At 33.1% G+C, this 60,948-nt stretch overlaps 1 protein-coding gene and 1 pseudogene across 2 annotated transcripts; both read right to left on the bottom strand.

Moving 5' to 3' along the window:
- Positions 1-33,399: 33,399 nt before the first annotated feature.
- LOC114411746 lies at positions 33,400-44,086 on the bottom strand (annotated as a pseudogene). The gene is made up of 13 exons (XR_003666525.1): positions 43,931-44,086; positions 43,724-43,854; positions 42,560-42,642; positions 41,440-41,691; positions 41,155-41,227; positions 38,737-38,817; positions 38,579-38,660; positions 38,374-38,478; positions 35,022-35,306; positions 34,605-34,727; positions 34,449-34,505; positions 33,886-33,960; positions 33,400-33,667 (listed from the first exon to the last, which is right to left on the bottom strand). The product of XR_003666525.1 is annotated as a mitotic checkpoint protein BUB3.3-like (transcript).
- A 7,337-nt stretch (positions 44,087-51,423) lies between these two features.
- LOC114411755 (cell division topological specificity factor homolog, chloroplastic-like) lies at positions 51,424-54,765 on the bottom strand. Its single transcript, XM_028375442.1, has 2 exons — positions 54,550-54,765; positions 51,424-52,251 (listed from the first exon to the last, which is right to left on the bottom strand). The coding sequence occupies exons 1-2, from the start codon at positions 54,643-54,645 to the stop codon at positions 51,649-51,651; spliced, it is 699 nt and encodes a 232-aa protein (XP_028231243.1). The 5' UTR covers positions 54,646-54,765; the 3' UTR covers positions 51,424-51,648.
- Positions 54,766-60,948: the final 6,183 nt, after the last annotated feature.

The raw sequence follows: 60,948 nt of genomic DNA on the forward strand, positions 1-60,948 counted from the left end.
ATTTAAAAAACATTTTAAGAAAAATTATAGTTAAATAAAATGCACTTACTCTCCTTTATATGCACGAATGAAAGGCCTTTCATCAACAATATGTTCACAATTTGGATCTGGTGGGTACTCAGATGTAACAAAATCATCTGGTGCTAAAGGTGAAGCATCTCTAACAGGGGTAGTGGGAATTGACTCCCTTACAAAGGTAGGATTTGGTTGGTCTTGAGTTGTAGGAAGTATGTTTGGAGTCTGTGCAATAACATGAATCATCGACTCTGAGGTTGATATATGAATGGATGAGGGGGAAGGGTTGGTGGTAATTGGAGCTCCCAAACTAAAACCACGATTAAATGTTCTATGACCACCACCTCTACCTCTGTCTACCATCTGCATGTGTGATTTTGTTACACATGTATATATGTGTGTGTGTGTGTGTGTGTGTGTGTGTGTATATATATATATGATGCTTAAGAACAAATAAATAAAAAATGAAGTACCACAAGCAATACACTTTAGTAAACAAATAAATCCAACTTGTTAATGAAAACTCACAAAAACATGTTTTCTACACCAAAATAGGTCACTTATCTTCTCTTTCATATTCACTACAAGAGTAAAAGTAATAATTATTACAAACCACAGTCATACAAATGTAAAACTACACACACAATGAACATAAGGCATGCAATATATTTAAGAACAATAAATAAAAAGTGAAGTTCCACAAGCAATACACTTTAGTAAACAAATAAATCCAACTTGTTAATGAAAGCTCACATAAAAATGTTTTCTACACCAAAATAGGTTCTCTTTCATATTCACTACAAGAGTAAAAGACATGCAATAAACTTTAATGTACGAATTACCTAAGAAGTATATGTATCATCAAAATCACTTTCAATGTCTTTCTCACTTAACATGCATTCATCCTCGTCTGGTTCAACCAAGTCTAGTTGTTTGAGTAAATTTGCATCTATCTCTTCTCCACCTCCATCAACATTCGCAAGAGATTCATTAATGACATCAGGGTCAAGTTCCAACACTTCTTGAAGCCCTACAAGCTCATCATCTTGGTATGGAGCCTCTGGCTTAATTTCACTTACTATATTGTCAGTGATTCTGCTACGAGCTTTTGTCTTCATTATGGCTAACCATCCTCGTTGTCCCTCAAGATATGTTGTGTAATGAACTTGTTTTGCTTGTTGTGCAAATATGAATGGGACATATGCTTTAGTATATCTTTTTTATTGTCTTACTTCAACAATGTCATACTTTTTATCTACTCGTGTCCCTATATAAGAAGTATTATCAAACCAAACACACTTGAATAGAACTAACTTCATCAATGGGATGCCAGTATACTCCAATTGAATAATATCAGACAACATTCCATAAAAATCAGATTCTAGTTAGCCATTAGTTCCCCGTATGTGAACACCATAATTAGAAGAATTCATGCCTTCATTCCAACTAACTGTTTGAAATTTGTATCCATTTATAATGTAGATAGGCCATGATTCAACTTTTCTCTTAGGTCCCCATGCCAAATTAACCAATATTGAATCTTGAATGTTATTTTTTGGATTTAGAACCTAAAAAATTTAACAATTAACACCATATATAACATCGTATTATTATGGAAGAAATGTTATTTCAATAATATATAAGGTGTTAACCTACATATTGCTTGAACCATGTAGGAAAGTTGGATGAAGTGTCTTGGTTAAGTTGAGCATCCGAAGTAGTGGGATTCAACTCCCTTAAAAAATTCTCATAAATACTGGAAAAGAGAAAAAAAAAATAGTCAACATAAAAAACATAACATCATTAAAATATTAATTAGAGTTATAAAAGTATTAAAATCATCTTACTCTAAATATGGCTCAACCTCTGGACAATTTTGAAGAACTTACAAGTGAGCAACATGAACATCAACTTGGTCCAAAAAATATGTTTTGGATTTACCACTTGCTCTTCCTAGGTAATTGAAAATTGATATAGGAGGAGAAGATGAAGAAACTTCATCTGAATCAACATTTCGAGGCATCCTAGTCCTTCGTGTTGCAATTTGATCAGGATAGTAAAACGAGACAAAAATGTAGATGTCTCCTCTACTAAGTACGCTTCACAAATCGATCCCTCAACTCTAGCTTTATTCTTGACTTTATTTTTGAGGGAGTCTAAAAACCTAAAATTAATATGAATAAGTATTTTTTTAAAAATGACTATATGTATATAATACAATGGTGTATAAATGATTACTCATTTTATACCTCTTGAAAGAATACATCCAACGATATTGGACTGGACCACCAAGTCTTGCCTCATAAGGTAAATGAACTGGAAGATGCTCCATTGAATCAAAGAAACTTGGTGGGAATATATGTTCTAACTTACACAACAACACAGGTATGTTATTTTCCATAATTCTTAGTTGTTCAACATTTAAAGTTGTCGAAGTTAGTTCTCTAAAAAATTGGCTGAGTTCAACAAATGGCTTCCAAATAGGTTTTGGTAATGAGTCAAATGCAATTGGAAGCAACCGTTGCATGAATACATGACAATCATGACTTTTCATTCCATGAATTTTTCCCTTGTTAAGATCCACACACCGACCTAAATTGGAGGCATAGTCATCTGGTAACTTTAGTTCTTTGACCCATTTAAGAATAGCGAGTCTCTCAAATTTGGTCATTGCATAAGCTGCCTTTGGTTTAAAGAACTTGCCACGACCAATATCTACCAGCTCAAGCTCCTTCCAATTACATTTTTCTGCTAAATCCATTAGAGCATTGTGTGTATCCTTACTTTTGCCATTGATGTCCATCACAATGTTAAAGACATTCATAAACACATTTCTCTCTGTGTGCATGACATCAATGTTATGACGCAGAAGCTGGGTTTTCCAATATGGTAACAACCAAAATATACTTTGTTTCTTCCAATTATGTTCAACACCATAACCAGGAAAATCTTTTTCTTCTTGTGACTCAAGGCAGAGCGGTAAATGTGCAACTCTATTCCAAACGTCAAGACTAGACAAACGTGGAGGAGGGGGTGAGGTCTCAATGCGACCCTTCTTGAATACTTTTTATTCCTCTTATATGCATGATTAAGTGGAAGAAATTGGCGATGACAATCAAAATAACAGACCTTGTGAAAATTTAAAGTTGTGAATGCCTTTGATCGTTCCATACATATGGGACAACCAAGTCTGCCAACAATTGTCCAACCTGACAACATCCCATATGTCGGGAAGTCATTGATTTTCCATATCAAAGCAGCCTTCATCAAAAAAGTTTGCTTCAATGACACATCAAAAGTTGGTATGCCATCATTCCATAAGGTGCATAAGTCATCATACCAAAAGCAGCAATATTCCTTCCAAATTGCTCAAAAAATACGAATATAAATTTAAAAGTTCACAATGAATATTCATAAATACTAACTCTTACTCCCATGCCACTGCATATATTGAACCAAGACTCATTTCGATTCCACTAAGATAAAAAAACTGAAATAGCAAATCCAAAGAAACACACTTTATGCAATTTCTATCACTTATCCCTACTACAAAGCACTCAAAACACCCAACCAACAAAAAAAAATTAAAGTTCCACAAACCTAGGTCTGGCAACGCAAAATTCAGAGCAAAGAAATTCCATCAGAAAAAAAAAACAAATTTGAACATAAAGCAACAATATTTCAGTTAGCAGAAATTGTTCTAATTATAACCAAATCGGAGAAAAAGTGTTTGAAAAGCAGGGAACTCAAAACCCAAAACAGAATAAGCAAAAAAAGATGAAATAACTTACTGTGTAAGAGCCCCAAAACAGAAGAGAGGAAGGTATAGCGTGCGCTGCACAATGAAATGTAGATGAAATTTAAAAGGTAAAACCCTAGGAAGAGCAGTGAAAACAAAAAGAAGAACCAATAACCTTTCTGCTTATTTCTTTTTCTAGTGTTCTTTCTTCTTTCCTTTTTCTTCTTTCTTATTTTCTTTTTTTCTTTTCATCATTTTTTACTTCTTTCTTTTCTCTTCTTTTTTCCTTTTCTTTTCTTTCCTTTTTTTTCTCTTTTTTTTTATCATTCATTTTTTGTTTTTTTCCTTCTTTTTATTTATTATTATTATTATTATTATTATTATTATTATTATTATTATTATTATTATTTATACATTTTTTTCTTTTCTTTTCTATATTTTTTGTTTCTCTTTTTTTTCCATTTTTTCATATGTTTGCTTTTTTATTCTTTTTTCTTTATATTTTCTCCCTTTTTCTTGCACTTTTTCTTGTTTATTTTTTTCCTTCACTTTCTAAGTACCCCTTTATTTCAAAATTTACTATATTAGTCCTTAAAGCTAATTTTAATTGTTGACTTACCGTTCACTATAAAAATTTTAACATTGACTACACTAGAAATTTGACCAATATTTTCTTAAAGAATAAGAAGTTTAAAAAATGCTTGAAAGGACTAGAACCATGGTCCTTGGAGTGAATGACACATTCTTTAATCATTACAACCATGTGGCCATTTGAATATTTGTTGCAAAATACAATATTAATATAAGTTTTAGGTCAAAATAATTCAAAATTCAAAGTTTATTTTTTTAATTTATTATATTTTTATAATCTTATATATTATCTTTAAAATATAATATATAAGATAAAATTTTATTTTTCACATAAAATAGAATGTGTATACTTATATAAGCTTTATTTTTTATTATATTTTAAATGATAATATATAAGACTAAAAATATAATAAATTTTAAAAAATAAACTTTGAATTTTGAACTATTTTTGCCTAAAATTTATATTAATACTATATTTTGTACCAAACATTCAAATGAGTAGTTCGGTGTAGTGTAAAAACTTATATTAATACTATATTTTGTATCAAACATTCAATTGTATCAAACATTCAAATGAGTCATTGGATATAGTGTAAATAAGTGTGTTTTATCCTTCAAAGACTATAGTTCTAGTTCTTCTTCAAATTTTTTAAAGTTCTTATTTGTTAAGAACACGTTGGTCAACTTTCTAGCATTTTAAAATTTTTAATTTCACAAAATTTGATTATGACATACATATTTGCACAATATAAAGGTTATATATTTATATAATTTTTAAATAATTTTATAAAATAAAAAATTATTTTGTATAAAACACAAATAAAAATACTAATGATCACCATGATTTATTTATCTTAATCAAATAATATAAATATTGTTCTTTTAATTTTATTGTAAATCATCAAAGTATAATTAAAAATAATATACAATTATTATGATTTACAAAATAATGAAAATATTGATTTGTTAATATAAAAATATTACTAATATATTAATTTCAATAATTTTCAAGTATAAAAGTATTTAAAAATATTACATATTTATTATAATTTATAATAAATTAAAAATTTAGCTTAATTTTTCTAGAAAAATAAATGAACTCGGTCGCAAATTCAATCGCTAACTTCAGAATAATTTCATATAATAGTGACCGACGAATACTCGGTCGCTATTAGCATAACATAGTGACCGAAACATATTCGGTGGTTAACCGCAAATCCTAATCAGTCGCTAATTTCATAGCTAAAATGCCTTTGAATTTTTGCCTGCATAGTGTTCGAAGGAGCGATCGATGTTTTCAGTGATGTTTCTATTCAGTCGCCAATACGGTCGCTGGCGCAACTTAGCTACTAACTATAATTTCGGCCGCAAATTTTGTCGCAGTTAGCGACAACATTACTTTGGTCGCTATTTCGGCCACTAACAGTGACTGAGTAGTTTCGATCGCTAATTTGTATTTTTTTAGTAGTGGACCTTGAAGCGATTTCGAGTAATGTGTAATTTTTGTTGAGAAAAGAGAATTAAGTGATCATTTATTTGAGTATTTTTTACCTTCTTAGAAAAGGTTTTGGTTTTGTGGTAAACTTTGTGAAGTCAAGCAAGTCAGAGACCCAACATGGCGTCCGCAAAATTCACTCACATTATTGAAACACCACCAAGCAAGTCAGAGACCCAGCATGAAATGCACCAAATGTAAGCGCGTACTAAAGAATACTAATACGAAATTGCAAAATGAATAAATAATTGACTTAACGCTATGTAATTAATTAAATGGACAAGATGTGTGTTAGTTGTTATTCATGAGTTAGTTTGATATTGAATATTTACAAAGAAACAATGTTGTGCCTCCAATTTATGGTTCTTTTTGTAGGAATTGTACATATTTTTCTTTATTATGTGATTTTATAGAGTAGAAACTCCATTTTTGTGACTTAATGTTGAATCCAACTTAGTTTCAGGCTAAAGAAGAGAAGGTTTAAGCAGCTAATGAATCGCTTAGCGAGAAAGATCTGCTCAGCGAGATGCATCCGTTTAGCGAGGCATCCAGCTCGCTTAGCAGATGAAAAACCCTAGAAGATGATAAGTCAGAGACCTGCTCGCCTAGCGCACAGCCAGCCCGCCCAGCGAGGACGTTGTCTCTTCTCGTGCTCAACGCGCCCACTCTCGCTAAGCGAAAATTCACTAACTCTCGCTTAGCGAAGCGAGCCTTCGGAAGTTGAAGAGTCCAATAGCCTTTAAAACACTGAGGTTGGCGGAGTTTCAAAGGGAGACGAGTTTTGAGCAGCAGAGGGAGCTTAGTTCAGGAAAATAGAGAGTTAGGGTTTAGAGGCTGGAGGAGACTTCCTCCATCATCTTTTTCCAAGTTCTTTCACCAAAAATAGCTTCTTTCTTGTAGTTTTGAAGTTTTGCTTGTAATGGAAGGTTAAGCCTCTTTGTTGGGGAGTTCTACTAAACAATCTTTATGTATTATTCTCAATATCTAGTTAATGTTATTTTTCTGTGTTCATTACTTCTATCTATGCTTATTTTACATGCTCGTGGTTTGATAACCCATTTGTATGTGTAGTTAGGCTTTTTAGTATTGGAAAATGCTTTAAAACCTTAGAACTTGATAGAACAAGCTAGAAATTTATATGTCTACGAATGGAGTGCAGTGATCTAATCCATTTTATGTTGTAGGCTTAGTGCAACTCTTTTAGAATAAGTTTGTTGAGGGATCAAGGACAAAGTCTAAAGAGAGTTAGGCTCATTCATGTGAGGAATCATGGTTTGAGTAGTTTCTCAGCATAAGAACACTAGGATAACTTAAATAAAGAAAAACACATTTTAGACATCAAGAGAAATTCAGTAGAACACTCCCCAACGCTTTTAACTTGATAGTTTTCACTTTTTATAGTTTTAGATATTTTGTTTATGTTCAAATAGAATTTGTGGTACATAACTCAACATTTACTTGTTTTAATCCTTATAAGTGTTTACATACTGAATGTACATGGTCCAGGTGAAACAAATTCTATGAGGATATGATACTCGGTCTTACCATTTTATACTACTTGTGCGAATTGGTGCACTTGCCAATCGGTTAACAATGTGCGCAAATAAATCGAATGGGAATGAAAAGGAATAGAATAGAAGTCAGGAGCACACTTAGTAATTAAGGGTGCGAAGTTGAAACGTGGGAGGAAAATAAATCAAATAAGTAATAGAAAACATACAACACATCATTAATTAAACTAACTAATTAGACAATAATAATAAATAAATAAAAAATAATCAAATCGAAGAGTAAAGTAAATAATAAAGACAAACAGAAAAAATAAAATAAAGAGTTGTCTACTAATTTACTTATTTATTTATTTATTATGATGATTATTATTATTAATAATATTATTATTATTTTGAGGGGTCAAAGTCAAAGGGGTGATTTTGAATTAGTCAATGCTGACAGAGTCTTGACATGCCAGCCTGGTCATCCGCCTAGGTGGCAAGGTGCATACATGGAGTGTAGCTAGCAGTAACAAAAACATGTTAAGCCCAAAATGAAGGGGGTGTATTTGTGTAAAAAGGGGTATAGTTAGTAGTATTTATTTTGTTTCAGAATGAAAGAGGATGTATGTTTAAAAAGGTGGTGTAAATAGCAATATTTATTTTATTTCTAGGGTCCAAAATGATAAGGGGTGTATGTGAAAGAAAAGAAAGTGTAACTAGTAGTTTTTATTTTTTCTCATAATTCTCAAAATCGTGTTGTGCCTAAAATAAAATTGATTTATGTGTAAAAAAAGATTGGTGTAAATAGTAATACTTATTTTATTTCTAACTTACAAATTAGACTCGCTATTCCTATCCAATATGGTGGGAACCAGGTCAGAGCAACCTCAAAATGACTTCCTTAGAATGGTTCTGTAAGTTTTCATTTTCAGATAGCTATCAAGTCTATCTACTTGCTCAAGAAGTCTGTCAGTTGAGTGGAGCCCACTCCAAAGGTCTTCTTTGAAGCTTTAAGACATGTTTGAAGAGCATCTTGAAGATAAGTTGAAGAATTCCAATGAGAGAAACTCGAATCTAATCTCTATGTGAGAAATTTGTAATTTCTGCTTCAACTCTTTCTGTTAAGAGTGACCCACTTTTGTATTGAGCTTGTAATTTGTGATAGATATGAGATAGGAGAGATTATATTATGTAACATCCCAAAAATTCAATTTTAGAAATTTAGACAATATTATAATTAAAGATAATAGTAATGATAACTTGGAGAGCAAGTAATTAAATTATTAGAGATAGAATAGATTAAAATTAGAGGGAAAATTAGGGATAGAACTCATTTTTAGTGAAACTTGTAGAAAGTCAATCATAGACCAATAGAGTCCATGGGAATTGACTTTGGTCAAGTCATTACTGGTATATTGGTTAATATGACCAAAACTCATCTAAAAGAGGATTTATTAAATAAAAAGACTTAGTTAGAGTTAGAATTAATAGTTAGAAGTGAGTTAGGACAAGGATTAAGTGTCATGAAGCTTAATTAGGAGATTTAGGATTCAATTAAGACACCTAACCTAATTGGTCCTTAACCCAAATGGATTAAGACCCACTATAAGAGGCAACATAACCCTAAAAGAACTAGCTAGGGTGTGCGCCATTTTCAAGGAGAGAAGAGGGAGAAGAGCTCTCATTTTCTCTCTTGCTTGGAGGCTGCATTGTGTGCTTTGAAGGGGATTTTGTGAAGATTAGAGGTAAACCCTTGAGGAAAACTTTAGATTTTCAATTGTTCTTTCCATTTCTAAGTTTGCTTTGCATTCTTGATTTTATGTTTCGATGTTTTTTTTTGTTTTTCTTCATTTCTTGGATTGGTTGTTAATCAAAACCCATTGGGTATCTATGCATGTGGTATGAAATTTATTTGGCTTCTTAGTAGTTGTTTCTATGAGCATATGAGATAATTAAAAGGAAAGGTGAGGAATTGGAGGAAGTTGACATGTCAGCAAAACATATGATGTGATGAAAATATAGTATTGACGTGTAAACATATTATTGTGCATCTCAAAAATTATATATTACACATAGATATATAGCTCTTTTTGAACATTCTAAACCAATTGGTCTTCTATTAGTATAGAATATATGGTCCCCTTCTTATCTTTAAGAGATGAATATCATGAACATATTGATAATAACAACCTCAATTTCTCAATTTTCATTTCTATCCACATTTGTAGTACTCCAAATGGCTAAGTTGTTTAGCTAAAATAGGTATGTTTATTTTAATTCTTCTCCTCTCAACACAAACCCCCATTTGTGAGTGGAAAAAAACTCTTTGCTACAAATAAACATGCCTTAAAACATGTGCAAAATGACATTTGTATTGATATAGGTTTGCAAAGCCAAAATTTTGAATTATCTTGGAACCAAGAATTTGGAGCAGACCATCCCAAATTATATATTTGAAATTTTAGAATACATTACATGACCATTTTCAATTAAGCATTGTTCAAAGATAGATGTATATGGGGTATATGATTTCCTTCTAACAAAACCTAATGCATGTTGGAAACAGTGTTGTAGATCACAAACAATGTCTTCCTTAGGCGTGTATGAGTACTGCCCTAAAGGACTTATCTATGGTATCCAACGCAAGTCCCCAAGATACAATAGGAACCTCTTAGACGTCCTAAGGCTACAGAACTGGCAAAGGCAAAAACTTAAACCCAAGATAGAGAAAGGAAATGAAAAGGAAGAAAGAAAAGATAATTTTCAGTGTCTGAAATAGCATGAAAAAAAGCTCTATTTATAAAGTTGGTGAAGGACAAAGAAACATTAGAAAATAATGGTTAATTAAAATATAATAAAGGTGATTGATACGGGGATTCAAAGCGTAATTAGAAAACAAACAAAAACCATTAATGACAAAAATCCCGTAATTTTCATAATTAAAAAAGGTAACATAATTGAAAGCAAAATCCCAAATTTTGTAATTGATCCTTATCAAAATCAATCACATAAAAGAAACCAAGTTTTTTTGGTAAGCTTTTGAAATTCAAAATAATTTCTCAAAAAAAATTAATTAAATAAAACAGAAAAAGATTGCATGACCTATTATCGCACGCGTAAGGGGGGCAAATTGATGGATTTGCACAAGCCCGCGTGGGAAAAGCTCATGCGCATGAGACTTCCATCTCTTTCTAGCCATGTTGAAAGCCTATATTACAAAATAATATATAGGCACTTGAGCCAAAGCTATGCTAGGCAATGCCGGACTTAACCTTTTGTGATATCCTTCAAACTAGAACAATCTCCCACATATTAAAAAAGGTTAAATAAGAAATTTTGAGAAAAAAATTTAAGACTAGAAGAAAAGAGTTCATGGGTTCATATGGAATGTAATGCATCGGTTCTTGTGTAGCAAGCTATTGAACCATGCCTAGACTGATAAGGCATGACACACAGTGTAGTAGGTGTAGCAAGCTATTGAACCTAAAAAACTTGGGATGTGCTAGTGATTTACCAATCATAGTACACCCCCATAATCCTTTCTGTTATTGTTGTGTTGTGCTACTAGGCCATGCACATGCCCAGTAATCATGAGTGCTCTAGAGATATCACCAGGATCTCACAAGCGGTCTCACTTGACACTCATATAGGTGATTTCATTAAGTATATGCTATAAATCATACACCATCCATAAGGGATATGAAAATCATTAAAAGCTTTATAAGTTTTTAAGCTTTCTCATAACCACATAAAAACTTAACTATACAGTTTAGCCTCTCAATAATACAACATCTAGCACTTTATCACATCGTAGGAAGGGACTGAGAATAAAAATTGATTAAATCAATTTTTGTGCTAGCAAAACTAACAAATGACTTGTTTTTCCCATTAAACCTTCTTCATGGGATCTTCAATCACAAAGATTGGGTTACCATCATTGTTTGTTTTCAATTGGCTAAAGTCTCATTTTCCTCAATGTTTCTAATATCATATTTCTCCCTAAGGGTTTTGTCAGAGGATTTTTTAAGTTTCCTTCTGACTTCACGTAGTCTATGGAAATAGTTTCATTCTTTAGCAGTTGCTTTACCACATTATGTATCAATTGTCTATGTCTATTTTTCCTATTATAAGTTTTTTTTCTTAGCCACAATTATTGCTGACTGAGAATCACAATGTATAGACACTGAGGGTGTTGGTTTCATTCCTAAAGAAACATTAGCCAAGAAGTTTTTCAACTACTCAGCTTCACTACCAACCATATTTAGAGCAACAAACTCTAACTCCATTGTTGATCTAGCTATAATAGTTTGTTTGGACAACCTCCATGCAACCGTAACACCACCAAGTGTAAATACATAATCACTAGTTGATTTTGTTTCATTTGTATCAAAGATCCAGTTAGCATTGTTATACCCTTCTAGTACAATGGTAAATCCACTATATTTGATACCATAATTCATGGTACCTCTCAAATATCCCAGGAGTCTTGCAATTGCATCCCAATGGTTCTGATTAGGACTGAGTGTATCTACACAATCTACCTGTTGCATATGCAATATTAGGTCTAAAGAAATTCATTAAATGCCCAATGGTTTGGGCATATTGAGTTTGATCCATTGGTTCTCCTCTATTTTTCTTTAATTGAGAATTAGCATTATAAGGGATACTCATTGACTTAGAGTCATAATAGCCAAACTTCCTAAGAAGTTTCTCAACATAATGGCCTTGGGATAGTAATATATTGTCTCCCTTCCTTATGATTTTAATTCCCAAAATTACACTTGTTTCACCCATATCTTTCATATCAAACTTAGATGCCATGAAAGATTTAGTTCTTAAAACTATATTAATGCATGTATCAAATGTAAACATGTCATTCACATATAAGCATATAATGACACAATCATCATTCACAGACTTGGTGTACACACACCTATCAACATCATTAAAGGAAAAACCATCACTAAGCAAAGTCTCATTAAACTTTTCATGCCATTGTTTTGGTGCTTGTTTTAAACCATATAGGGATTTTAAAAGTTTGAACACTTTGTTTTCTTGACTGGTACCTGACACCGTTCAGTTCAAGTCATATATATCTCTTCCTCTAAATTACCATTGAGGAAAATTGTTTTCACATTCATCTAATGAATCACTAACTTATGGATTGCAGCTAAAGCTATCAAAACTTGGATAAAGGAAATCCTGCTAGCAGACACAAGGGTATCAAAGTAATTGTCATACCCTAATTTTGTCCGAGGACTATCGTTCGTTGATCCTTGCTAGTCAACTTAAGGTGTTGAACACCAGTTACAATGCGAAACAGATGATCATTCAGTGTTTTGATCAAGAATACAAAAAATACCCAAAAAAATGGGGCAAAAGGGTATTTTCCTTAGTTTTCCTAGACCCTAGCTCGCCCAAGCTAGCCTCTGGCTCACCTAGGCCACCAAATAGCTTCATGGTGAAGAAACCAGCTCACCTGGGCGAGCTCACTTCTTCAGGGTTAAGTTTCAGGTCGCTAGGGCGAGCTGCAACAGCCCAAAGTAACCCATTGCCTATAAATAGGCATCCTATGGGTGTTTTAAAGGGTTTGAAGGTTCAGAAGTGAAGAGAATTGAGAGAATTAAGAAAGAAGAAGAAAGAAGAGGAAACGAAGTCGGGGCGCTACCGAATCGCGATCGTGATCATTCCCTACATTGTTCCCTGTTCGGTGTTCTTCGTGTGACCGTCGATTAGTTTTGTTTTTAAGATTTGAATGTGATCTATGTACCCTTAGGGGTCCCCCTTGTTATTATGTGCATATCCATCTTCTCCATCTATCATCGGTGATCTCGTTTTTCTTTATAAATTTCAATCTTAACCGATCACTAGTGTTGTAAATTTGTCTTTAAAGAGATTGAAAGTTAAATAACAAGACCAAGATAAAACCAACTCATAACTAATATTTTTTATCAAATATCACTTGATATCGTTTCAAGGTCCAACGCTTTAACAATTCTCTCCGCTTTTCAAAATTTAAAACATCGTTTCAAGGTCCAACGCCTTAAACGACTTTTTGTTCGCAATTAAAATAAATCTTTCAAAAACATAAAAACCAATTTAACACACAAACATTCAGACTAAAAGAACTACGTAGGTCTGAATTCCTTATCGCACCTGAGGATACATAAGAGCAAGGGCAACACCCTTGTCGACCCCAAAAAATTAAAAAAATATAAAAAGGGAAAAGTAAATAATTCTGAAGTCACATTGTGCACACTCGATTAAAGGTTGTCGTCCTTTTTGACGGGCGGGTGGGGTGCTAATACCTTCCCCATGTGTAAACAACTCTTGAACCCTTATTTTCAAAATTCGTAGACCTCTTTTTGGTTTTTCTAGCATTTTCCTCGAATAAACGTTGGTGGTGACTCCACGTGTTTTCTTTATGAGAAGATACACTTTTTATTTTCGCCTCGCCCTCCCGTCGAAGGGTAGGTTGCGACAGATAGTGACTCCACTGGGAAATGTTAGAGAGTTAAGTCATTTGATCAGTGTGCAATGTTTTGTCATGACTTCTTCTTTATTTTCCCTCTTCTCATTTATCTTTTGTTTTATCCATATTTGTGTATAAACTTTGTTATGTTATTGTGTTTGGTGTGTGTCTGTCTATCTATTACATTCATAGTTAGAAATATTTGTGTTCTATGCACACATGGTACCTACACCTTTGCACACACATTGAGATATTAGGCCCTATACCCGGGTCTATGTGAGCCATAAGGAGTGGAGGTCAATTTGTGGTCATGCTAGGTCTCCAACTCGCTTGATAACTGTGAAGCCTCATCTAGAGTTTTCCTCTTTAAGTGATGCATTGTCGTTGATAGTCCCTATTGCCACAATGTATTACCTAAGAGGATGATATCTCTAGAAGCCAGTAAAGTTACATGAAACCACCCTTAGGAGTTGTCACTAGAAAGGAACTTTTGGATCCTTTCCATTAGGTTCCTAAACTAGGGGGGCACATATCAAACTCACTCTGCTTGTTCCTTGATTACATCATCCATCTCTTCATGGCATCGTAATGGGACATATCATTCCTGCATTTATCATTTATCATATTCATGCATTGCATTTACATAAGTCAATGCATTATCATACATCTTCACTTAGCATGCTTTTGTTTTGCCAATTGCAAACATTCTACTTTCATCATTCACATATTATGTTCACTCATGCATGATCCTAACACATAATTGCTCATGCCTTACATTTTTCTCACCAAAAAAACAAAAACAAAACCATGAGGATAGCTATAAACAAACCACGTTGGGATTATACACTTATTTCTCTTGAAAAATGATTGAAAATCACATGAACATGGTACCTAACACACTATTAACTAGAAAATGATGGTTCTTCAGGCGTCTCATGTCAATCTCATAATTACATTTGTCATGCATAGCATAAGTATGCCTTAATCATTCTCCTCTATGGTAGGATGTTGAAGTATTGGCAAAAGAAATTTCTATTCTTGCGGACATAGGGTTAAACCAAGCACATGCTTTTAAGAAAAGCTTTCCATTAAGTCAAGGTCAAGTATGGAAGTAACCAGCTTGCAAAAGTTGGGACAGAAGATGGATCGAGTTGACATAGCTTCTTTGGCTACTGCCAACACATGATTGAGCTAAATAATTTACAAAATTGAGGACTGTTGATGTCCATGTTGATTTCCAGTTTCACTTTGACTCGGACAAGATGTGATGAACCATGCTGCTTTAATGAAAATCTGAATTGATTCGACCCTATGTTCTACTGAATGTCCTGCATAAAACTTGCAATACTTCAACAATATATCATTAATATACATCCATGCTTATTTTTCTTTTCACATTTGGATGCATTGCTCATTGCGTTCTTTCCTTGAAATTAGAATCGTAATCATTGTAATCATAAGGAAAGAATGCGCTTTATGGTGCCCTTACCAAACGTGTGCCAAAGCTAGAGTGATGAGTGAAATAGAGGAGGTGCAAGAGCAGATGAAGGTCGACATGGAGGCCATGAAAGAGCAAATGACCACAATGATGGAAGCCATGATGAGTATCAGAAAAATGATGGTGGTCAACACGGCTATAGAGGTAGACCCGACTCACCCATCTGGCCTCAACCAAGTAAATTGCCCAGCCTTGGATATGGTAGGTCAAAGAGGCGAAGCGTTGGGAAGTGCGGGCGACCCCTATTTTGTGCAGGTTCAGAGCAAGCATTCCTTCCCACCATATGGCTTACCTCCCAACTATACACCACCCAATGTTGCACACGCTCCTGATGAGAATGTCGATAACTCCGCTCTTATACTTATTGAGAGCCAACAACCCCAATCTGGTTAGGCACAGGTCCCTTAACCCATGGGGGAGACACATGAAGTACCCTAAGACCACACTCTAGCCGACTCCGAGCCTTGCCTCGAATATGCCACTGAGGGGCAACCATTTGGTGGCGTACCCCCGCCAAACACTTTGGGGGTCCCTCAGTATCACCCACAACCACAACCCTTACATTTTGCGATGGAAACACTGCCTCTTGCCATGGTAGAAAGGGAAAAATTTGATCATATAGAAGAAAGGTCGAGGGTCATTGAAGGAGATGAAAATTATGCCTTTGTTGACATGGCAGAGTTGTGCCTAGTGCCCGACTTGGTCAATCCTTCGAAGTTCAAGGTGTCGAACTTCGATAAGTACAAGGGACTACTTGCCCTAAGAATCATTTGAAGATGTATTGCAGGAAAATGGGGGCATACGCAAAGGATGAAAAATTATTGATGCATTTCTTCCAGGAAAGTCTTACTGGGGCGACCGTCACCTGGTACACCAATTTGGAGTCTTCTTGGGTTTTTTCCTAGAAAGACCTAATGGTTGCCTTCATTAGGCAGTATCAGTACAATTATGATATGGCTCTGGATAGAATGCAGCTACAGAACATGTGTAAGAGGGAGCATGAATGTTTCAAAGAATACGCCCAAAGGTGGAGGGATCTGGCAGCTCAAGTAGCACCCCCAATGATGGAGAGGGAGATGATAACAATGATAGTAGACACGTTACCGGTGTTCTACTATGAGAAGATGGTGGGTTACATGCCTTCATGCTTTGTCGATTTAGTGTTTACTGGCGAAAGGATTGAAGTGAGTCTGAGAAGAGGCAAATTTGATTATCCTGCTTTAATGAATATGAAGTTAGGGGCAAATGGAGAGAATAAGAAGGAGGGAGGAACCCATGTTGTGACTGTCGTTCCTACATGGCCAAATTTCCCACCAGCTCAACAATATCAATACTCAACCAATATCAGCCCTTCTCATTACCCACCACCCTATCAACCAAGAACACCCAATCATCCACAAAGGCCACCCCTAAATCAACCATAAAACCCCCCTGTTGCACATCCGATACCAAACACCACCCTTAACACGAACCAAACACCAACTAGGGAAGGAATTTTCCAAAAAACAAGCCTGTAGAATTCACCCCAATTCCGGTGTCGTATGCTAACTTACTCCCATATCTACTCAATAATGCAATGGTAGCCATAATCCCAACAAAGGTTCCTCAACCTCCATTTTCCTGAGGATACAACTCGAATGCAACATGTGCTTATCATGGGGGAGTTTCAGGGCATTCCATTGAGCATTGTATGACCCTAAAACATAAGGTGCAAAGTCTAATTGATGCGGGCTGGCTGAGATTCGAGAAGAATCGCTCGTGAATTCTAATGTCGTCAGGCAATACTATGTATGATGCTTGGGGAAATTTGAAGGTTGTTGTTAGATGTCTCCAATGACTCATTAGGATTTTCAGGTTTATGCCATTACTGTAAACAACAGTCACAATGCTAATAATATGGATAAATTTGATGTCCTTGTCTCTCATTCTCTCACAATTACATCTTTGCTTATTTAACTTTCATTGGAATGTGAATGTACGTCGTTGGCTTGTTTGCTCAAGTGACTTGCGCTCCTAAGTTGATCTCCAAGTTTGTTCAATCGAAAATTGCTCGTTCTATACGTTTGGTGGGGGTACCGTAAACGATGAGTAAAGTAAAAAAAATGTTTGATTGACTGTGTTTTAAATAAAAAATAAGAAGTACAGACATCCATGTGACCTTATTTTATTATTCTTAAAAGTTGTCTTTTGAGAGAAAATTGAGTTGTCAAGAACAAGAGTCATTTGACTTAATTTGTCAATTGAAAATCCTTTAAATATTTCTCGTCCTTGAAAATTCATTTTTGAGAACTTGCACAGTTTCATTCTTTTTTCCTTGCTACAAGGTCATGACAAAAGACAACGATAGATACCATAGAGCCCTACACTGGGGAAATGAGAGGCACCATGCATGAGTCTCAAGCGAACCTAGGGGCAAATCAAAAGTTCTCAACCAATAGGTTGAAAACCCGAAAGGCAGGCCTAGGCAAAAATTAAGGTAATATAAAAAAAACAATCAGAAGCGTGTTTATCAGGGGTTTGGTTCCAAAATCCAAACTATAAAAGTATCTAGTCAAGATTTGAGATGACACATGGTCGTGTTTCAACATCCCAAACACTAATTTATCCCTTGCTACCCCCTCCGAGCCAAAGCATATTTGTTTTCTAATAAAAACACAAAAAACAACCAAAAAAAATAGGAACCCTGAGTAGGAAGCACCGCTAAACTGACAGAAAGAGCAATGCGAGCAACACATGCATGAGGTTTACCAAGCTCTAGGTTGGGCAACAATGATGTTAAGAAAAGAAAAAAGAAAAAAAGTAGAAATCAAATTCGTCAAAGGTGAGTGAAAGAGAGACAAAAGATCTCCGGATTTTACAAGGAAGGCACAAAAGTGCAATAAGGATTAATGTATAAGACAAAAGGAGTAGAGCCCAACCCAAAAGTTGAAAGGAACAAAAGTACAAGCAAGACTCTCAAGGTTCTTACTCAATATAACCCTCAAACACTCTTTGAGCATCTCTAATCCTTTCTTTCATATCCCTCTTACCCCTGACCACGTTACAAGCCCAATAAAGCCCATTTGGATCAAGGAATGACTAATTTTGCTTTTAAGTTGGGATTCTAGAATGAAACTCGCACACGCTTGTGATTATTGAAAAATATGTAAAAAAAAAATCCTCGAGTTTTCTCACTTGCACATTTGAGAAGAAAACTCATTTGACCAGAAACTCGTGGAAAATGCCCAAAGACAATTGAGATAGTAGGGTACATTTGATGTTAGTCACTCATGCAGACTCCTTAGGATTCCTTTTGAATCCAAGGGTGGCCTTTGTTGTATAAATTCTCGCGGGATCAACCCATGTCATCAAGTTTCAGCGGGATCGACAGACCCTTGGCATCACTCTACAATCTTAAATCGGGAAAGTTTCACTTGGTCACATACCAAAGTGTGACAATTCATTGCCATCCTTCAATGGGGCGCACGATCAATCCCAAAGCCTTATGTTTTCTTGCTGTGCAGAATAATCGAAGTTTTTTTTTTAAAAAAAAAAAGGGAAAACCCTAGGATCAATATTTCGATTGATTGATTAAATGTCAAACGGCTCCATTGTCGTCACTCTAGAATTTTCAAGTGACTAAATCAAACAAAACATGCACTCTGAAGGAGTCCCCAAAGAGATTTGCAAAAGATAGGATGAGGTTGCATGAGTTATCATGTCTTTCAGAAGAGATAGTCAATCTAGGTTTTCCATAAAAAGCAAAAAAAAATCAAATCAAAATCACAAAAATAGGAAACAATGTCATGAGCATTACACAAATTTCATGAATCAAAACCTTTTGCATTACTAAATACAAAGCCTACATTTACTGCATTTCAAGGTAAAGGTTGCATGCATCTGCATCCCAAAAATCATGTTCATATTAGGTTGTAAGTGCATAGATTTCTCCTTATATACTAATTTCCAAAATCTAATGTCCTATCTTTTAAGTTTAGGATGAGAGGCCTCTCAAAGAGTCAATCTCTTGCTTTCTCATAAGGTTGAGCCCTTTGGTACTAGTGCCTATTGGCTTGTTTCATAGGACTCAACGTCCTTTGCTTTATCTTTTATAGGACTCAAAGTCCTCGCCTTTATCTTTCATAGGACTCAAAGTCCTCGCTTTTATCTTTCATAGGACTCAAAGTCCTCTGTCTTTTACATTTCAAAGACTACAATGTCTTCATTTACATTTCAAAGACTTCAATTTCTCCAGTCATTTACACTTTCAAAGACTACCATTTCTTCATTTAGATTTCAAAGACTTCAATATCTTCAGTCATTTACAATTTCAAAGACTACAATGTCTTCATTTACATTTCAATGTCTTCAGTCATTTGCGCTTTCAAAGACTACAATGTCTTCATTTACATTTCAAAGACTTCAATGTCTTCAGTCATTTATGCTTTCAAAGACTACAATGTCTTCATTTACATTTCAAAGACTTCAATGTCTTCAGTCATTTACGCTTTCGAAGACTACAATGTCTTTTACACTTTATAAGACTTCAACGTCTTCTGTCTTTTATAGGACTCAATGTCCTTGTCCTTATACTTCTTAGGACTCAATGTCCTCCGTTTCTATGCTTTGAAAAATAAACTTCAAATGTCTTCTGCTCTGTAGGACTTCAATGTCCTCCATTTTACGTTTTATAAGACTTCAATGTCCTTTTTTTTCGGTTTCACTTCCTTGGTTTTCGCCAGTTGCCCGGTCGAATAGCAAGGTCACTCGAACGAAATTAGTTTCCTTAATTTTACTTCCCTTTTATTTCCAATAAAAGATAAGTAAAGAGGAGCAACTGTCATACCCTAATTTCGTCTAGGACTATCACTCGTTGATCTTTTGATCCTTGCTAGTCGACTTACGGTGTTGAACGCTAGTTACAGTGCGAAGCAGATGATCATTCAGCGTTTTGATCAAGAATGCAAAAAATACCAAAAAAAAGGGGCAAAAGGGTCTTTCCCTTGGTTTTCCTGGACCCTAGCTCGCCCAGACTTGCCTCTAGCTCATCTGGGCCATCAAATAGCTTCATGGTGAAGAAACCAGCTCGCCTAGACAAGCTATAACTGCCCCAAAGTGACCCTTTGCCTATAAATAGGCATCCTAGAGGTGTTTTAAAGGGTTTGAAGGTTCATAAGTGGAGAGAATTGAGAGAATTAAGAAAGAAGAAGATGAAACGAAGACAAGGTACTACCGAATCACGACCGAGATCATTCCCTACATCGTTCCTTGTTCGGTGTTCTTCGTGCGACCGTCAGTTAGTTTTGTTTTTAAGATTTGAATGTGATCTATGTACCCTTAGGGGTTCCCCTTGTTATTATGTGCACATCCATCTTCTTTATCTATCATCGGCGATCTCGTTTTTCTTTGTAAAGTTCAATTTTAACTGATCACTAGTGTTGTAAAGTTGTCTTTAAAGTGATTGAAAGTTAATAAACAAAACCAAGATAAAACCTACTCATAACTAATTTCTTTTTATCAAATATCACTTGAGATCATTTCAAGGTCCAACGCCTTAAACGACTTTTTGTTCGCAATTAAAATAAATCTTTCAAAAACATAAAAAACCAATTTAATACACAAACATTCAAACTAAAAGAACTACGTAGGTCTGAATTCCTCATTGCACCTGAGGATACATAGGAGCAAGGGCAACACCCTTATCGACCCAAAAAAATAAAAAAAAAGTATAAAAAGGGAAAAGTAAATAATTTTGAAGTCACGTTGCACACACTCGATTAAAGGCTACCGTCCCTTGTAACAGGCGCGTGGGGTGCTAATACATTCCCCATGCGTAAACAACTCCTCAACCCTTATTTTCAAAATTCGCAAACCTCTTTTGGGTTTTTCTAGTGTTTTCCTTTAATAAACGTTGGTGGCGACTTCACACGTTTTCTTCATGAGAATACGCACTTTTTCTTTTCGTCTCGCCCTCCTATCAAAGGGTAGGTTGCGATAGTAATCTATGTCTGATTTTTGAGAAAATCCTTTAGCTATCAATCTAGCCTTATAATTGTTTATTGATCCATCATGGTTATACTTCCTCTTAAAGATCCACTTACATCCAATTGGCCTTATTCCTTTGGGTAAGTCAATTAAAGTCCATGTATTGTTATTGTTGATAGAATCAATTTCAATCTTAATGGCTTGTTCCAAAAAAGCTCAAAGGGTCATCCTCAACAAGATACATATAAAAATCATCTCCAAAATATTTTTCTACCCTTTGTCTTATACTCTTATTAAAGTCCTCTCATATAGGTTCGCTGTAGGTTTCAACAAGTTGCTCGACACTAATATTGGTACTAGAACTAGCACTATACCTTAAAGGGAATATGTCCTCAAGGAAATCAGCATTCTTAGTTTCTATGATGGTATTGCAATCAAGCACATTACTCTTGAAGACAACAAACCTATAGGCAGCACTATGTTTTGCATAACCAAAAAACATACAATCAAAAGTCTTAGGTCTTATTTTCCTTTTTCTTAGGATCAGGCAACATTACCTTGGCTAAGCACCCCCACACTCAAGTATTTCAAGTTTGGTTTGTAACTTTTCCATAACTCATAAGGTGTTTTTTTTTTCTGTTTTCCTATGCGGGATCCTATTTTGTAAAAAGCAAGCTATCAAAAAGGCTTCTCCCCAAAGGTTATCCAATGCAGAGGAACTTACAAGCAAAGCATCCATTATCTCTTTAAAGGATATATTTTTCCTTTAAGCTACTTTGTTTGACTTAGGTGAATATGGTGGGGTTACCTCATGGATTATACCTTCTTTTTCACAAAATTCATTAAACAAAGTGTACTCACTACCCCTATCAAATCTAATTCTTTTTATTTTTCTCTTTAATTGATTTTGAACTTTAGCTTTATAAGACAAAAATATGTTAAACGCTTCATCTTTAAGTTTAATCAAATAAACTTTAGTATATCGAGAGAAATCATCTATGAAGGTTACAAAATAACTCTTACTTCCTCTAGACACAATTTGTTTTAAATTAGCAAGATCAAAATGAATTAAACCAAGCAATTCAGTTTCACGTTGAATAAAAGAACAAGGGATTTTATTTAATTTTGCTTCAACACATACATCACATTTTTAGGTTGATTATCATGCATGTTGATTAAGCCTAGTTGTTGCAATTTAAAAACATAAGCGGAATTTGTATGTCCTAATCTAGCATGTCGTATATCATAGGAATCAATCATATAAGCATAAGTATATATGCATTTCCATTAATCACTTCAGAAACATCCAGTACAAAAAGTCCATGATCACAATATCACTTTCCCACAAACACATTATTCTTAGTCATAACAATTTTGTCTGATTCAAAACACTTTATCCCTAACCTTCCCCAACAGTGCTATAGAGACCAAGTTGACTTTGATGGCGGGAACATGTAGCACATCACTCAAAGCCAGTGTCTTCAGAGATGTGAGTTTAAGAAGAACTTTTCCTTTTCCTATAAATGCAGTAGTCTTAGAATCACCAAGATAAACTACTTCTCCATTCCCCACAGTAGTGTAAGAGGTAAACACATTTCTATCAGCACAGATGTGCCTGGTAGCCCTAGAGTCTACCACCCATTTCCTAACATTGGTCACAACACTGACTTGAGAAATAACTACAACAATTATATCATCTCCTTCAGTTAGGTTATCCCTAGGCTTAGGAGGATTGTCATTTCTCTTCACTCAAGTCATGCATTGTGGTGCATAATGTCCTGGATTTGTCTTACACTATATTTTCCTTGGCAAATAAAGCTTTGGTTCTTGTAGTAGCACACTCCTTCTCTAACCACATCCTCAGAAGTGTACTTCAAAACACAAGGGAGCCTCTATCTCCTTTTCTTCCTTGTAGGTATAATAGACATCAAAAACCTCATTAGATAATGCTATAGAATTGGCAATGATGAAACCCATATTATTGCACACACATGGCAGAAAATCGATGGATTTGTAGAACAACAAGCCAACATGGCTCAAGCTCATGCATGTGAAACTTTCATCTCTTATTAGCCACTTTGAAAGCCCATATCACAAAATAGTATATAAGAACTTCGGCCAAAGCTATCCTAGCCAATGTAGGTCTTGGCCTTTTGTGGTATCCTTCAAACTACAACAATGCAATACTCTTAAAGGAGATTGGTAAACATTTGTTGTAAACTTGATCTTCCATATGGTCTATTCTTTTCATGATTGGATATTACAACAAAAAAATTTGAATTTGAACTAAAGCTATTACTGAAGATGGAAGTTGGTCAGTTGTAAAATCGAAGTTGCAGAACTCAAGTAGGAAAACTTAGTAAATCATTATTCACTTCTCTTTCTCTTCTATTAATTTGGTCTCACTTTTTGCAGTGGAACATATTTCTAAATTTATTAGTCCAATAATGTTCTATGAAGACTTGTTAGACATTCATAATGGCTTAGTTATTCTTTTCTACTTGTCTCGTTTAGGGGCTTAAGTTAAGCTAAAATGTGTGGATTGCATATTCTTCTAGCATGTGTTTTCTACTATTGAACTAACTGTTGTTGTTCATGATACAACTGGTGGGATGAAAACAAAGATATCAGAAGTTGCAATGATAGAAAAACTTGGAATTGATGTCTACATTATAAAGGTGATGTTTGTTACATTTTTTTGTTTGTCTTTTGTCTTAGAGCTCCTAGTGTTGAAACCTATTGCTACATTTCAGGTAGCAACAAGCCACTCATTAAGGGCCTTAAATGGAGATCTGAGAAGCAACATCCCTGACGACTGGCTCGGGATGGTTGTTCGGTCCTCAAGATAAATCTGCCATTACAAAATATTTTGCATTCCTCCAATGCTAATATCTTCGGTTCATACTTTTCAGGTACAGTGAGCAGGATTTTTTGCATTATTCTTTCATTAGGAAATTCCTTCCCAAGAAGCTTCACTCTATTTGCTATGCCTAACAGTCAGTCAGTGTAGCCTTTAATTGTTTCAGTCTCTTTCATGCTCTGCATCTCGAATTCCCTGCCCAAGTTGAGTACTTGCATGCCTTTGGTTCTTTCATGCCTTGATATTCTGATTTGAGATAATCCTAAATCTGTTTGGTAGATTTGAAGTTCATAATTCTTGTAAAAATGATTTTTGACACAACAGAGAAAAGGAAATTTTTAGCCTTAGCCTTTTTTGTCTTCCTCTCTCTGTGATTCTTCATCTAAGCCATCGTTGGATTTAAAGGTAGTTCAGGGACATCATAGTTTTCTTCAACTACCTCCCAAAGATCCAATGCTTCAAGATGAGTGGTCATCCTTGCAGCCCATAATTTGTACTCCTCACCATCAAAAATTGGTGGTGGACTTGTTGTGTATGATGTTTTTTCCTCCATTACGATTTCTCTCAACTCACAGATCCCTTAAAGATAAGAGCTCTCATGCCAATCTGTTGTTTTGTTAATAATTGCATATATAAAGTGTTAAAGAATGAAAGAGAACGTAAAGGAAATTGAGACTACAAAGACTTCTTTTTATTCAGATATGCCAACTAATGGTTGATTCGATGAAATTTCATCACAAATTAAAATATGATGAGCCAGCAAATTATGTCAAAGACTTGAAACTTGAGCACGATTCCAATAATACATTTCTTCTTGGGTTAATTGTTGACTTCCCAAGTCAATCCAAAATGTTTCTGCTGCTTGTTAATTTTACCACTTGATCATATCATTGTGGTTACATTTCTGAATCGCACAACCTTTGTTGCATTTTCATTTTGTGAGTTTCAACTTTGAAGATGGATCAAGTTATACTTAAATATGTGCTTAAAAAAAGTGGGCACTATCATTGCAAAAAAGGCGGGATCTTTCATTGGAAAAGAGCTACCACTGTTTCTAAATTTTGACCGAGACTTGAAAAGGCTTGACAGCTCACTCACTGCTATCATGGCTACCCTTGAAGATGCTGAGTGTAGAAGCAAAGCTTCATGGTGAATCAAAGGTGATTCAAAGGTGTTTTGATGATAACAATGATGATAACAAAAGATGATGACAAAGGTGATGACAAAAAGCTCAAAGATCAATCAGAGAACAACTCAAGTGAATCAAGAACAATTCAAGAGTTCCAGATAAGAATCAAGAAGAATTCAAGACTCAAGAAGAAAGTCTAGAGACAAGAATCAAGATTCAAGGTTCAAAGATCTCAAGAATCAAGACTCAAGATTCAAGAATGAAGAGAAGACTCAATCAAGATAAGTATTAAAAAGTTTTTCAAAACTTTGAATACCACATGAGTTTTTGACAAAACCTTTTACCAAAGAGTTTTTACTCTCTGGTAATCGATTACCAGTAGCAAAATTGTTTTGAAAAAGTTTTCAAATTGAATTTACGACGTTCCAATTATTTTCAAAAATCTGTAATCGATTACAACGTTTTGGTAATCCATTATCAGTGCCTTTGAACGTTGAAAATTCAAATTCAAATGTGAAGAGTCACATCCTTTCACATAAAAGCTTTGTGTAATCGATTACAATTATTTGGTAATCGATTACCAGTGACTGTTTCTGAATAAATCAAAAGATGTAACTCTTCAAAAGGTTTTTTACTTTTTCAAATTGGTTTTAAGTTTTTTCTAAAAGTTATAACTCTTCTAAATGGTCTTCTTGACCAGACATGAAGAGTCTATAAAAGCAAGGTTTTGTTTTTGCATTTTCAATTCAATCAATTCAATACTTTTTCAATCAATCTTACACAATCCTTTACAAGCCTTGAATCTCTTTGAACCTCTTCTTCTTCTTTGTACCAAAAGCTTTCTAAAGTTTTCTGGTTTTCTAAACCTTGAAAACTTGTGCTATTCATATTTTCATTCTCTTCTCCCTTTGCCAAAAAGAATTCACCAAGGACTAACCGCCTGAATTCTTTTTGTGTCTCTCTTCTCCCTTTTCCAAAAGAACAAAGGACTAACTGCCTGAATTTTTTTGTGTCTCCCTTCTCCCTTGTCAAAGAATTCAAAACGACATAGTCTGAGAATTCTTTTGATTTTTCCCATTCCCTTATACAAAAGTGTTCAATGGACTAACCGCCTGAGAATTCTTTTGTATCCCCATTCACAAAGTATCAAAGGTTTAACAGCCTAAGATCTTTGTCTTAACACATTGGAGGGTACATCCTTTGTGGTACAAGTAGAGGGTACATCTACTTGGGTTTGACAGAGAACAAGAGAGGGTACATCTCTTGTGGATCAGTTCTAGTGGAGGGTACATCCATTAGGTTCAAAGAGAACAAGGGAGGGTACATCCCTTGTGGATCTTTGCTTGTAAAAGGATTTTTACAAGGTTGAAAGAAATCTCAAGGACCGCAGGTCGCTTGGGGACTGGATGTAGGCACGGGTTATTGCCAAACCAGTATAAAAACTCTTGTGTGTTTGTTTCCTTCTTCCTTACTCTTTTACTTTCTACTGTGCATTTTAATTTCCGCTTTTACTTTCTGTTAAGTTTCTCTTCTACTCCTCATTCTCTTAACAATTTAGTAAAAGCCTTAAAAGAGTAATTTTTTAATTAGTAAAGGTTTAGGAATAATTAATTCAACCCCCCCCCCCCTTCTTAATTATTCTGAGGCCACTCAATCCAACACTGAGGAGAGACAGTTGTCAGACAGAGCTATAAAGGATTGGTTGAAAAAGCTAAGTGATGCAGCTTACGAGCTGGATGACTTCATGGACGAGTATGCCCATGAAGAATTGAGGTTGGAATGCGAAGGAGTCATGTGTTGTCTATCAGAAATGGTATTAAGTTCTTTCTTACCCTCTATTAATCCTGTGCATGTTTTTTTCCACTACAAGATTCCTAAGGAAATGAAAAGGGTAAGTGAAAAATTAGACGAAATTTCTGAAGAAAAGGTAAGTTTCATTTGACTAACACAACTCCGAAGAGAAGAAATGCAATCACTAGTCAGCACGAAACTGACACATACATCAATGAACCACGAGTCTATGCAAGAGAAACAAAGACAAAAAATATTGTAGGCTTTTTGGTTGGTGATGCTTCTAATTCTGAAGACTTATCGATCTATCCAATTCTAAGGATAGGCAGACTTGGAAAAAAAACACTAGCCCAAGTCATTTACAATCAAGAGAGTGTAGTCATTTTTAGCTAAGAATTTGGGTATGTGTATCGGAAGATTTCAGTAGGTAAAAGCCATAATCAGAGCATCAAGTAAGAGGGCCTATGAGGATTTGGATCTAGGGTTTCTACAAACAGAACTTTAAGATCTACTTCGAAGTAAGAGATATTTGCTTGTTTTGGATTACGTATGGGATGACAAGCAAGAGAATCGGTAGAAGTTAAAATTTGTACTGCTTTATGAGGCAAAGGGTGCTTCCATTTTGCCACTATTGGTCTTTCAAAAGTTGCGACAATCATGGGATCAACTCCTTCTTATAAATTATCAGAGCTATCCCACAATGATTGTTGGGAATTGTTTAAACACCAAGCCTTTGGACCAGATGAGAAAGAACGGGTAAAGCTTGTGGCCATAGGGAAGAAGATGGTGAAGAAGTGTTGGGAAATGTCACTTGTAGCAAAAGCACTTAGAGGTCTTTTACGCTTCAAAAGTGAGGAAAAAGAGTGGCACTACATTATGGAAAGCAACCTATGGAGTTTGATATACAATGAAACCTATATAATGTTTGTACTAAGACTAAATCACTTGAACTTGCCAATAAAACTCAAACAATGTTATGCTTATTATGCAATATTTTCCAAAGATGAAATAATAGTGAAGCAATATTTAATTGATCTTTGGATGACTAATGGATTCATTTCATCTAATGGAATATTAGATGTTGAAGATGTTGGTGAGGGTGCATGGAACAAATTATATTGGAGATCATTTTCTCAATACATCAAGACATATGATTTTGGCCAAGTTACAAGTTTCACAATGCAAGATTTTGTTCATGATCTTGCACAATTTTTGGTGTTGAGGAGATTTATTGTATTGGAGATGAAATGATGTAGCTACTTTGCCAGAAAGAATCTATCATCTCTCAGGCTATACTATGGTAGTCATGAATCTAACTTGGTTGCATAAAGTCAAATCTTTGAGGACCTATATTAGTTCTATAAAATAAGCCATTTTTCTCCTCAGATATTGAAATGTTATTCTTTGTGAGTGCTTCATTATCATCCAAAAAGAGAATTGTCATCTTCAATTGGTTACTTAAAACACTAAGGTACTTGAATCTTTCTTTGGGTGACTTTGAAACTCTTCTAGAATTGTTAGGTACGTTGTGGAATTTGCAGATGTTGAAATTCGACTATTGTATACATCTCACAAATTTGCAAAATAGTTTGATACACTTAAAATCTCTATAAGAGATATCTTTCAAAGGTAGCCTGAAACTATCAAGCTTGCCTACTCAAATAGGGAAGTTGACTTCCCTAAGGAGTTTAACTAGGTACGCTGATGGCAAGGAAAGAAAGTTCCTTTTGGCTGAATTGGGAAAACTGAAGCTTAAAGGATTTCTTGATATCGAGCATCTAGAGAGAGTAAAAAGTGTAAAGGATGCCAAAGAGTTCAATATGTTAAGTAAGTAACTAAAAAAGTTGTGGTTGTCATGGAACAGAGATGATGAAGAGTGGGAATTACAAAAAAATGTTGAGGAGATTCTTGAAGTGCTTCAACCTGATACCCAACAACTTGAGAGTTTAGATGTGGTGGGATATGAAGGTTCTCATTTCCCCACAATGGATGTCTAGTCCTTTTCTCAAGCAATTAGTTGTTAGTAGATGCCCAAAGGTGGAAGATTTGCATGAGACTTTGCAACATATTGTTGGACAAGTGGTCTCAATAAGTTAAGACAGGGGTGAATTAAGTCTTACAATTCTCACTAACAAACTTTTAACCCCCTTCTAAATGATAGGCTAAAAATGCAAAAGAAGAAGCAGCAATCAATTTAATAATGTTCTTTAAACCTGCAAGACAAAATTGATTGCAATAACATAAATGAGATAAGGAATCCCTTTTCAAAAATCCTTTTTACAACTTCTGAGCACCCAAGAAATCCCTTTCCCTTGTGTTCAGGAAACTCACAATTCAAGAGACAACCAGTCTCTTGATTACAATTGACTTTCTGAGAAGAACAGAAAGATTTCTCTCCTTTAGAGTGGATAATACAATTTGAAGTTCTTGGATGAATTCTTAATAGATTTGCAAGTTTTTGCCCAAGAGTTGTTGAGAGAGAATTTGACAATGAAGTTCTCTTGGAATATCTCTCTCTTTCTTTATGAAATCAGACACACATATATATAGGCCCTTCGTGCCTTTTCAAAATGGTTTGAAGAGATATGTCTTTTCAAAAAGCTTTTTCTGAATTTTTTCACTGGTAACCGATTACAGGTTTCTGGTAATCGATTACACAGTTTTATTTTGAAGGGTCATGACATTTGAATTTTAATTTCAAGAGTTCTGTTTCTAGTAATCGATTACAAACATCTGGTAATCGATTACATGTTCAAAATTCAAATTCAAAACTCTTTTTAACATTACCAGAGTCTTGGATGTCTTGGAAACACTTTGTTTTGAGGCAAGGCTTGATCTTTAGTTAATCTTGAAGCAAGGCTTTGTTTGTTGAAGCAACCTTGTATTAATCTTGAAGCAATGTTTCTCCTTTGAAGCAACCTTGTTTGATTCTACTTTGGCATCATCAAAATCATGTATTCATACATTCACACATATGACTGCCTTGCAAGAGTTAAAATTATGTTATCTTCTAAAGCTAGAATCCTTGCTTGACTGCTAGGGAAACCTACCCTTGCTTCGCATATTAGAATTATGTGATCTTCCCATCCTAGAATCCTTTCTTGACTACTTCAAAAACCTTCCCTTGCTTCACGAATTGATTATTGATAGTTGTTCCAAGTTGAGGTATCTTCCAATGAGCCTAAGCCTCAACTGCACCAAGACTGCTTGATGTGCTTGTTGATGAAAATAGAGGTAAAGGAATGGCTCTATGTGGAGCTTACAACAGGAGAGAACTCAAACATGTCTTTCTTTAAATTAGTTACTTGAACTCACAAATGAAATTAAGGCAATGTTTTGCCTTTCTGTTTCATTTCCCAAAGATGAAAAAATAAGTAAACATGAAATTGGAGCACTGTTTGGCCTTCATTATCAATTGAAGGAACTGGTATATGATATTTCCAATCATAAGATTACAGAATTCAAGAGAGAGAAAAATGAGTACAGAATTCAAGGATCAAATTTTACTTTTCCATGAATAGATAAACTTCAAATGAAATTAAGAAACATCATAATGAAGAAAATTTTATTAGAAAGATATAGTGTCTGATAAACGCATAAATAGATTTAAAAAGCACTGGCCAATATAACATCACACCATTTAATAGTTTCTGGTTCTAGCATTGATCCAACATGTAACACCCTCTATCCCAACATAAATATAAATAAATAAAACATATAAAAATATTGACCAACAAATTTACGTGGATAAAGGTTCACATTCACTCCACTATTACCAAATAAGACTTATTAAAAACATATTCAGCTCAAAACAAGACCGTCAAAGTTTGTAAAAAAAATATTTTATTAAATCAGTGAGGTAAAATAAAATAAAATAACATCATGCAATTAAAATAAAAACGCATCCCCAATGCCACATCTTATCAGAGCATTGTGTATCAACGTTCTCTAGCACAAGGTTCGAGATCATTACACGATCCAAACACAAATAGCACACAGAGAGTAAGTTATCACACAAAAAAAAATAACAAAACAAATAAACAAGACGTAATCAAAGTAAATTATGGAAATATTTATAACATAACTCAACTTAATACAATCCACGTCACTTCACCACTTTATCTTTGAAATTCATTTTTTTCAATCACTAATCACATTACACATGAATCACACACTCGAGTCAAGACGCAATAACACTCATCAATTCCATAATAAACAATTAGCAAGTGTTATGCAAAAATTATATTAAGACTCAAGCCTACATGCAATGTGGTACCATGTCAGTGAAAAACCACCCTGGGGCGCTTAGGAGTACATAACAAGACACACCAAACAATGGGTATGTTAGGTCACTCTCACTAAGTAAAATCATAAGGTGACCAGTCAGGGTCACTCCGTTTTGCGAGAATGCTTCAACTATATGGGATCAACATAGGCTTAAAAAAGCACTCAAACTGAGTGTCTTTACCCCCAAGGCCTAGACTCCAAAGAATCCATTAAGGCTTCACCTTCCTGATTCAGGTCCAACCCCTAAAACAATTTTTGCAAGCAGACACTGCTCATGAATTATACAATACTCATGACCTCACACTCATGTTTCAAACACGTTTAACACATTGCGTTACAATTTAACACTGGTTCCTAACTAGGAACCTACACTTTCTCTTTAACACTACGCATAAAAACTTTTCTCAACATAGATACTGGTCGGGTTATTGTATAATTCACAGCTTACAACACAATTATTATCACATCAAGTGTTAAACACACACACTTATTCACAACCAAATATCATGCCCACAATTTAACATCTCATAATGTCACAATCCACCATCACAGGTTTACATGTATCTCACAAATTAACACATGTTCAACTTTGTACTTATACTCGATTTCAACAATAATAATATACGCAGGCACTGCTCATGAATTATACAATACTCACGACCTCACATTCGTGTTTCAAACACGTTTAACACATTGCGCTACAATTTAACACTGATTCCTAACTAGGAAACCTACGTTTTCCCTTTAGCACTGCACATCAACATTTTTCTCACAACACAGGTAATGTCACGTCAAGTGTTAACCACACACTTACTCACGACTAAAACTCATGTTCACAACTTAAGATCTCATTATGTCATAATCAACCATCTCATGTTTACGTGTATCTCGCAATTTAATGCATTCAACTTTGCACTTATACTCAATCTCCATAACAATATTATAATCTCAAAGTAATATATTATTCTATAATTCATCATATATTCAATTTATCACTTATATACAATTTCAATCACAATTTCATAATCTCAATATAACTATTTATTACGCTAATCTTATTCAAAACACAAATTATACAAAAATATTTCTCAATCCACGGGGAGTAAAATCCCTCAAACAATTTCACATAATCATACAAGAAGAATTTCAATACAATAAACATCCCAATTTGATCCCCTAAAGATTCCTACACATGTTCATTCTAACCTCAATTGCGATAAACTCATCCCTTACCTCTAAGCGGGCTCACGTGTGTATAGTGACAGCAATAGTGGCATCTCTAGCAGTTTTCTGAGATTCCTCAAGTTTTTTCCTCTGACTAATCTGATAGGGTTCCCAAACGTTAGAGAGAAGGAGAAGGGATTGAAGTCTTCATTCCACTGTCTACATACAATGAATATTTCTCCCTCCATAGACGTTATTTTGCGAATTCCAACGGTGAAGATGTACAGAAATGAATCATGAACCACATATCAAAATTTCATAACAATCCAACTGTTAACAAGTTTAGAATCGTAGTTTTACTGAGATAGTTTTTTATTTCTGCAGGAAAAGAAAAAGCTACAATGCAAAAGGTATTTCTCTCAGCTCCGACATGTTTTCATAATTCCCAACGACGAGAATGTTCGAAAATGAGTTCCGAACCTGGTGCTCAAATTTCACGGCGATCCAACGGTGAATGAGTCTGAGATCGCTGTTTTTCTAAGACAGGTTTGATGGTATGCGAAAAAAAAGAGTTTTGGAAGAAGGAGAAGGAAAAACAAAATTGAGAAAAAGAATAGGCGTAGAGAGTATCGTCAGTCTCAAAACTGACCTAAGATACCTCTATTTATAGGTAGGGTATTCACACAACCTATTATTTACTCTTTTTTTATTATTTTATAAACAAATACTTTATTTTATTTTCTATCAAATGAATAAATCAAATATCTTTCCTTTTTTTTCCTTCAAACCATTATTTTAATACATTTACTTCTCCTTATTTTTTTAATTATAAAATCTCACCATTTTCTAAAACTATTTTTTTTTACTAAAATTTTTTTTAATTTATTTACGAAAAATGAGATGTTGCACAACACAATAAAATATAGGTCAAGGATTCCCAAATAAAGCCATTCAAGTGTTACCACATCTTGTAAGAATGGCACAAACTTTGGCTGATTTAGTATACAAACCCACATAAAAGTGAAAAATAAAAATAAATACAATATATAATCTCAATTCCAAATCTATTACTTGGGGCCAATATCCTTAAGGGCACAAATCTGCTCCTCACCCATGGAAGACATAACAGACACAACCAGATCTTTGCCCTCAGCAAATCCATCCTTGATCTGCATAACACAAATTGAAATTCAGAAGAAGAATGAGCAAATTATAAAAGTTTAATATATGATTGAAGATCATGATGCAGTTTCATTACTTTGTAATCGGACAAACATTGTCATCATCAAATGTTGATAAATCATAGTTTACTACAATTTCCTTCAACATGACAAGCAGAACCAGTCCAGATTACGTATTATGTAGAGAAGGTATCAAACAAACTAACCTGCGTAAGCAGATTTTCATCGGTTGGAAGCCTAAGGTCATCCTTAGTACCACCAGTCTCAGTCAGCAGACTCACCTAATATATTCATTGAAAAATATCCTTAGTTCACCTTAAAGAAAGTCGTACTGTCCTAAGTTTAAGTAAAGGGTAACATACATTATTGACCAATTGCCAAACTATATTAACCACACCATATCAGAAGAGAAAGTGAAAAATGAGACCAAGAAACTATACACGGATGTTAAAGATAAAATTTAAATCATATATAATTTATTAACTACAGATGCATTAACTATTTATCTGGCTACTTTAATCGTTTGATGCCTGCTTGATTCAGCTTTTTTTGGAAAAAAAAAATCAATTCTATCACCAATCACCCCGTTGAACATAAAACGTAATTATCCAAACATGCAATCAAAAGCATCGGTGCAAATTATCATTTATCTTACCTAAATAACCTTATTTATATCACATCAAATCACTTTGGGGTATCAATATCTCACAGATGTAGCTTAGAAGAAAAGTGTAATGAATAAGAGACACAAGTGTAACTGAAATCTTACAAACCCATCCTCTGAGATGTCGATGAGCTGGTAGTCAATGCGATTAACATGAGGAACCTGTTGTAACCACAAAAACACACATACCAAACCTTAATAAGCTTAAGCGGTCTCATAAAAAAAACAAAATCCAAATCCAAAAGGCACTCTCATACATACATCACAGTTATGGGAAGATGGGACAATATCCTCAAGCTTTTTCCCAGTGAATATGTCAATTCCAACAAAGTGACACTTTGCGTGTCCATGCTTGCCAGTTTTGGAAGTGGAAACCTCCACAACCTGTCCAACCAACACAACCCCAAAAATCCAAAACAAAACTTTAACCTAATTCTCCACAAACAAAATCCCCCCACAAGTGGAAAAACCACAGAGAGAGACAACTTTCACATGAAACTCAATTTCATAAAAAATCACCAAATGGGGTCTGATTATTCACATCAATTGTTATAATCCACTTAACAAAAACAAAACTTTCAATTAAATTCAGTGTAAACTCGATCAAACTCCAAAATTCAAAGAGATGTCAATATATCATATTTATTTAAAAAGAAAAAGAGAAAAAGAAAAAGGAACCTTGCATGGCCTGTTCTTGATGACAATGTAACCATTTTTGCGGATGGTTCCAGCTTGCTGGGGAAATGTCTTTGATGCCCCAGCATCAGCCTTTGACTCGAAGTGGTGTTCCTCGTCTGACATGGTTATGGTTAATAACACGCATCATAATGTGTGATGCGTCTGGTTTTCCTTTTATAGACACACACTACTAGAGAAGAACATTGTAACATTTTTTTTCCTCGTTTCTTTTAATTGGGGATAACTACTCGACCTTTTTGAGGTAATTTTGATCCCACAACCAACCTTCGGGTTTATCTTTTAAATTTGTAAGATTAAATAGGAGAATAAATGAAAAAAAATTATTGAAACTGTAAATTTATAAAACATCAAATTCTGTCAAAAAAAATTAGTTTAAAAAAATCCAGAAACACTTATATAATTATTTTAAACTAGATGTTTTATAAATCTACAGTCTCAATAAATTTTTTTCACTTATTCTCCTATTTAATCCTACCGAAATTATACAAGATATAATTGAAAAATGAAAAGTTATAAAGAATGTAGGCATAATTAATTTAAATAAAATATATGAAATATAGATTAAAATTATAAAAGTGATATGTATAATTTTTTGGTGCATAGATGTTATGTATAATTAATTTAAGTTTTTGAATTTATTTTTTTTAAAAAAAATATTAGTGACATTTGTCTTGTGTTCTAAAAATCTAGATTGTTAATTCAATCACTCTCAAAGATAAATTCTAGCTAGTATTTTAAGGTGTGTATTATACATAATAAATATTTGTTTTATAAAATTCATAATAATGAAAAAAAATAACATGCATAAGTTATATTTATATTTACAATGAGAAATTTATATTATGATATTAGAAAAGAATTAAAAAAAAAAGAATGCTAACTGAGAGTGAGTTTTATTTTTTAAATTGTATATTCTGTTATAATTTAGAATAAGAATATATTCAGTATACAGATGTGTATAGGAGGAACACCCAAGAAAAAAATATTTTTAAAATTTAAAAAATTAGGATGAATGAAGATACAATAAGAAACTCGTTAAATAAATGGTGATAACAAAAACAAAACTAAAATTAGTGGAAAAAATTCTCAAAGAAATAGAGTATGATAATGTTACTATAAGAATTTCTATAAATATTGATTTTGATTTGATTAAATAATACTGTAATAAATTAGAGATATTTTTAATAAAACAAAAAGTGTGATTTTTTCCCGTAAAAAGGTCATTTTTCTTTTTTTTTAAACAGGAAACAAATTCTGCTAAAAAGAGTAAGATAAGTATATGATAAGAATTCCAATAAATTTAATATTTTGTTCAAATAAACACCTTCATTTATGTCTTGATTCGATTAATTATTTGAAAGCAACTTGTATTCATTATTCAACCTTTTTTCACCAAAAGCTAACAGGTTTAGTTTGACTTTGAAGCATAAAAAATTGTTGATTGTTTTTAGTTTTTCGTTCCCCCGAAAGCTATAATTTTTTTGTTTTTTTATCCCCTGGAAGCTATAATCTAAACACTATATGGAGCATATTTTATAATACACGTCTCCCCCCATCTTGCATTCGAAAATTATGCGTTTCTTTTTTATCGTTTTTTTTTTCTTTTTAATAAAAAAAGTCGTCACTCAGTGCAGTGTTGAATTTGCGTTCTTCGAACGCCACAACGACGCGCCGCCACGTGTGGCTTTCTGGGACCCACACTTCGTCAAGGTTCTTTCTTCTTTTCTCCGCATTTCATAATATTTTATCAGATAAATGAAGAATTAGCTCTTAACCGCTAAATTTGCATCTAAATATACACATTTTCGAAGCAATGATTAAAAAAATTGTACGATCTCAATATAGTATCTTTCAGTATCTTGAAAGGAAAAAAAAATACTGATCTGATGACTGCATTATAAAGAGAATAAGAACACAAACTTTATTTTCCGATGATAAAAAATACAGCAAAAACTTTAAAAAATGATAACTTAATTTTTTATACATAAAAATACAGTACATGATTTTATTAAACACCGCCAAAAATCAAACTCTTAATGATAATACTTTATCAATCAAACTCTTTTAATATTTTCCTCCAATATTTTTCTTGATCTCCCAGTATCCCTTTTTAAAGAGCATCTATTTTCTTCACCGGTGCCTCCACTTGTGTCTCTGATGACACAAATCTGTTAATTTGTCATATTTGAGTCGTTATGGCAAAACTAAAAGAAAAATACAATATTATTTACACAACTAAACTGTTACACTTATCCTTTATAATCACACTTCCTCTTTTTATCTCTTAATTAACCATGAATATAAGATTTGGTGTAGATGAAATATTTTTCATAATGGTAATATCATTTTATGGTCATTCCATGAAAGGAGGTTTCTCATGTTTGTTAGAAAAAGTTATGAAAGCCAGGCAAATAACCGAGTGGGAAAAAAAAACCCTCCTTTCAATAATAAATAGCAAAGGATTAAACATTTACCTTCGTCAGCAAGCATAGCATAAGTGCTTCAACTTCTCTTACTAGCAGAAATTGATCCAATATCAATGTTGTCCACTCTATGGATGAATATACGAGGTGGTTTTTCTCTATCAGTAGCAAAGATCCAATAATCAGATTAATAGAATAAAGGCTTAACTCAATGAATATTTTCATGTTTAGCTTCAACTAGCAAGGCCTAGTTTTGTTTCTTGCCTAGCTGTTTATGAAGTGATTAAATCATTTAATATGCAACATGACACCACAGCTATCAAGGCCTTTCTTGATCTAAGTGTAGTGAGATGAAGGGTTCTCATAATTTAAATGGAAATTTAAATATACAAATACCAAAGTTTATATTTGAAAATCAATCAAATGTACATAATCACTAAATAATAGCCAAGACAAGCTATATCTCATGACCCACGAGAGTAAAAGAGGGGAAGAAAAACTTCATAAGTCATAAACAAAACAAATAAATTATAACCCATTCTCATATTTTAGAATATCCTGCATATATAGAAATTCCAACAATTCAAAGCATATAATGAAAAGAAAAAAAAAAGATTCAGGTGTTGTAAATACCATATCTCACTCTAATACATCTTAGGCATTTTCTTGCAATAAAATATTAAATTTAGCAGCTCCAACTAACACTGGCTAATACTATGATATGATCAAGGGATGTTTATGCACACTTAAATGAGTTATATGAAACTGGTTGTCTCATTCCTTTGTGATTATGATGAAGCAAGAAATACTAAACAACAATGCCAATGGTAACAATGGAACAGAACATCAGGCTTCATTCACATTTGATATAGAGGAAAGGAGCTACGGACAAGATAAGAAAGAATTACTCACATTTCCTTTGCTTCTTGGTAAGTATGGCTTGATGCTACAGCCAGAAGCTGACCTGTGTGGTTGTATGATAAGGATGCAACACTATTTGGATACCTGGGCAACTGAATTTGAGAAAAGTAAAGCTCGAAAACTAATGAACTGCTTACAATTTACAAACACCATAAAGATTAGAAACAATTATGAAACTTAATAGGCAAATACCTCAACTAGTCTTCTCCTACTTCCAGCATCCCATATGGTAACATAACCTTCATTGTCACCAGTGGCAAAGGCACCAGATACACTAAACAGAAATTACATTTAATCATATTTTAATTTTTAGAATTTATAATGGCAACCTATATGGGAAGGAAACATACAGTGGACTGAATGCAATGTCGTTCACTGATACCAAATAATGCCGTCCATCCTTCGATTTTGGATGACACCGGAATATATATCTGTGAGGATTTGATAAAGCAAATTGTTAGAACCTGTGGTTGTCATTAACGACAATCTGCAAACTCAACTCCAAATCAAACAACAAATAGATACATAGTAGGATATCTGTTAGGCAGGTATCAAATTCTAAGGAAATTTTGCAAACAGATAATTCATGGTCAATGGTAGCTGAAATCGAGAAGATAGAAACCAATTGCAAATGTCAGTTTTATCAGTGTTGCACTAACAATTAGACAGGGAACACCACACGCTCCCCCCGTGACCTCAAAATAGGAATCAAGCATCAACGATTTTCTGTCCTAATGTGTTCAATGGTCAGGAATACGATATAGAACATATGATTCAACACAAACACATGGATATATGACAAATTTAAAAAATTATAAGACACAACAAAGCTATAATATTATGTAAATTAGTATAAGATTAACATAAAATGCAAAGTTTAAATGAAAGGAGATAATCGATATTTTAATAGTGAAAATTTGTTATTGTAGACATTATACTATAATTTATCTAACTATTGTGACGCTCCCATTTGAATTAGCATACAACAACAACCAAATTTTTCCTCACTGGGTGAGATTAACTGTAAGGATTAAACGACACCATAATGTTATGTGATAAATCATATCATATCTATAAACAAATTATTGACCTTTACGTCTTTCACTCTTTCTACATTTGGCTAATAGTTTTTCTCGGTCTACCTCTACCTCTAGCAACCTAATCTGCTCTCCTTATTGGGACATCTACAGATCTTCTCCACACATAATCATATAAGGTGCCATTTTATCTTTTCTACAATAGGAATTACCCCAACTTTTTCTTTAATGCATTAACTTCTAATTCTATCTTGTCTAGTAATCCATTCACCCATCTCAACATTTTCATCTTTGCAACATTGAGTTTATTTTCTTGTTGACTTTTTACTGCCCCAACAGTCTGTTCCGTACAACATCGTCGGTTCTATAGTTGTGCGGCAAAATTTTCCTTTAAGCATGAGTGTTATAAACTCCTCTATTTTATTCATTTTAGTTGAATCTTATGATTTACATCTCTCTCTATTTCTCTTTATCCTATATGATGGACCCTAGATATTTAAATTGTATGTCTTGTTGTAAAGTATGCTCTCCAAGTTATACCTCTACACTTGAGTTGTTTCACCTCTTGCTAAACGTATATTCCATATAATTTGTCATACTTTTGCCTAAGCAAAGCCATGATCTTTCGAAGTTTGTCTCCACATCTCTAACTTCTCACTTATCTCCTCAGTTGATCCTCCAACCAGAAATCCAGAACATTCTATAAAACATGCCTAGTGGCAATAGCTATTGGATGCTTGGTAAGAAAGTCCAAGAATATAAAGTAAAGAGGCGGGTTGAAAACTAGCCCTTGGGACATTCTTATGGTTATAAGAAAAACTATTGTTAAAAAATGAAGCCATATTGTATTCTCACCTTAGTCGTTATCCACGCATAAATGTCCTTGATTGCTCAAATATATGAAATACAATTTCCTTTCTTTTCCAAGGCCATCTAAAAAACATCACTTCACACCCAATCGCATGCTTTTTTCAAGTCAATAAAGACCAAATAAAAATCTTTTCAATTCCTCCAATATCTCTCCATTAAGTGTCACGACAAGTCTATTGTTTCCATGGTTGACCTCAAACATAAATCCAAATTGATTTTCAATAATGTGAATTTCTTGTCCTAATTTCTTGTCAATTTACTTATCCATAAATGGGTAGGTATAAAAATTTAAAATAAGAGCGAAAAAGCATGTAAAATATGGCCACGAGTATTTGAAGTGTCTATAATTACCTTTTCCCAAGGTTAGATAGGTATAAAAGTTTAAAAAAAGAAAGTGTGAAAAAAATTGTAAAATATAGTTACAAGCATGTGAAGTGCCTATACAAGTACAATGACATGGTTACTATTTTGAAATGTTTGTTTTTCATGATATGAAAACCATCAACTCCAACCCACAAATGGCACAATCAAACTAAACCAACAATTGGCAGAGACATCAGGTGCCTGTTAAACAAAATTATAATATTTAAATAACTTTAGTCTCATTCATCTTAAATTTTTCCTTATTGTTGATGGAATGCCTACAAGGTTAGAAAAGGAAAATGTAGGTGAGTAGTAACTGTGGAAGTTAGGTTATAAAATTAAAACAACTGAAGTGAACTGCATCCTTATTAGTCTTTCAGCAAGTGAGTAATTCCTTTTATCAGCCTCGACAGAGAAAAGGAAAAAAGTAAAGCCAAATAATGTATCAGAATTTTAAAAAATGCATATAAAATTGCAAAATGGTTATCTAAAACTGACCTAATGTCGTTTGAACTGAATGGATTGGAAATCTGCAGTGATACTCGTCCGTCTACAGACCCAACTGCGAATCCTGCAAGAGCATCAGACTTAATATCTGCCTAAACTCTGATTTCTGATTGCCTATGAACATGTGGATTAGCAGTTTTAAATCTCAAATATCAATGATATCTGGAAAACCAATAACAAAATATGATGAGACATGAAAAAGTTCTTAGTGACTCAGAAAGAAGAGCAGCAATTTTCCTAAGTTTATAAGATAAAATAAGACTACATAGTTCATACCTTCTGCATCTGGAATTGAACTGACACATCTTAAGTGTGTTCCATTGAATGCCTCTTTTGACTCAACTGGTTGGTCAAAGTAACGTAAATCATAAACAAGCATTGATGCTCCAATGGCTACGGTAACATTAAATCCAGAGACAGACATGGAGTCCACCTCTGCATCTAGACTTCTCAAACATAAAGAAGTCTTCTTCATATGCATGTCCCATAACAGTAACTTTTTGTCAAATCCGGATGTGACCAACTGACCTGCACTAACCAAGAATACGAATAATAGGAACCATTTTTTTGAAGACAATACAGCATGGCCATGATAAACCTTTTATTAACCTAAACCCGGCATCTCAACATTTTTATTTTATTAGCTTTTAAGAATATGATGAAACTTGGAATGAAACATTATGAGGATTAAGGATCTGTAGTTTATAATTACAACTAAAAAAAAGCATTAGTAAAATTAGATTACACTTAATAGATGGCTGGCAAGTTGATACATTTTTTTGAAAAACAAATTCAATACTTTTAAATTGCAGTTTTACTTTTTATTTTATCTCTCACCGTCTTTTATTGTTTTTAACGACAAATATTAATTTATTACTTTTGTTTGAAATGTCATTGGAAGGATCGAACTCACATCCTCTCCCCCATCTCTTAAGTCCTCCTCCCTCCCAACCACTAGGTCAACCTTATGTATACAAATTCATAAAATATAATTTTGTAAATTCAAATTAAGAAATACTTCTTACATTACTAAAAACAAAAATTATAAATCATTGTCAACATAAGTTACTTCTTATTGTCTACAAATAGGAATAGGAATAATACTATAAATCTCATCCCTTTGTTGAAATCATCTATAAAGAGGACAAATAGCATTTTTGTTCATCAAGGGACAATGCTTCCATGTTTCTATATTATAGATGTTTTTTTGTCTCGTGTAACTGTATTTAACAATTAGCATTGCATAACTTTTTATGAAGGCCTGGATACTTCACATATAGAGGAGGATTGCATATTGATGATAGCTAATTTGCCCTTCCAGTATCATACCAATAATGAAAAAACAACAAAAAGTAACAATTATTAACAGAAATAAATAGTGGTATCAGTAGATTACATGTTTCATTGGAATATCCAATACATGTTGCCATATCATCGTGACTACCCAGTGTATCAACAAGTCCTGAATGCAAGTCATACCTATAAAGTTTAGCTTTAGAGGAGTCAAAAACACTCTTGAAAAAATTGGAAGACACACCATATATCATATCATATGCGAAACTAACGAAAGCCACAGTTAATTTCGTTTTCCGAATTTGTTTTCAGAAAATATGCTTTTATGAATAATTAATGAAAAAAAAAACTCAGCTGATTTTATTTATTTTATTTTCAAAACTTATTAAGCAATAATAAAAACAATATCCCAGTAACTAGCTGGTCAAGTGGAGCAAAACAGAATTCATATCTAACAGATCTCAAATTCAAGCTGCACTCTTTGAAACAAGTGTTTGGATACCTCCTAGAATCAATTTTGACCCTCAAAATCATGGTGGAAAATTGAAAGAATTGATTTAATTTTGGTAAAACTGAAAGCTAATCCTAACACACACGTAGTCTTTAATCCCAGAAACACTTCCTACCTTGGATTGGGGACAGCATTCTCTCTCCCTAAAATTTAATTCAATGTACTGTAAAAAATAAAAATATAAAAAAACATTCTGGTAACTTTATTGCTTTTACCAGACTTCTTGTTCATAAAAAGGTTAAAAACTAGAATGAAAATTATACGGGATTCATTGTATAATCATTATTAGCTAAACACATTGAGGGCACAAAACAAACAAAATAAACATCAAGATCTAAAAGAAGAAAGTATTTATTGTGAAAATCATAGAAAGCATAAAAAAAAGTCATGAACAGCGCAACTTTGTACATCCCAATAAAAACATGTCTCCTTTCAGTTCATTAACCAATGTCTCAAGGGTAGGGGCAAACATTAATTATGAACCACGTAACAAATAAAACACTATGATGCAGCTCGTGAGTTGGGTTGGGTGGTTAAGAAAGAAGGAAAGGAAAGAATGGTCATGGGTTGGATCCATCTTGATGACAAAAAATTAACAATTAACAACTAACATTTGCCGATTAAAAAAAAAACTATGAACCAGCTCGGTTTCTTCTTCGAGAGCGGCAAAAATGTTGCAGTTCCTCTATGTTTAAACATATATAACGTAACAGTGAGTAAAATTAAACAAAATGGAAACGGAAATTCGAAGAAGACCTTCGGATTAGTCCATCAGAGGCGGCGGCGAAGGCGACAGCGTCGTCCTGGAAGCAGCAATCGAGGAGGGGAGCTTGCGAGGGAGCTTGGAGTCTGAGGAGAGAGGCGTCGACGTCGAAGAGGCGAAGACTCTGTTTCAGAGTCAGATTGAGTGAATTGTGAAAGCAAAGCGAGAGAGAAAAGGGGTGAAATTAAGGAAAGACTTACGGAGTCCCAAGAAGAGATGAGGAGGGTGTTAGAGTGGGGCGCGAATCGGGTTCGGGAAATGGCGTCTCCTATTTCCTTCTCCAACTTCAATTCCAACCAATCTCCCTTCATTCTTGTTTGCACTCGAAACTGAAACAACTCTTTTCTGAAATTTGAATTCTCCCGCTCACAAATGCTTATGTTTGTAGTTGTGGGCTAATAAATGTTGTGGCGCGTCTAATTTCGGATTTAAGGTTGCGTCAGATTCAAATTCTTGATTTTATTTTTTTACTTCTGTGGTTTAAAAAATATTTAGTTTAGAAAGAAAAAAAGCAAAAAAAATGAAAAAAAAGCTTAGAGTGAATGACATTGGTTAACACAAGTGATAATAGCTTGTATTTCTTAACTAAGTGGTTCAAGGATCCATTCTTAGTAGTTGGAGGCTTTTTTTATTTATCTAGTATAATTTTTTTTAATTACCAAAATGAATATATTTTGAATTAATTACAAAAATGAGTAAATTATCATTTCATATCCAAAGAAATTTTGCTTGAAAGCATCATTTTTCTTTCAGCATTTTTTTTTTCTTAGAAGAAATTGTGCACAAATTCACGATTTCAATATTTTGATTTTTCTTACATTATTTATTTAAAATTATGCTTTATTTGATGACTTCTTCTTTTTTAATATTAAACCAAAATCATCTTTGCATTGACGATTTTGGTTGTTTTTATTTTTAAAAAAAAAATTGTAAATTTATTATGGATTTTTATTTTAGCATAAAGTTATAAATGATTAAGGAACTTTTTAATTTTAAAAAAATATAATTAAAAATATGTTAATAATAAAACGATAAATGAGCAAAATTTAATACAACTTTAACAATATACGCGTACTAATTCAGCATGAAAAGAAGATAAATTATTACAAGGTATTTTACATAATTTATTGCATATATGAACAATTACCTCAATGATGTTCTTTATTGCGACATATTAAACATTTCTTAGACTTATTTGGAACTTGATCTCCCTGATTGTTTTCAACACATTTTAGGGTCGAGAACAAATTTTAGACCTATATATTGAGACCAATAGTCATTATTTCCAAGGGAGTGAAATTAAAGTTCATAAGTCTTGTAAATATTTTTCAACTTGTACATAGAATCAACAAATGTGTCGATCGTAAATGGCAAGAGCAATATACAGTAATAACATGAGAGCAAGAAAGTTGTAGTGCCTGAAATTCTCCACATTTGCACCACTATTCATTCAATTTAACAGTATAGGTCTTTACTCGTTGACCTACGTTGGGATTTGCTAGCTCTTGCACCTCAAACTGACATGTTTCTTAATTGTACCTTTGCACATGATGCATCCCAACACGACATTGTCTTTTCAGGTTAACATTATGAAACCTTTTGTTAAAGTTTGAAGCAATATGTTGAATGCAGTACATTGATTTTAAACATGATGCATTCCACCCAACTTCTTGTGATCGTAATGCTGATAACAAATCAGATCCTTTGTTTGATGTGATGCATAAGTTTTGTTGAGGTGTGACATATGTTCGCAAAAGATGGCAAAACCACATCCAAGCTTCATTTGTCTCATCTTCGACAATTGCAAATAATAGTAGAAACATGTTTCAATTTTCATCTTGTGCAATGACATTCAATAAAGTAACATGGCATTTCCCTGTTGAAAATGTGTCATCTACTTGCATAACAGGTTTGCAACATTTAAAACCTTCAGTGCATAGCTTAAAAAACCAAAACACGCGATCCAGAATGAAACTAGACAGGTCTTCCACACCACCGAAAATGTTAGAACTTGCACTATATCGAACAATCATACCTGGTACACATTCTTGAACACACTGCATCCATCTAGCTAGATCATTATATGAATCTTCCTAGTCTCCGAATTCCATGACAAGTGTTTTTTGTTTTGATATTCATGCTTTTTTGTATGTCACAATATAACCATGGCAACCTTTTATATCTGCAATCAAAGATTTAACTGGGATAGAAGGATTTGATTTTACCAACTCATAAAAACGATTAGTAATTTCATTTGAGCCTAAGTTTTGGTGGTCATGAGAAATCACTATGGAAGTGCAAGTGTGTAGACCTTTAATTTTTTTTATCTCCTATTACTTAAGAATTTTACTAAATGATGTCTTAATCCACCACTGACAACCATTGCCAAAGTGAATATACCGACTAACGTACCTGTCAACCTTAAACTCCTAAACAACATAGTGGAATCCATGATTATAATGAAATTGCTTAATTTCAATGACAATTACTTCTTTTGATTCAAAAGGCATGTCTTCCCAAATATTGCTATTGACATTCATACTGGCGAAACAACTTGAAAACTTTGTTTTTTTCGATGGTTAATTGTTAAAGTTGTCGTAAAAGGAAGACATTTTTACATCTTTTGTGTCTTGGTTTGCTTCATCAGGGACTTCATCTTGAAGATCGTCCTCACTAAACTCTTCTACATTGTCCCTTATGATTGCCTCTTCCTCAAAAGACAATGAACTGCCACTAACGATAAATGTTTCCATTTGTCAATACAAACAAAGACAATGTTTCATTACTATGTACAAATCATTGAAATAAAAAAAACAAAACATAAATTAACTAACTACAGGAAATTTAACCATTTACTTCTATTGGAAGATTTGATTAAAATTATCTGCAAGTGAGCAAAAACCTTTGATAAGCAACTGGTGTTTAAGTTCAAAGAAATTCTCCTAGCGTTGAGAAATTCAAGCGAAAGCTCTCGGTGTGAACCCCATAAAATAGAGTGTGGCTAGGGTAATAAAACTACTAAAATTGTGCTTAGATGCATGATTTTGCTAAAATTGAAATCGTGCTTGGATGCACGATTTTCCTATACTAAAATCATCTTTGAAGCTAAGATTTCAACTTATCCCTCCATGTGCTCCGCGTGTGTGCAGGAATGGTTCTTCACGGATTCCAGCTCACAGATTCCATAGCTTCATAAAATTATTCTTCAAGGTTGGATTCCTTTGGTAAGATTCCTTGCATGCATTCAACCAATCATCTTACCTTTATTAGCTAGCAAGAATCTTGCTATGGTTGCTAGTTGATGTGCTTTGTTCCATCAATGTGAAAGAAAGGCTTGCAACACTAAGGAAAAAAGGTTCAACTCATTTGCAGCCAAAAGAAGACATAACTTGAATCATTGTATCATAAACTCATGTGCAACTTTAATAGTTTTGCAACTGTGAATTTTTGTTGTTGTATTCTCAAAGTTTTGAATCATTATTGGATGTGATAGTTTTTCTTATTAAAATATATGTTAAAGTTACAATAATTCCAAAATAGATCTACATATATAACAAGCGCTTTGGTTTTGTTCTTGGCATCCAAAATACATTTCATCTTCTATCGTCCAACATGTGTTCACCTTCATTTGTGTTTCCTTCCTTTCTCTCTACATATACCATTAAGTAATTTTGGTATTTTTGTTTGTTTCTTATTTTTTAATAAAATAAATATATATTATTAGTAAATTCACGTTCATCTTTTATACATGAATTTGCTTAAAATATGCAGGTATGGAAAACAACTAAGGAGGACCAATAGATCTGTCATTATCGCAGCTGCAACATAAGCATGTTACAAGAAAAATCTAGGAAGGAAATGAGAGACTTATCCGCCCTAGGCGTCATGCAATTCAGGTAATCAAACACTTAGATAGATCCCCGCATAAGACATTTAATCAATGAAGTTGGCTTCAATGACATGTTAAATATTCAAAACATAGACATAAATCATCATTTAATAACAACTTTAGTGGAACAATGGAGAACAGAGACACATGCATTCTATTTTCCATACGAGGAAGCTACAATGACCTTAAAAGATGTGGCTTTGCAACTTGGTCTAGAAATAGATGGAGAGGTCGTAACTGGTGTCAATAATGATTATTTGGTTCCTTTTTGTGAACCTTTATTAGGTTTCATTCCTCCCACATGTCATGCAATAGGGAATACAACCAAATTATCATGGTTGAATAATGCTTTTCAACAACTTCCTGATGATGTCAACAAAGTTGTTATCACACAACATGCACGAGCTCATATAATGATGCTAATAATAGGATTTTCTATGCCAAATACATCAACTTTAGAGTTCATTTGATGTATCTATTACTATTGCATGACTTAACAATGATAAGAAACTACAATTGGGGTTCAGCTGTATTAGCTTGTCTTTATCGAGCTTTAGATGATGAGGTTGACTTTAAGCAAGAAAATATTGGAGGATGCATGTTGTTTCTCCGATCTTAAGCATGGGATCAGATTACATGCATTTCTCCACGCATAAAAGAATACACCAATGAAAAGGTTCATGTAGGACTGGGGTTTCCTCTTGCACGTAGGTATGTAAAATTGTATTTCTATGATTGATTTGTTTTTTAATAGAAACTTAAATCATGTCATTATTAGTGTAATAAATGAACTATTTTTTATAGGTGATCTCGCCCCATACAAAAAAACCACCAGTAGCATCTATGCATATATCTCATATGTTACACGTTTGATCAATTACGATCAAAGGAAGTTATTTGATTAATAACATTTATGTTGAATATCTTTAATCATCATTATGTATGCTAATGTAATTTTTATTACAATTTTTATGGACTCATTATCGTAAACATGCAATAAGCTGATTAATAAATGTTGATCTTTCTCCCGTTGCTCTGTGTTGTCGTACCTCTCATGTTTCGCAATTGTGGAGTTTCACCAAACAAATCAAGTCATGAGACAATTTGGCTATCGCTAAACTATTCCACCTGACCTATTAAATCTAGATCAACTCCACAAAGAAGATATGAGAGGAATAACAGACAAATATTGGCCTCAATATCACCAAAGGTGGATTGTTATGTGGAATGATTGTCACAATCGTATAATTCAAGGTCAACAGTATGATGGACATAGACATTTGCATGAAAATTCATAATACATGCAATGGTATATTCCAAGAACTATATGATATATATCACCTCAGGAGTCACTACCTATAGAGGAAGTAAGTATACATATAATTGATAAATAATATTTTTATTAATACTCAAATATTGTCTCTAATTATTCATTATTTTTCTAGTATGATGAACCACAGGCAGAACCCAATTTTCCATAGCACATGACACAATGTAGTTATCAACCTATTTGGTTTTCAGGATATATGCCTCACCATCAACAATTTGTTAGGCATTCCAATTTTCAACAAGCGGCCTTCTCCAATTATATGCCCCAACGTCAACAATTTATTGGATAATCTACTCATCAACAACATGACTTCTACTAAATATGCCTAATCGTGATTGCCAAAATTTTCAACCATCAGGATTCTGATCATATACCTCTCAATTTCCATTTCAACAAGTTCCTTATACTTCTGATATTTTTCCTGACTAATCAAATATGTTTGCTTCTTATTCCATGACACCATCGTTTGCATACAATTCAACACCATCAATGGATTGTTATCATCCCACATTGCCTATTCAGACGTGAAACAATGTTGATGACGATGAAGATAACAACAACAATGATGGTAGTAGCCGTTTTGTGGTCGGCGAGGATGACAATGCTCAAAATGATAATTATGATGATGTTCATCATGAACATGTGTCCTTTTCACAACATCAAATGGGTAGACACGATGATACTATGACAAGGGGAGTACAACCAACTTGATGCGATCGTAAACTAAGAGGGAGACAACCAAAACTTACTCAACAACAATGAAAAGGAAGACCACAACGCCACACAAGAAGACTTACATATGGGACATCCTCCTACAAATAAACATTTTTTCTTTCAATATATGCAACATATTGCATCTTTATTTATAATATTATGAACAATTTCAAGTGTTTTTGAATTTCCAAATTTATTATTATAGTCATAATTTAAAATAACTTTTATTTTAATTTAGATTTAAATACCATGATTTTATGCAAAAATTAAAAAATAAAACTCATTATAAATTATAAATTCAAAATTTTTTAAAAATAAAAAGTCAACCCAAATCGTCGCTCACAACACAATTTTTGTTTGATATTAAAAAAAAGTGAAATTGCCAATTGAAAAACGATTTTCATTTAATTATGTAAAAAAGAATTCTAAATAACAAAATTATAATTACATGCACGATTTCTTCATCACAAAAGACTACCAAACCAAAATTTTGCTGCTAAGCACTATTTTTGTATTTTAATTTGTGTTTCAATTGACAACTCACTCATTCCCGTAATTCAAAATATATTCATTATGATAATTTTGGAAAAATAAATTACACTAGATGGGTTAAAAAGCCAATCCTTGGGTATAGAATAAATTATGTTGAGAGGAAAATATTCATCTTGTGTGTACTCAAGCTCCACGACAAAAATCAATTACTACTTTCAACAAGAATTACTTCATATTAGTATCATGATTAGAAAAACAAATAAAAGAATTGTTTTTTATAGTGAAGTCTAACATGTTTGCTTTCTTCCTTCCTTCTTCCTTTTTTTTCCTTTGTAGGAGAATAATTGTCTAATTTTTAATTTTATATTTTCCTTTTCTCATCCTCCCTTTGTTGAAGTGAAAAATTAAGTCTAACCTAAAACATGTTAATTTAATCATTCTCTCTCTATATAAATTAGAATAATTATTTTAAATGGGGTCATTTTTATTGCTATTATTTAACAAAAGTATTTTTAAATATTTTTATTCAAGGAGAACATTTTCACGAATTTCTCCTTAACTTTTTTTCTCTCTTTTAATATACATTTTTTTTTTCATTTCTAAACTGGACTTTATTTTTTAAAAATAATTTCTCAATAGTTAAAAATAACTTTATTTTACAATATAATTTATGTATCATAAATCTAAAATATAATTTATATTTTCAAAAATATTTATTTATAATAAATTTTATTATAATATAATTTATATATTCAAAATTATTCATTTATTGTAAATTTTAGTCCTATAAAACAAATATTTATTTTGTGCAATATATTGGCTAAAATATTAATTGAAAAATAATCAAATGGATCATTCATTTATATATATAAAAAGATATAACCAAACTAATTATAATTGATTTAGTTCAAAGTTAAATAAACTAATTAACCAAACCAATTTAAAACAACATAAGCACACTCCTCAACCAACTCACACCTCTTTTTATGTCTACATTGCAATAGAAACACAATCCACTAAGAAAAAAGGAAGCAATTACATTAGATTGAAAATAAGTTACATAACACACATCCAAAATGTAGGAAGCACAATTTTTTGCACAAAAGCCCTATTCAACAGAAATTGTATACTTCATGCCACATGTCTACAGACAACAAAGCATATGTAACATGACTAACATAATGAGAAAGGATGATTCTGGCTTAACTATCTGCTAAAGCTAAACTATCAGCTCTCTTTAACCAACTACCAATTCCACGAATGATTCATACACTCAAAACAATCAAAAGCTTATCATAAATGCTAAGAAGTAAGAAAAGACAACATAACATATTTAGTTCAATGATGCAACAAACCAAGCTAACAGATATAGGTAGTACAAAAACAAAAATTCTAACATCAACAGAACCAGATTTTAAAATATATACAGCACCACAGATTGGCTTTCACTGGTAAGCATTTCAAACACTAACATTTGACCAAGAAATCAAGATTCAAGAACTTTCATCTGCAACATAGAAATCAAATCTAACATCAACAGAACCAGAACTCTCTCCAGTGTCCTTATACTCAACATTTGTTATTGTCCCAAATTCATCCATTTCTTGATATTCTGGCTTAACCCGCCGTACAGGGACAGTGACAGAGTAAATAGTTCCAAGATCTGTATCAGCAGAGACACTCAGCTGAACTTTATCCTGTGATTCTATTTCCACAAAATCTGATAGAGCACGCACAACATTGCTTACAATTTTTCGCTTTGCCTCATCACTTACTTCACACCGATCAGAGAACAAAATCATCTTCAAGCGTTGCTTGGCAATCCTAGCATTGGAGGTTTTCCTAGATGTTGCCGATGGGAAAATTATCTTCCAAGCCAAATTTAACCGCTCAAAGAAGTTCATTTTAACAGCGTCAAGGAGAAAGTTCTCGGCTTCTTGGCTAACAGAATCTGATGTAAATTTAGGACCTCCAAAGACCGCAGAAACTGGCTTGCAATACCCACGCTTATTGCATCGTACAATTGTTAGGCAAGGGCATTTTGGGGTGAATTCAGAGATGCTACATGCCCCTTTCAAGAAAGGATGAAAATCTACCTATTAGACAGAAAATTTGAGAAATTTATGACAAGGCATTTTTCATTGCTTTCAAAAATCTTGATAAAGTTATATATAGGTAAATGTAAGAATTTATTAACAATGCAGCATTCAATTCAAGACGCTAAGCCAAAAGCATATGAAATCTGAATAAAAGCATCTCATCAATAGAAAAACTAAAGAACATTTTCTTGAACCTGTCCCAACTCTACTGAAAAATCAGAAAACATAAATGCAGTATCACATCTCTTTAAGCATGAGAAATTGTTAGGTGGTCTAGGACTATCATGGTCCACACTAATCTGCACATGACATATAATCAATTGTAATTAATTATTTCTCGTAAATTGAAAAACTTGAGTACATGTCACACAAAGATTGGGCGGGACCATGGACATATGATAGTCCCAGACTACTTAATAATTTCTCCTTTAATCATACTTAACACCCCCAACTAAATGACAAAAACCTAAGTATATTTTTTATTCTATAATGTCTAAGGCAAGTAACTTATCGACAATATATTAAGCATACTTTCAATCAGATGAAAAAGGATACAAAAGTAGTTATGCCCTCCTCTAATTTGGTCTAGAGGGCCATGAAATGGAGTTTTACAGCTTATGAATGCAGATTATCATATCAACTTATCTTAATAAGATCTCTTATAGCATTCAATCAACCACAAAGAAATTCAAAATAACATATAATTCAACGATTTCCATGTACTTCCATCATCTGAAAAACACCTATAGTAATATTGGTTTAGAACCACAAGTATCTTCCACAGAAGACAATCCTATTTGAATCCAGAACATCCATAGCATAAGCATAGTAGGGATAACTCTCCCAGTAGAGGCTTTTTTCTATACACAAGGCTCATGGTTGTCAAAATTGAGATCTTAACCAAGATTGGAAAGAGATTGAAAGATAACAAAACAAGGGATAGAAGCATGGATTGTAAGATCCCACCAAAAATATAAATATATATTTGAACATAAAAATATGTGAATATAACTAATTAATACATGTAATAATACTACAAAAATTCTAGTAAAACATTTATATTTATTTATAGCTATTGTATTATTAATATCTTAGTTTATTTATATTTGACAGTAATTATAAAATTAAAAACAGAAAAGAGCATAAAGAGGGGCAGAAAAGTCATTCCAAAATTTAGGAGATGTTGTATTTCAAATGAAAGACCCAAAAGACGACCAATTCATGGGTTTCTGAACCAAAAAATAGCTTCAGCCAAGTTACACTGCAACCTGTTAGAGGATTTGGGAGTAGAGTAGTAGTGACTGAGAGCAAAAAGTTCAACCCATCGAGGACATCTGAGAGGGAGGGATCATGCTGAGAGAAGAGAGAGATCAAGTGATGCAGAGAGGATGAGATGAGGAGATTTCAGAGAAGAGGGAGATCGTCAGAGATGTTGAGCCACCAAACAGGCAGCCGACACCAGAGAGAGAGGAGATGAAGTGGTTGGCTGAGTGTCACACAACCTGAGAAACTCAAGCTTATCATAAAGGTTTGCATGTTTGAAGCTCTAGAAAGTACACAGACTTCAAAACTTCACAAGCTATCCCAGTGATCCTGGGTGTGAACAAGCAAAGGCAGAGGTCGAGAAAATCGTAGGAATGTAATAAACCATATATGATCTTACAATCCTACGAGTATAATCACAATTTTGGCAGTCTTGACAAAGCTCAAACCTAAAACCTTCTTAAGGAAAATAAGGCACGTACCACCTAAACCATAGTATACCACAATGGAGGCCAACCACAGATACCACCAACAGTCCCTAGACAGCTGCCACAGTACATTTATGCATCCCTTATTTGTAATTGTAACTGTAACCTACCACTATAGAGGAAGGTTTTCACTTTTTACCAGACAAGCTACTAGACCCCATCCATCATATCATGCCAATTGCCAAATGCATAAATGCATACATAAAAACAAAATTTGCATACTCATATTAAAGGGCCACATCTGTTTCTTCAAGGCTGTTATTGAATCTTAAAACAGTAACTACAATTTTTTTTTACTTGTTTCCATTCTGAATGCTTCATAGTCTCCACTACACTGAGCAATACATTATAAAACACGGTTGAAGAATCAAGGAAACGCCGCAACTTTAACAAACCCTAATCGAATTCCAGAACCCTCAAATGGTGCGGTTTGCGTGTAATTAGGAGTTGAAATCATCATGAGCGGAATTGCAATGAGAATATATGCATACTGTGAGAGACTGCGAGAAGCATTCGTTACAAGAGAGATGAGAGAAAACGAAACCTTGGGGGAAGGGAGAGAAGAGGTTCGAAGTGGAGGCGAGTGGGAGCGATAGAGAGGAAGTGTTGCAGAGACTCTGAGATCGCCGGAAATCGCCATTGTTGACAGCTTCGGGATAGTGTTCTCCCAGAAACGGAACTTCGATGTTCTCAGTCGCAATCTTCAATGGCCGCTATTATCACGCCTCCTAGTACGTCGTCGTTTTGTCAGCCTTTGTTCTCTTGCCCTTTATTATTTGGTAAAGGAGAAATAAAGCACAGAAAAAATAGATGCATGTAAGAAGATTAAATTGTAATTTTATTTATCTTATAATTTTAAATTTTAAATATATGGTTTTCGTATTTTTATTTTAAATTAAGACATTTATTTTTTTTATTTTTCAGAATAAATAATTTTGATTTTTCTGTTCTTTGATATGACCTATCAATAATAATGTAGTGCTTATGTAACTATTGACATGACGTTTGTGTGACAAAAAGTTAAATGAAGTGAAAAATAAAAAAGATATTGATAAATGTTGAACTCATTAAGGATATAAGGAGGTCAATTTGAGTTGGGTTTGATCAAATTCATATCTAATTCAATTAAATTTGGATAAGTTGGTTTGGGTCAGTTTTTTAGGAAAAAAAATGAAATTCAACTCGAACCAACTCGTTTGTAAATGGTTTGGATAGAGTTGAGTCAATAGGTGAAAATATTTAATTTTGTTTATTCTTTCTTAAATTGCAATATTTTTTATAAGTTAAACTTTTTATTAAATGAATCAAACACAATTGTTTCTTATTAGATTCTTTATTAAAAAAATTGTGATGTTATCATATCTCATTCCACTTCATTGACTCCTATCCATTTATCTATGGGGGATGAGAAATTAAACATATCATATTCAAGATAAGAAGTTTCAATAAGTATAATGAGGATAAGTTTCAAACACTTTTTTTTATATCAAAACCAATTTGGCATTAGAAGGCATATTCTTTGTAAATAGATTCGAAGTATTTGTAGAAGTCCGTCTAAAGTGACTTTAATCAATAAAACCTTTGTCGCTTTGATCTTAAAGGGCAAGGATGTATTGATGTTTACTCAATTCAAGTCGATAAGTCTATATCATTAATAATCAATAGTATTTTGATTTTTAAAAATTTTAAAATATATTAATATATATTACATATATTAATAATAATAATAATAATAATTTAATATAAATTAAGGGATCAACAAGCGGATTAGTGAGTTCAAATATTAAAATCCATGACTCAATCCAAAACTCAACGAATTTGATTGGTTCTATTTGAGTCTCATCAAAACACAAAAATTATCCAACTGAAACGGTTTAGATTGATTTGAGTCAATTCGAGTTCATAGGTAACTCACATCCCTAGAACTCATGACATTTATTCAAAGATATCTAATAAACCATTAAAACATTTGTTTTTGTTTAGTTAATTTTGTAAACATTATTTTCTATGTATCATTAGTCAAAAAGTTATTAATTTTTTTGAATTATAAAAATTTATAAATTAAAAAAATATTTAATATATAAATCTTCTTATTATTATTTTATATCATTTATATATTTATATTTTGAATAGTTTACATATTTTTATATTAATTTTACCCATTAATAATTCAATTTCATAAATTAATGCATAAATTATTTTGTAAAGTAATTTTAATATACAAATTATTTTTACCCTAATTATATAAATCAATATAACCAATAATTATGTGAATTATAAAAATTATTTAAATTTATTTTAATATATAAATTATTTTTTTTCAAATTATATAAATTTAAAAGGCTAATATTTAATTTTTTTAGAAACTTACATGTTAATATTTTCATTTTAACTATAAAAATTTATTTATTAAATAATTTTAATACTAAATATAGAATTTAAGAAAATTACATAAATTAATATGTAAATTATTTTGTGTAATTTATAAAAGTTATGTTTTTTATATATATAAATAATACAAATTTATATTTTAATTATACAAATTAAATTTTTTATTTTTTATTTTTTAGATTATATAAATCTATTTTAAATTTACCTAATTATTATAAATTACATAAAATAATTTTTAAAAATAATCTATATATTATTTTAAAATTATAGAACAATAATAATTTTTTTATTTATAATAATTTATTAATTTATATTAAAATAAAATTTTGTAATAAAAAATACATGTATATTAAATGTTAAATACTAAATATTTTATTTTAATTTAAAAAAATTTACAATTTGAATAACATGAATAACCTTAACTAATGATACATGTAAAATAGTAGTTATAAAATTAACTAAATAAAACACGAGTGTGATAGGCTTATCATTTTCTCTAAAGGTCATAAATTCAACTTTTACTAAGACTCTTTTTATTTCACATTAAAGTCAACATTTGACTTACAAAATGATCAAAATTACTTATTCAAAAAAAAAATAAGAAACTAAATGTCTTGATTTAGAAATAGAGAACCAAAATTGTGGATTAGAAGCCTCTAAGGAGAGGTATGAGCCATATAAGCCCTTAACTTATTAATAATACAATGAGGATGAAACTCAAAGACTTGTATAGAAAATAATGTTGTAATAGCTTACCTAGCCAATGTGTCTGCAACTTGATTAGTTTCCCGAAAAAATATACCTTCTGTAACATCCAATTTTTCGTAAAATAAATTAAAAATAATTTTTATTTAAAAATGAATAGAGTTTTAGAAAAATGATGAGATTTTTATAATTAAATAAATAAGAAGAAATAACTTTATTAATTAAAATAATAGTTTGAAGGAAAATAAAAAGGATATTTTATTTATTCATTTGATAGGAAATAAAATAGAGTTCATTTTATAAATAAAAAATAGAGTAAATAAAAGGCCCAGACTACACTAGTTATAAATAGAAACGTAATAGGTCACTCTTTACATTTATGACACATGCGCTTTCTTTCTCACAAATTTGTTTTCCCTTCTTCCTTTCTCAAAACCTTTTTTATTCGTATACACTCAAACCTATCTTAGTAAAACGACGATCTCAGACTCGCTAACCGTTGGATCGTCATGAAATTTGAATGTGCAGTTTAGAATTTAAAACGAAAATATCTATGGTGGAAGAAATGTCCCTCGCACTGAGATTTTTCTTTTCCCACAAACACTCAAAACTGTCTCAATAAAATAATAATCTCGGACTGTTCAACCGTTGGATCGTCGTGAAATTTGGACACCGTCTTTCAGAACCCATTCACACACATTCTCACTGTTGGGATTTGTAAAGTAAGGTTTTATCAGAGAGAAATTGTTGGAACTACTAGAGATGTCACTATCACTGTCAGACTACACACTAAGCCCACTTAGAGGTAAGGGATGAGTTTATTGCAATTGGGGTTAGAATGAACATATGTAGGGATCATTAAGGGATCAAATTGGGATTTATTTTGGGATATTTATTGAATTATAATTTTTCCTTTATGATTAAAAATACAATATTGTTGTATTTGATGAACCAATTGATGTTCTGATGAAAATTGGTTGATAAAATTGAGTGCTTTTGGTGTTTTCGTATTTTTAACCTAGGATTTTGATTCATTGATTTTGATATGATTGTGTGAAATTTTTTGAGGGGTTTTACTCCCCATGTTGTGAGAAGCATTTTTGTATAAATTGTTTGTACTTTGGACAAGATTTGCTAGATTGGCATGATAAATTGTTATATTGAAATTATGAAATTGTGATTAAAATTGTGCCTAAGTTATAAATTGAATATGTGATGAATTGTGAGATAACATGTTGCTTTGAGATTATAACATTGTTATTGGGATTGAGTATAAGTACAAAGTTGAACATGCGTTGATTTGTGAGATACAAGTAAACATGTGATGGTGGATTGTGACGTTGTGATATGTTAAAATTGTAGATATGAAATTTGGTTGTGAATGAGTGTGTGGTTAACACTTGATGTGACAATAGTTATGTTGTGAGCCATGAATTATACAATAACCCGACTGGTGTTTACCTAGAGAAAAGTGTTTATGCACAATGTTAAAGGGAACGTGTAGGATTCCTAGTTAGGAACCTAAAGTGTTAAATTGTAGCGCAATGTGTTAAACGTGTTTGAAACATGAGTATGAGGTCGTGGGTATTGTATAATTCATGAACAGTGTTTGCGTGCAAAAATTGTTTTAGGAGTTGGACCTGAATAAGGAAAGTGAGGCTTTAACGGATTCTTCGGAGTCTAGGCCTTGGGGGTAAAGACACTCGATTTGAGTGATCCTTTAAGCCTATGTCGATCTCATATAGTTGGAGCATTCTCGCAAAACACAATGACCTTGACTGGTCACCTTATGATTTTACTTGGTGAGAGTGACCTGGCATAACCATTATGTGGTGTATCTTGTTATGTACTCCTAAGTACCCCAGTGCAGTTTTTCACTGACATGGTACCACATTGCATATAGGCTTGAGTCTTTGGTATAATTGTTGCAAAACGCTTGCTAATTGTCCATTATGAAATTGATGAGTGTTATTACGTCTTCACCCAAGTGTGTGATTCATGTGTAATGTGATTGGTAATTGAAAAATGAATTTTAAATGATAAAGTGGTAAGTGGCGTGGATTGTATTAAGTCGAGCTATGTAATAAATACTTCCATAATTTATTTTGATCATGTCTTTGTTTATTTATACTTTTTTTTGAAATGTGATAACTCACTTCCTGTGTGCCATTTGTGTTTTGATCCTATGATGATCTCAAACCTTATCTTCGTGGGAGTAGATGACTAGGTGGGTGACTTTAAAGAACCTCGTGCTAGAGGACGTTAGAATACAATGCTATAATAGGATGTGACTTTGGGGACAATTTTTTATTTTAATTGCATGATCTTATTTTATTTTATTTTACCTCACTGATTTAACAAAATTTCTTTTGTAAACTTTGACGGCCTTGCTCTGAGTCGAATATGTTTTTAATAAGTTTTATTCGCTAATATTAAAATGAATGTGACCCTTTTATTCACATGAACTCCTTTATGTTAATTGAATAAAATCATTTTAGTTAATTCTGTATTTTTATATGTTTTTCTTATTTATATGTATGTCGAGGTAGAGGGTGTCACATTTAGTGGTATCAGAGCAGGTCGAACCTTTCAGCCAGTGTACTATGTGGTTACCATATTTTGGTGTGCACTCTGTGTGATTACTTATGAATGCTTTTGTTGAATTATTAATTGTATTTTCCCTTGCATGATTAAATGAGACTAAATGATGCTTGTGATGTGTGTTTCATCCTTAATGTTTGCTATACCATAAATTCATCGTTGAGTCATGAGTTATGAGATCGGCTATCTCTATAATTTGTGAAGTGCAGTTGGACATTATGGCAAGTCGTTAGGTGATGCAGGTAGTCTTGATATTGATTTATAATGCCTTAATGAGCCCTTATCTTCCTACGTGTATGTTGTTAATAAGCTTATTTCTCTCTTGATGTGTGGATTAGTATTGTGAAAACCTTTTGAACCGTATATATGCCTTGGATGAGTGTGTCTTTCTTGATGTGTAAACACACGACTACTTAACTCCCTTCTTTTGTGTGTAGCCATGAATGTGGTTGTTGAAGCTTGCGATTTAGTAATACACCATTAATGGCAACTTGATTCTTATTTCTTGTATGCACGTTATATGCTTGTGGTAGGAACCTATAAGTCTATGTATGTTTGTTGTATGGATGTTTGCGATTTCTTGTTCATAGCAATGTTAATGCTTTATAGTTTGATGACATGTATCAATATATATTTCATAAGGAATACTATTTTGATCACACCTTCAGGTTCTGGTATAACCCATTTCCTTATGTTGCATGTTGAAGTAAAGTAACTTGATTACACTTGCAAGCCCGAGTATAATTCATTCTTTGTGTTATGAGCTTATTTCAAACAGTTGGATTACTGATGTTTCTATCACAATCAAGCGATTGTTGACATCTCCATATGTGTGTACACTGTAAGACCCTTTAAGGGCAACAAGTTAATATGTCACGAGTATTATGATGAGAACCACTGTGGGAACCCAATGAGTTTGATCACAGACGCGACAAGATAAAATTATTTTGAGAACAATTGAGAAGTCTTGTGTTTTGTAAAATTCATAGATAGAGTCTGCGTGGTAAACTGTTTTTGGGTTGGACCTAAATCAGGAGGGAGAGACCCTGATAGACTCTTTGGAGTCTAGGCCTTGGGGGTAAATACACCTGGTTTGAGTGCTCCTTTAAGCCTATGTCAATCCCACATGGTTGAAGCATTCTCGCAAAACAGCGTGACCTTGACCGATCTCCCTATGATTTTACCTGGTGTGAGAGTGACCTAACTTACCAGTGTGTGATCTGTCTTGTCATGTACTCCTAAGCGC

This window comes from Glycine soja, chromosome 1 (assembly GCF_004193775.1).
Source record: "Glycine soja cultivar W05 chromosome 1, ASM419377v2, whole genome shotgun sequence".
NCBI lineage: Eukaryota > Viridiplantae > Streptophyta > Magnoliopsida > Fabales > Fabaceae > Glycine > Glycine soja.

What these genes read in the sequence shown, in the direction of transcription:
- LOC114411755 (XM_028375442.1), bottom strand. Translation starts at nt 54,645, where the DNA reads ATGGCGATTTCCGGCGATCTCAGAGTCTCTGCAACACTTCCTCTCTAT. An exon ending in CTTCTCTCCCTTCCCCCAAG is followed by an intron (nt 52,252 to 54,549) that starts GTTTCGTTTTCT and finishes TCTGTCTAATAG; the next exon opens with GTAGATTTTCATCCTTTCTT.